The following is a 62,971-nucleotide window of genomic DNA, read 5'->3' as shown; positions in this document are numbered from 1 at the left end:
AACTGGTCCTGGTTTAACTTTGGTATATGGTACTTATCTTAAAAAGTGTCCATTTTGCCGGGCGGTGGTGGCGCACGCCTTTAATCCCAGCACTCGGGAGGAAGAGGCAGGCAGATCTCTGGGAGTTCGAATGCAGCCTGGTCTACAAGAGCTAGTTCCAGGATGGGCACCAAAGCTACAGAGAAACCCTGTCTCGAAAAAAAAATAAAAAAAGTGTCCATTTCTTTTACATTTTCCAATTTTGTGGCATACAGGCTTTTGTAGTAAGATCTAATGATTCTCTGAATTTCCTCTGTGTCTGTGGTTATGTCTCCCTTTTCGTTTCTGATCTTGTTAATTTGCGTATTCTCTCTCCGCCGTTTGATTAGTTTGGATAGGGGTTTATCAAACTTGTTGATTTTCTCCAAGAACCAGCTTTTTGTTTCATTGATTCTTTGGATTGTTTTCTGTGTTTCTATTTTGTTGATTTCAGCCCTCAGTTTGATTATTTCCAGTCTTCTACTCCTCCTAGGTGAGGTCTGCTTCTTTTTTTTTTCTAGAACTTTCAGGTGGGCTGTTAAGTCTCCAATGTGTGCTTTCTCCGTTTTCTTTTAGTGGGCACTTAGTGCTATGGACTTTCCTCTTAGCACTGCTTTCATAGTGTCCCATAGATTTGAGTATGTTGAGTCTTCGTTTTCATTGAATTCAAGAAAGACTTTAATTTCTTTCTTTCTTCCTTGATCCAGGTGTGGTTCAGTAGTTGACTGTCCAGTTTCCATGAGTTCGTAGGCTTTCTGGGGGTAGCATTGTTGTTGAATTCTAACTTTAATCCATGGTGATCTGATAAGACACAGGGGGTTACTAATATTTTTTTGTAACTGTGTAAGTTTGCTTTGTTACCGAGTATGTGGTCAATTTTCGAGAAGGTTCCATGAGCTGCAGAGAAGAAGGTATATTCTTTCCTATTTGGGTGGACTGTTCTATAGATGTCTGTTAAGTCCATTTGATTCATTACCTCCCTTAATCCTCTTATTTCTCTGTTAGGTTTCTGTCTGATTGACCTGTCCATTGGTGAGAGAGGAGTGTTGAAATCTCCTACTATTAGTGTGTGTGGTTTGATGACTGTCTTGAGTTTTAGTAATGTTTCTTTTACATAAGTGGGTGCTTTTATATAAGGGGCATAGATATTCATGATTGGGACTTTATCCTGATGAATTGTTCCTGTTATGAGTAAAAAAGGTCCCTCTCTATCTGTTCTGATTGATTTTAGTTTGAAGTCAACTTTGTTAGAAATTAGTATGGCCATACCTGCTTGTTTCTTAGGTCCGTTTGCTTGGTAAACCTTTTCCCAGCCCTTTACTCTGAGTAGATGTCTGTCTTTGTGGTTGAGATATGTTTCTTGTAAACAGCAGAATGTTGGATCCTGTTTTCGTATCCAATCTCTAAGCCTGTGCCTCTTTATAGGTCAGTTGAGTCCATTGATATTAAGTGATATTAATGACCAGTGGTTGTTAACTCCGGTCATTTTTTCTTTCTTTTCTTCTTCTTTTTTTGGTAGTAGATTTTGTGTGTTTCCATTCTTCAAGTTGTGCTGGTGAAGGGTCATTAGATGTCTGAGTTATTGTGGGCATTGTTGGACTCCTTGGGTTGTGTTTTTCCTTCTATTACTTTCTGTAAGGCTGGATTTGTGGCTACGTATTGTTTAAATTTGTTTTTATCCTGGAAAATTTTGTTTTCTCCATTTATAGTGAACGAAAGCTTGGCTGGGTATAGTAGTCTGGGCTTGCATCCATGGTCTCTTAGTTTCTGCAGTACATATATCCAGGACCTTCTGGCTTACATGGTTTCCATTGAAAAGTCAGGTGTAAGTCTGATAGGTTTACCTTTATAAGTAACTTGACATTTTTCCTTTGCAGCTCTTGAGCTGGGTGGCCTTGGAGCAGTAGGATTCAAAAAACTTCTGGGTTTGGCCTGATTAATGGATTTCAAGACAATGGAAGCATAGTCTTTGGTTAGATATTTTGCACCTGTCTCCTGAGCAGAATAAGCCTCACTGTGTTGCTATGTGGTACTCAATTGCTCTAAACATGAAGCTGCTTTTTCCTGACATGGACTCGGTGAAACAACTCCCAGTGCAGAGCCATGAATCCTGACTTTGTGAGTCCTCCTGAACTAATGCTGCATGTCTCACTGTGGATCATCTAACGAAATCCACTGACATTATTTCTAAAGTTGTTAACATAAACAAATTGATACCGTAGCAATGGGAACAAATTTTCTCAAATTGGCATCTTCCCAGGGACATAATTTCCACAAAATGAGTGAGGTCATGAAACTGCTATAACTGTCCTTGTATCTATTTATAAACCAAATTTCATCACATGCTTTCTGGAAATCAGATACAGAGCCTCAGGGAAGAGAGTGTCAAAGTTTTCTCAATGGATAAGAAAACAACTGCACTCACACAAAAAGAAAGGATTCGTGAATGCATACGTAGCCTCTCATTTGGCCACAGAAATAAAAGCTGGAGCCAGTACCCAGGTGCCGACTGGATTTACAGATCTGCATGGAAGTTCATAATTCAACTGCCCAGGCTTAGAGCAGACAAACATGCTTACATTGGTTTTATTCTTCTTGCTCCAGAACATTTTACCTCAGGAGCCCAGTTTCATTCATCCCAGGTGCTTCTGGAGAATGCAGCAGAATGAAGAGAACGATGGAGACTTATTGACATATTATACCTTCATTATTAACCCAATAAATGGAACGGATGCTGTGGAGTATTTGGAAAGCAGTTTGCATGAAGAGTGAGTGCCTTTGTATTTTCTATGTAAATGGCATCATGAATATTCCATGAGGGGTCAGGAGGATGAACATCTGAACAATGCCTTGAATCTGCTGCTCTTTTCTACCAACCTGCACACAAATAAAAAACACCACATTCTTTTAGAGACCACATGTTATTTTTCTACGTTTAAATTTCCAGAGAATGTTCTATTTTTCTCCAAGTCACCCTCCAAATTACCAGACTGGGTGCTGTGTGAGGAAGGACTCTATACCTTCTCCATCACATAGAGCCTGAGTCCTCACAGTTTCCACAGCACAGCAGCAGGGGATGCCTCATCGAAAGAAAGCCCATTCTGTTTCAATGAATGTCTTCCTAAGTGGGTAGAGGTAATGGCCACATAATCACCTGATGGACATTCCATCAATGTGTGGGTCCTATGTTCAATGCTAGGACAACTAACATTTGTGGTACTTCTAGCTGTGGAGAGCTTTCACATAGATTTTCAGTTACTCTCTCAGATGCTCTGCCTGTGGTCACACTAAAACTTTTAAAATGCATCAAGCCAGGAAGAACCAGTCTACTCTGAACTTCCTATGAGATCCTGTTCCTCCATAGTTCACATATATACCTGCACAACCGCTGGCCTTTAATTTCAAAGTCCATTTCTTAACTCAAACATTAGCATAAAGAAGGAATGGATAGAATGTAAATGATAGGTTTGCATCCTTTGAAAAGTGAAGCTGTCACTAATAGTGGTGACTGCTCACTTCTGCTGTCACTTGCTTTAGTGACAGCTGTGGCATTTGATAGTTGTTACTACCTGATAACAGGGATAGAGGAGGTACCTACCAGGTTCACCTCTGTCCTTATATAAGAGGCATGTGTCCTTTCTTTCCATGTCTATGTTGTTTATTCTCTGACCCTCATATCGCATTGACCTCTCTTGTTTTTCTGAAAGTCACTTTATTATTTCTGCCCATTTTACCAACTTTTCAAATATACATATTTCAATTTTATCAATTGTTCAGACCTGGTTTCAAACACAGAGCTTTAATCTACTAGGTCACTTTATTGTCTCAAATCATAGATGTTTCTTAATACTTAGTTTACAGGACTTAGTGCTTGAGATTCACAAGTTCTAATCTCAGATTCCTGTTGCAAGTTACTGAAATTTTCAATGTTATATTTTCTGTGTGGTAATAAAGAATATTCTAAATTTATTGTTTTATAAAAATATAGATAAATACCCATTTTCATACATACAATCACTACAATGGTACAATTTCTAAGTGGTAACGTGATTGTACTTAACTTGAATGAATTATTCAAAATTATAATGTATGTTTGATATGTAATGGTTAGATTATATGCAATGAGTTAGGAAGAAACAACAACTATTCTTCCCATATACAGAAACACAAATTGGTATCAATCTCTTCCAACTGACTACTTACCCAGTGTTATTACATGAAACTCCATAAATAATTTCCATACACTTTACAACTAAGGTCTTCTATTTTGCAAACATGTAATACTGGCATATACAAATCCCATAGGATGCATTGTTACTGTAATTGGAGGGTGTAGGAGGGTCTTCTGTCTATGTGCTACTTTCACTGGTTAAATAAAACGACTGCCTTGGCCTTTGGATAGGGCAGAAAATTAGGTGGGCAGAGTAGGCAGAACAGAATGTTGGGAAGAAGGCAGTGTGGAAGACGCCATGCCTTTTCTCTCCGAGAAGAACACTGGCTAGACTCATACTGGTAAGCCACAGTCAAGTGGCAATACAGATTATTAGAAATGGGTTGAATCAACATGTAAGAGCTAGCCAATAAGAGGTTAAAACTAATGGACCAGGCAATATTTAAATAAATAAAGTTTCCGTGTAATGATTTCTGGTAAAGCAGCTGGGAGCTGGGTGGTCGGAAGCAGTCTGCCGCACCTTTTACATTTGGAAAGATATCTGAAAAGATATTTTCCAGAAGAAAATATAAGTTGGTCTGATACACCCAGACTGAATATATGGCATAGTGGTGTAAACATAAAATAGGTGAACAATATTGGGGAAGAAGTACATGCCCTTAATTTCTTCACTCATGACCTGGAGCAGGTATAGCCCCATGCCTTTGAGGAGAGTCTAGACTACAACAAAAAATCATTCAAAACCATGAATCCATTCAATATTTATGGCCTATATGTGCATTAATACTGTCCATATACAAGATGCATACAGACATACATCTTTACAAAATACATCTCTGGTGTTTGAATACATTTAAAAATATATCTTAAAAAAGATTTTATCCCTGAAAAAAAATAAACAAGAAAGAAAAAGAAAAAGATAAAGTTGGATAGGATGGGATATGTTAAGTATATCATCCAATGATTATAAATAATTGTAAGCAGAAGAGTCAAATATTGCCCATACTACTTTATACTCATCAGACATTTTGACTGCCTTAGCCAACTCAGTTAATTTCACAGAAAATACAGTAAATTCAATGGTTGACACATCATGTGCATCTTCATTGTTCAATAATTTAAAATAGAAATCATGACCATGTTTACTCTTTGGTCATAGCCTGTGGCCTTATCTTTACCTTTTGAGCAAGGTAAAAAAAAAAAAACAGAGATGGACAAGGTTCTCTGTGAAAGATGACGATAGCGCATCTTCTTTACTGGAGATGCACTCTCATGAAATTTTAAAGTTTTTTCAAGCTTCCAGCTTCCTATGTCAGCTGAACATCACAACACAGAAGATTTATTTCAAACATTGGGGGTGGTTGGGAATATCGTTCAGTAACAGATACTCCTTGTTTTCATTGCACATGATTTTCTGCAGGTCTTTGTCCTAGTAAACACTGTATCGTTTTACAGAACACCAAAGGAAAACTATCAGTTTGTATTGGCCTTCATTTTTTCTGTGGATGAAGTCAACAGGGACCCTGATCTTTTACCAAATATGTCTTTCCATTTTGAAATTTTGTCAGAGTTGTGTAAGACTGTGCCACAATATCGCAGTTGCTTTCAATATTATCATACTGTCTATATTCAAGATACTGATTATATGTATGTTAATTATCACTGTAAGAAATTGAAGACCTGTATAGTTATGATTTCAGGACCAAACTCAGTAGTATCTTCTATGGTTGGGAAAGACGTGGACAGCTTCATTCCTCAGCAGGTAAGCTTTTGTGTGGTGTGAGTTTGCAAGAAATCCTCTCTCCCTTCTTGCCATTCTCAGGTGCAACGAAAATTTGAGAAGGAGACTGGCCTACACTTATTTCAAACTGTTTAGTCCTTGGGTACTATTCAGAGACTTTAGGGGACTTCTGTATTTACATTTTATAATTTAGATGAGAGAAGAAGTAACAAAAAGAGGTTGTTTTAGAACTCTTTGCAGAGAAGTGTGTTGAACAAGTCCTAAAGAGTGCATGCTACCTCATGATGCTCTGTTTCCTAGTTCCTTCAGCTTACCTATGGACCCTTCCATCCTACCCTGAGTGATCATGTACAATTTCCTTTTCTGTATCAAATGGCCCCTGAGGACACATCTCTACCCCTGGCCATGGTCTCCCTCATACTTCACTTCAGCTGGAACTGGGTTGGACTGACCATCTCAGACAATGATCAGGGTATCCAATTTTTCTCATATTTGAGAACAGAGATGGAAAAATATATACTCTGCTTTGCCTTTGTGAACATGATTCCTCTCAACATTTATTTGTACATGTTAAGAGCTGAAGTGTATTATAATCAAATCTTGACGTCATCATCAAGTGTTGTTATCATTTATGGTGAAACAGATAGTACTCTCTCTGTCAGCTTTAGAATGTGGACATCTCGAGGTTTACAGAGAATCTGGGTCACCACCTCACAGTTCGATGTCACTACAAGTAAGAGACACTCCTTGCCTGAACGGTTCCATGGGACTCTGGCATTTGCACACCACCATGCTGAGATTTCTGGTTTTAAAAATTTTATCCAGTCAAAGAACCCTCTCAAATACTCAGATGAATACCTGGCAGGGCTGGAGTGGATGAACTTTAACTGTGGAGACTCGGTTTCTATGCGTAAGACACTGAGGAACTGCTCATCCAACAGCTCATTGGAATGGCTCATTGCACAGACATTCGACATGGCTTTTAGTGATGACCTTTATAACATATACAATGCTGTGTATACTGTGGCCCATGTCTACCATGAGATGCTACTTCAGCCAATAGGCAATCAGGAAGTACACTTGCCTAACTGTTTGAAGGTGATATTTCTATTTGATGATACTCAGTGTTTTCTATATTAGTCTTTATTAGAGTCTCAGCTGTCCCATTCTAGTGGGTTAGGATATATTTCCCCAAATAAAAAGATTTTTGAACATTTTTCCTCTTGAGGAAGTAAATTTAGAGGTTTGGAAAATCTCAAATGCAAACATTGTGGGGTGGGAGACAAAATTTCTCAATGATAATCAGTGATTCTTCTATAGAGCACCTGAATATCATCATCCCTGTTGTAATACTGGAAACATAGGAGTCTTCTTCATTAATCATCTCCATGATAAAATGATGAGATTTTCTTCCTTAATTGTCAGATATGTGGTAATCAAGGTAGGGGATCATTTGCACAGGTGTTCTAAACTGAATCTGCCCCAACTCGGGGCTTGGAAAACTCACGTGTGTGTGAATGGATGGTTCTTATAGTGTATGGGTGGATGATTGTGGGTTTCTCTGTTCTTCTGGTTATGTTGTTTGGATGTTAAATATGTGTTTCTAGCTATCTGCATATCAGCCTGTCTTTATAAGTGAGAATAAATTGTTTTTTTTGGTCAATGTCTTTCTCTATGGGTGTGTTTCTGTGTGTCTCTCCCTATGTGTATTTTTTAGTGCATGTGTCTACAAGTGTCCATGTGTGGGATTTGTCTGTTTTTGTGGTTGTGCTTGTACTTATGCATATTTGTGTTACTGTGTATGGGTGTATTTGGTGAATGTGTTGTACATATGTATATCTGTGTTTCTACTCTTCTGTATGTGTATCTGTCTTTGCATTTGAGGATAAATTTGTCTGTGTCAATGTCTCCCTGCATGGCTGTTTATATCTGTGTATGTCTCCTTGTGCATATTTATCCACAAATTTGTGAGCATGTTTATAGGCTTGTGTATGATTTTGTGGGCTTCTCTTTCTCTGTGTCTGAGTGCATAAGTCTGTCTCTGTATGTCTCTATGTTCATATCCTTTCTTGTGTTCAGGTGTATGTATGTGTAAATAGTATGTGCCTGTATTATGTATGTATCTATGTATGAATATGAGTCTGTGTATGCTTGTGTTTATGAACATTTAATACTTACAATTTATGTCTTCATGTATGACTGTGCTTATGTTTGGTAGTTCCTCTGAAAAATATAAAACTCTAGGACTGTTATTATATTTCTATTTACCTACTTGCTTTCATTGAAGTTTCTCACCTGGGGACATTCAAGAAAGTTGCATTAAAGATGAAATCAGAATGTATTTTCTGACTTCAAGGAAGGGCACACTCACTAAAGACTGCTGCCTGTCTTTCAGATGTACTCCTTACTTAGGAAGACCCACTTCACTAATCCAGTTGGGGACAGAGTGAATATGAACCAGAAAGAAAAACTGCAGCCAGAGTATGACATTTTCCAGATTTGGAATTTCCCAAATGGTCTTGGACTGAAGGTGAAGATAGGAATGTTTAGCCCACATTTTCCACATGGCCAACAGCTCCAAATATCTGAAGACATTCTAGAGTGGGCCACAGGAAGTAGACAGGTAGGTCTGACCTGATGTGCTGATTTACATTACACAGCAGTAACACTGTCACGTGGATCCACTTGTGTTTCCATGTAACTTAGTAAAAGTAGGTTGTCACATTAGGAGCCATTTTTTAGCCTCCTACAAAATGTTTCTTCTTTTTACTTGTTTGATGTGACATCATATGAATTGCTTCAGGATTTCATACATGCATACTGTGATTTTTATCATACCAGAACATGTTTCAAGCTTTTAAAATAAATAGCAAACTGGTGGTTACCACTATTTAATCTTATTTCCTGCGATTGAGAAATACTCTCTTGGTCCCATTCTGATAACTGCAAAGTGGTTTTCCTCTTTTCTGCTGCACCTCTGACACAGATGCTGAAAGACTGAGGCTAATTGTAAGGGATGAGTAAACTAAACATATGCCAATCATTCATTTTTATTATATATTTTTCTTTAAGTATTTTTGCGAACAGGTTCTAAATTGCCAATATCTTTAGGCATGCATTGACATAACATTTTTTGACCCATTTAGAAACCTTGTGAATTGCAATCTTGTTTTATCTTTCTGCCTTTTTGTTTTCTGTTGGTATGAGTGTTTTTCAGCATGTTTCTTTGCAGTACTGGAATGTGTGGTGCATATGCATGTCAGAACAATGATTTTGATTTCCACAAAACCGGAGACAACTTGGTTCTACACAGGGTGAACTACAAATGAATCTGCATCTGCTCATGAAGAGCAATTGTTATTGACAGCTGAGCCATGTCTCTAGCACTGAAGCTTACACTGTAAAAGAAATTTCTCACTAGAGGAACATTGCTTGAGTCCATGAATTCTTTCATAGTTCACCCAAAACAAACAAGCATGTATCTAGTTTCCTTATCTCTTTGTGTGGAGGTATTGATAGTAAAGAAATTTGCTTTTGAAAATTTATAAATGATGTATTCCACTATGGGTTTTATGTATATTATCGATAAGAATTCTCATGAAGGTGATTTTAAGATATCTTATTCAAACTCCCAAACTACAAAGTGGCTAGAATTTTAAAGGAGTTGACTTCAAGAGAGACTTCAAGCTGTATCTGAAGTTATATCTCAGGTTGCCCAGGCAGTATGAGATCTACAGTTACTATCCTTTCTCAGAGTGATGAGGAGTCATTCTCAGGGAAAAGGACATTTGATCTGAAGGTTTAACTACTGAACTACAGGTCCATCCACAGAGCAGTAATGGAATTTCACATGTGTTATAAGCTAGCCTCCCTTGAGCATTATGAAAAGATCCACTGCAGAAATCCAGAGGATTACAAACAATGCAATCTATACTTCTAGATATGCAAATTTCAATACACAAACAAGTGAAGAAACTATGAAGACATCCATGCAACAAATATTAGAGTCAGAAGTTTAAACAAGACTGTGTTCATGATGTACTGAACAAAGAATTCAAAGATGACCTTGAAAGTCAAACAACCTCCAGAAGAAAGCAAGGATTTCACAAAAACTTGCACACAATATGGAACTGTGTGAGCATGTGACAGATACATCCCAAAAGGTACAAAATAATGAAAAAATTCAAATTAAAAGATGGAAAGGAAAGACAAATGAAATCATTTAGAAATATCAGTGAAAAGTCTCACTAACAGAATACTTCAAGATGAAGACAGGGTGGCAAGACTCCAAGACCAGGCTGAAAATAGATCTGAAACGAAGATGAAGATAAAAAGAAGAAAAGATAATAGATGTGTGAGACCAAGAGGATAAAATTCAAGGATCCGATTTTTAACCTATTGCCAGAAGAGAAGAAGGATACACCATAAGCATCCACAGTACATCCAATAGTATGTAACAGTGACTCCCCAGAATACAGTGGGACATGTGGCTATCTAGAAACAGGAGGCATTTAAATACAAAACACATAATATCAGAAGAGAACCTTCCCCTGATATAGTTTACTTTGAATTCAAAATAACAGGACAAAGAGAAGTTGAAGGCTTCAGGAAAGAAGTGCATTTTGTAGAAATTCCCCACCTGGATTCCAGTAGATTCCTTCATGAACTCTCTGAAAACGGGACAGTATCAGTAATAGAATCGAAGCGGTTAGATTCATAACTGCCAAACCCCAAATACTATACCCAACAAAATTATTTTTCATTAATGAAGGAGACTGTGTTGCCTCCTCTTGAGTATCAAGTTGACAATATTTAGAATTCAATGAAACCCAAATATGCAGAGCAAAACTGAAAGGGATTTTTGCTTAATGTGAAGTGGGATGATCCACTTCTTATGCATATCTTATCTTTGAGATAGGAAATAAACACCTTACAAAGAGGAGGGGTGGTGCATGCCTTTAATCACAGAACTCTTGAGGCACAGGCAGGTGGATCTCTGAGTTGGGGGACAACCTGGTCTCCACAGTGAGATCCAGGACAGCCAGGATGAAAGATAAATCTTGTAGTTTAAAAACAAAACAAAAAATAAAGGAAAAGAAGTATGCTATATAGAAAGGAAGGCCAAAGGAGATAGATAGATAGATAGATAGATAGATAGATAGATAGATAGATAGATAGATAGAGAGAGAGAGAACCTGCTATTAATTGAGATCTTTTAAGCGTGGAAAGTAGTTTTTTATCTGGATTTTCAGTTGGGAAGACACAACTTTATCCAGCTTATTTCATTTAGGAAAATCCACCTCTTATCTTGGATACACCCTTTGCTGGAATCACATATAAGGAAATAAAAAAAGAAAACCTTTGCTCTGTGTGTACTTGTTCCCAAGTTCATTGTTTCATTGGCACTAAGGGTATTTTTTGGGATTCCAGTGTATAATGGAGATCAGCTGAGGCATTAAGCCTCATGGACTGAGAAGTTGTTGGATTCTTGAACTTTCTATTCATATCCAACAATTATTGGCTTAGCTAGATCACAACATATTCTAATAAATTGCATATGTGTATATATAGAGGAGAGAGCCAGAGATAGAGACAGAAACAGAGACAGTTTTGTTCTGTAAGTTTGTTACTCCTAAAAACCGTAACTAATACAGAGATAGAGCAAAATTCAATGATGAACATAAATTATTAGAATTCACAATCATTCTAACACTATTATGGACGACGCCTGAAGAACTAATAGAACCTCAAAAATAAGATAAATACAAGTGATCAAAGTATATAAAGACAGCACTAGAACACCACACAGATAAACAACTATTAAAAGTATCAAATATTGCAATAACAACAATGAGCAATAACAATTAGTTAATAATTTTCAATACCAATTTACTGTTAGTCTTCCCATTCTCTAGTCAAAATACATAAAACATCAAGATTGGCAATAACCCTTCCATAACCCACTAAACAAATATCCAACCTCATTCTGAAAAAAGAAAATGAAACAAAAAAAAGCACAAAACTTCAACAAGACAACAGAAATATCTGCTCCTCTGGTAAAGATGACTGCATTTCAGAGACACAAGTTTGGTTCAACATATGAAGATGTAATGTGGCACATATATAGACTCATGGAACAACTAGAGGATCATCCAAATATGTGCAGAAATTGCACATAACAATTTCAGCATTCATTCAGAGTTAAAATAAAAAAACAGACACAAAAGAAAGATCACATCTTGCCTAAATCAGGTTTTCTTTTGATTAATTAATATTTTCCAGCCTGATCACTTTAAAAATGATTTCTGTGGCAAAGCATTTGACAACATTGTCCTACATGAAGAGAAACTCAAGAATTTCCATTAAAATCCTAAGTGAGGTCAGTTGTATGTTGAGGTACATATATTAATCTAAACTTTTGGGAGGCAGAGACAATCAGAGCCCTGTCTTTTTATGGCAAGTCTGGCCTACATAGCAAGTTCAAGCCAGCTAAAGATGCATATAGAGATCACACTTCAAAATACACGGGCAAAAAGTAGAAAAGATTATACATCTTCTCCACTCTCATTAAAAAATAGTCCTTAATATCTTAGTAAGAATAAAAGGAAATTGCAACCATGAAAAACAGAAAAGAAGAGAAGAAATATGTCCACTGGTAGCATACATGTTTAACCCCAGATTCAGGAGCTGAATATGCAGACGAGGCATATCCTTGTGGGATCTAAGTCAGCCTAGTCTATAGAAGGAGTGAGGAAGGTCTACCACCACTATACTGTGAAACCCGCTTTCAAGGAGGCAGAAAACAAAGGAAGATTTGTTCTTAACCAAATTGTGGAGAATATGAAAGAGCCTGTGCTTAGGAGACACTGCAGTTTCAAGACTGAAGTCAGCACTGAACAGAACATGCAATGTGAGGCTGCAGTATTAGCAGCTATCTGAAGCAGCTTAAAGATCCCTATCAAGGTTTTTAATGATATGAAGATATTTTATTTTAAACTTTAAGAAATCATTCAATTAACCTCAAGTTATTTAATTTTTATCTGTGTTCTGCAGTGTCTGCAGCCTGTATCAGGACTTTATTCCCAGGAAACGCCCCCCCTTCCAGCTCAGTGCACATCAGCTCAGCACTTCATCACTAGAAATGCGCCAGGCTCTGCCTATTCATCTATTTTTTTACACTATGTCATGCTTTGCAGGGTGATTTTAGTGGAGTTCATGTGTGCTAACTCAGATTTGATTTCTCCATTCATCCTAGCTTGCTATGCTATTGCTGTGATTAAACAGACCATAAGCAAAGTGAGAAGGGGAGGTTGGTTTGACTCATGGGTTATAGTTGAGGGAAGACAGGGCAGGAATCTGAAGACTGCAACTAAAGTACAGATCCTGAAGGAATACCTCTTACTGGCTTCTTCTGTTTGATTTCTCATACAGCCTGCCTAGGGGACAGCACTGCCCACAGTGGACTGAGCACTCCTACATCAAATACCAATGAGTAAAATGTTTTGCTGTTATGATGACAGGTTAATCCAATGGAATGATTTTTTTCGTTAAGGTTCCCTCTATATTTTAAATGTACTTTGTGTCAAGTTGCAAAAATTAATTAGAAAAAAAACCCTTTGCATGCTCTGTCATGTTTATTTGTCCAGAGTGAACAACTCAATCTTCTTCCTAAATTTCCAGCAATGTAACGCTATCAATTTTATATTAAATTGTTTCTACACCTTACATAAATTGGCATTCTATAATATGCTAAGTGAGATATGGTCACTCTTTGGTGTATATAAAATAAACGTATTGATATTTTATTGAAGATATTTAAAGTAGTTATGGAATGAACAGTCAGGTCTCCTGATATCAGCATGTGTCTAATATTCCTCAGATGCCGCCCTCTGTGTGCAGTGCTGATTGTGGTCCTGGATTCAGAAAGTTCAGGCAGGAGGGAATGGCAGCCTGCTGTTTTGATTGCAGTCCCTGCCCAGAAAATGAAATTTCTAATGAGACAAGTGAGTATTTACTGCCAAGATAAACCCTTCACATTGATCATCCTCTCTAACATAGACACGGATGATCAAAGGGTCTAAAAGCTGCTACACAGATAGAATATACCCCTTTCCTAAGTTAGATTTATTGGAATGTGATCAATACCAATGTTCCTTTTAAGTCACACTGTTTGCTATGACATAGATCTTTGATTCACTGAAAATTCATGGCATATGTCAGTTTCTCAAAGAAACAGTTTTGATATTCAAACTGCAGTGTAAAAGAAATCTGAACAAGGTCTTTCCTAGTGGTTGTATAATCTAATTGCATGTGTGTGTGTGTTCCTACTGACACTTATAAGCACCATGTAGGTTGAAGAATCAATGAGGATCAGAATAGGATATCAGATCCACTAAGCTCTGGTGTGGGAGGTCCTTCTAACAGCCTCTCACTACAGAACTCTGTTATTTGGATGTTAGGAACCAATTTCAAGTTCTCTGTATGGTTAATGAAAACAGGAATAATTACTTGTACAGTTAAATCAGAAACAGTTAAATATGAGACAGAAGACTTTAAATAATATCCAGAGACCCACTTTTCAAAGGATCAATGTGATTTGAACTCTATGGAATATTGATAAGTACCGACTCATGATATAGAACATATGAGTAGTCCTACATTCAATATTTTTATGTATAGCACCCATTTAATAATGTCACAAATATCATATTAAAACAGTTTGGTATGAAAGTACCTTAGTCACAATTATCTGAATGCTGTTGTTATGTACAAGCTCTTATTAGTCAAATGATATTTGTTTAGTGTTGGGTATATACAGATGACAGACATATTGTTTTTCTCTATGGTTCTCACCCCATGTAATACAATAAAAGTCTTTAAAGCATATTAATGGCCAATAATATGGTAAAGTAATTAATTCCCTTGCTACTACATCTAATAATGAGTTCATCCACAGCACCCATGTAATAAATAGAGGTAACGAACTCCTAGAGATTGTCTTCAGACTGTCGGGGGAGGCTGCACGTTCATCCCAACTGCCCAACTCGAAATAATCACACAGAAACTATATTCATTCAATCACTATTTGGCCCATTATGTTTAGCTTCTAATTGAGTGACTCTTACATAATAATTTAACCTATTTCTATTTGTATGTAGAACATAAATACTATTATTATAAATATAAAGCCATATTTATATGACAGTGGCTTACTGGGTAAAGTTTTCAACCATCTGTCCCTAGCAGCAGCTCCATTGCTTCTCTCTCCTTCTACTTCCTTTCTCCCAGCATTCTGCCTAACTTTGCCTGCTTACCTCTATTCTCTGTGCAGGCCCAAAGCAGTCCTTCATCCATTATCCAATAAAAGCAACACACAACAGAAGGACCTCCCAAACCATCTGGCCTCTATGCACTCAGTCATACAAGATACACCAAAGTAATAAACAGCATCTAATGCATTGGCTTTAAATGAAAAAAATTTATAAGACTAAATGGCATTGACTGTGCTATCACCCTTACTTGAGTATTCTCCTGTTATTGTCCTATATGGTGCTATATCTGTATCTATTTTTACCCCTTGAGTAAACTGTGGGTCTGTATCTCACAGAAAAGGAAGAAGGAATGAACTTATCTGTTCACAAATGGATGGCATCAAGATGTAGGGCTTTTTAATGCTAAATATGTAGAGAGGTTTCTACCTTCAGTGATAGACTTACTGCTCCTTTTCTACATTTGTTTTCATTGTTATTTATTTGCTAGCTTGTTTTAAGTAAGCTCATAGGATGGTGGACGTTTTTTCATTTATTTATTTCATACACCAACCATAGTTTCTCCTTCCTCTTCTTTTTTCATACCCGTCTTTCCCCCACATCCACTCCTCTCTCCATTCAGAAAGAATAAGGCCTTCCATGGAAGCCAACAAAGCCTGGCATGCCAAGTTAAGGCAGAAACTAGACCCTTCCTTTTTTATTGGACAATCCATCCCACTACAGGGAATGTGTTCCAAAGGCCAGTTCATGTGCATGAATAGACCCTGGCTCCACTGCTAGGAATCCCGTAAACAGACCAGCCTACACAACTGTTAGACATGCAGAGTGCCAGGAGAGTCCTATGCTAGCTCCCTAGGTGTTGGTACAGATTCCATGAACTCCCTCGAGCTCAGGTCAGCTATTTCTGTGGGTTTCCCTGTCATGATCTTAGATTCATTTGGTTGGAAATTTTTTTTCCTTTTTATTTATTTTTTATTCTTTTTTAATTAAAATTTCCACCTGCTCCCCGTTTCCCATTTCCCTCCCCTCCTCCCAAATATTGCCCCCTCCCCCCACTCCCCTCCCCCTATCCCCACTCCTCTTCTCCTCCCCCCACACCATTCCCCCTCCCTCTCGATACTGAAGAGCAGTCCAAATTCTCTGCCCTGCGGGAAGACGAAGGTCTTCTATCTACGTCCAGGAAGGTGAGCGTCTAAACAGGCTAAGCTCCCACAAAGCCAGTTCATGTATTAGGATCGAAGCCTAGTGCCATTGTCCTTGGCTTCTCATCTGCCTTCATTGTCCGCCATGCTCAGAGAGTCCAGAATCAACCCATGCTTATTCAGTCCCAGACCAGCTGGCCTTGGTGGGCTCCCAATAGATCAGTTCCACTGTCACAGTGGGTGGGTGCATCCCTCGTGGTCCTGATTTCCTTGCTCATCTTCTCCCTCCTTCTGCTCCTCATTTGGACCTTAAGAGCTCAGACCGTTGCTCCAAATTGAGACTCTGTCTCTACCTCGATCCATCGCCAGATGAAGGTTCTAAGGTGATATGCAAGATATTCATCAGTATAGGATAGGGTCATTTCAGGTTCCCTCTCCTTAGTTGCCCAAGGTACCAGCTGGGAACATATTCCTGGACACCTGCGAACCCCTCAAGAGTCAAGTCTCTTGCCAACCCTAAGATGGCTCCCTTAGATAGGATATATACTTCGCTGCTCCCGTATCCTCCCTTCCTATATCCCAACCATCCCAGTCCCCCGAGCTCCTCCCATCCTCCCCTTCTCATGTTTCTCATCCTTGCGGGTGAGATGGCATGGGGCAAAGGGGAAATAGGATGGTTGGAAATTTTGTTCCCAACCTTTTACTCTGAGGTAATGTCTGTCTTTGAGGTTGAGGTGTGTTTCTTGTAACCCACAGAAGGATAGATTCTGGTTTCAAATCCATTCTGTTCGCCTATCTCTTTGTATTGGGAAATTGAATTCATTGATACTATAAAATGTTAATGATCAGAAATTATTAATTCTTGGCGGGTTTTTTGGCCTTGGTGGTGTTAGTGTTTGAGTTTCCCTTCTTTTGAGTGTTGCTGTTGTGAGTTATTTATTACCTGTGTTTTCATGGATTTAGCAAACTTACATGGGTTGGAATTTTTCTTATAGCATTTCTGTGTTGCTTAGTTTATGTATGGGTATTGTTTAAATCTCGTTTTGTCTTGAAATACATTGCTTTTCTTGTCTACAGTGATTGAGTGTTTTTCTGGGCATAATATTCTGCGCTAGCATCTGTGGCCCCTTATTGTCTGTAAAATATCAGTCCAGGACTTTCTAGCTTGTAGGGTCTCCTTTGAGAAGTCAGGTGTTATTCTGATAGATCTGCTTTTATATGTTTATTGGCCTTTTTCATCTGCAGCTCTTAAAATTCTTTCTTCATGGTTGTAGGATAAAGAGGCAGCTTTATCTCCATAACTACATTTTCTTTTTTTAAAAAACTTATTTAAGTCAGAAAAAATTAGTTCCTTATACTGTTTGCTTAGTGTTTGATTATTATGGGGTGAGGGACTGGTTTTGGTCTAGCCTATTTGGTATTATGTAAGCTTCTTGTGCTTTCATACACATGTCCTTCTTTGGGATTTTGTTTTGATTTTGTTAAATATATTTTCTGTGTCTCTGAGCTGAGATTCTTCTCCTTCTACCCTGATTATCCTTAGGATTTGTCTTTTCATTGTGCCACAGATTTCCTGGATATATTATGATTGGAATTGTTTGGATTTAACATTTCCTTTAACTTATGAATCTATTTCCTCCATTGTATCTTTAACATCTGTGATTGTCTCTTCCATCTCTTGTATTCTGTCCATAATGATTGAATCAGTAGTTCCTGTTCACTTAGCCATATTTTTCATTTCCTGAATTCCATCAGTTTATGTTTTATATATAGTTTCTATTTCAATTTTCAAGTCTTTAACTATTTCCTTTACGTATTTGACTGCTTGTTCTTTGCTTTCTTTCTTTCTTTAAGGGATTTATTGATTTCTTCCAATACTTTCTTTGTCCTTTTTTTGATTTCTTAAGGGAATTTTTTATTTCCTCTTTAAGAGCCACTACCATTTTCCTTAAGTTATTATAAAGACTGTTTTCTTGTGTTTCAGCTGTATTGGAATGCTCAGGTCTTACTGTTGTAGGATCACTATCAGCCCCACATTGCTCTTTCACATGTTGAATGTATTCTTGTGCTGGCATTTACTCATCTGTTTTTCTAACAGGTGTGGGTCATGGCAGTGTCTAAGTAGTCTGTGCTTCCATCTAGTACGGCTCATGTCTATGCATGATTTTCAACTGCTGATTTGCACTTGTACCTATGTAGTCTTCTAAGGTTACATGGGATTACTGGCCATGGAGAAAATATTCAGGCACCTGCTTGCTGCCTGTGGCTGGGCCAGGACTGCAGAGGAATGGACTTTTTTCTTCCTAGAATTCTCCTATTCTCATTGATCTTCCTTTACTTCCTGTATGGTTGTCCCACCTATATTTCCTGCCTGGCTACTGGCCAATCAGCATTTATTTAAAATATAATTGACAGAATACAAACCATTGTTTCACACCAGGAGTGGGGATGCAGCCTGGAGGCAGGTCTCTTCAACTGCTTGCCACTCAAGCGAACTGCCATGTTGCTGCTTGTTATGTGCAATACCGAGGAGTACAGCATCCTTACTATCAGATGAGGACACAGCTAAGGGCAAACTTATTTAATTTATTTCATTATGTTTGCATTTTCCAATATCAAAATTATATTTATATAACCTTCCTTTCTCATTTTCCCCTCCTACTTACACCATATAAACCCAACTGACCTCATATTCACCATCTCTTTTGATACTTTACATGTAGTGATTCTGAAAGGACTGTAGCCATCCCAAGCATGGCAGGTATATCTCTAAAAATCCCTGTCCCTCTCTCACATTCCATTTGTCTTACTATAAACCATTAGATTACTATGGTTGCTTGAATAAAATTTGGCCCCATGACATCATGCAGAGTGATCCTATTAGGTTATTTGGTCTTTTTGGAGAAGATATGGTCTTATTAGATGAAGTGTTACACTGTGGAGGCAGAGTATGAGGTTTCATATATGCTTAAGAAACACACAGTGAGTCTGTTTACTTCCTGTTACCAATGGATAAAAACAGAATTCAAAGCCCCTTCTATAATTCCAGGTCCATCTGCATACAACCATATCCCAACATGATGATAATAAACTGAACTTCTGACTATAAGACACTCAATTAAATGTTTTTCTTTAAAAGAGTTGCCATGGTCATCATTTCTCTTCAAAGCAATATAAAACCTAAGACAATATCATTCTCAAAGCTAGCCACCAAGATCTATTGCCTTAATCATCCACTTCCTCCACCTGAGATTGACTATCACTGTCCAGATATCAAAATGTGAGGTCAAGCTAACAAAAATCCTTCATGACTGTCCTAATTAACATGATAATCCAATTTAACACTTTATCCTAAAATGGGGTAACCCTTTTACCATTATAAATTGCCATTCTCCCACAGGTTATAACTGTTTCTACTCTAATCAGAGAAAGATTTTTCTTCTTGGCCCAAATATCCACTCCTTCTCTCCTTTGTTCTGTTCCCTTCTCCCACATTCTCTGTCTCCTGTCTTTCTACTAAAAACATCTTTCCTTATAACATGACAAATGATGACATTAACACACATTTAACAGACAAAGTAGTGATTGTTTGGATTTATTCCGTGAAGAGATAAGGAATGAGTATTGTGAAATGGGAAGCATTGCTATGCAGCATTATCTTTCAATGTCCTCCTCAGCACAAGTGCAGATATTCCAATGCTCATTTCAACATACATAATTAAAATGTCTTGTCAAGAAAAATGCTCAAGATTCACTAATCATATTTTTTTCCTCCATCAGATGTGGATCAGTGTGTAAAGTGTCCAGAGGATCAGTATGCCAATGCAGAACACATCCATTGCATTGACAAAACTGTGAGCTTTCTGACCTATGAAGACCCCTTGGGGATGACTCTGACCTTAATGGCCTTCTGCCTCACTGCCTTCACATCTGTCGTTCTTGGGATCTTCATAAAACACCATGACACTCCACTTGTGAAGGCCAATAACCGGAATCTCAGCTACACCTTGCTTGTCTCACTCATCTTTTGTTTCCTGTGTCCCTTGCTCTTTATTGGTCATCTCAATGCAGCTACGTGCATCCTGCAGCAAATCACATTTGGAGTAGTATTCAGTGTGGCTGTTTCTACTGTGTTAGCAAAAACAGTGACTGTGCTTCTGGCTTTCAAAGTCACAATCCCCGGAAGAAGGATGAGGTACTACCTGATTCCAAGGGCATCCAACTTCATCATTGTCATCTGCACTCTCATCCAAATTATTCTCTGTGCAATTTGGCTTGGAGTTTCTCCTCCATTTATTGAAATTGATGCCAAGAGTGAACAAGGCCACATCATCATTGTATGTAGCAAGGGCTCAATGATTGCATTTCATTGTGTCTTAGGATACCATGGCTCCCTTGCATTAGGGAGCTTCATTGTGGCTTTCTTGGCCAGGAATCTCCCTGACACATTCAATGAAGCCAAGTTGTTGACATTCAGCATGCTGGTGTTCTGCAGTGTCTGGGTCACCTTTCTTCCTGCATACCATAGCACCAAGGGCAAGGTCATGGTTGCTGTGGAGGTCTTCTCCATCTTGGCCTCCAGTGCAGGCTTGCTGGGGTGTATCTTTATCCCCAAGTGCTACATAATTTTGTTAAGACCAGAAAGAAATTCTCTTAAAAAGTTAAAGGAGAAAGCATCTTCTTGAACTACCATTTCCTAAATTGAAAGTGACAGCTATGGTTTTGGTACAAAACCACTTGTTATGATACAATGAAAGATGTATGCATTAGATAGTGACTCTCATTTTTTCTTCTAATGATGATGCCAAGAATTGACACACATACTACTTTTCTGAACATAATCTCTTGAAATCATCCATTCATCCACTTAATTTACAAGACCTGCCTATTGGACATTGTTGCATTGTAGAAGACTTTTTTTTTCTTTAGTATACAATCAGATTTAAAATAAACTAAAAGTCCATCTATTGATGTCTGAGTGAATGTGTGTCGTTAACCGCAGTGAGTGTTGAGACTAAAGACTCTCATGATCCATCCTTATACTTTCTCCCAAATTCATTATATCTCTATTTTCCTTCAAGAAAGTACAGGACTCCAAGAAACAACCACTCTACAGGAAAAAAAATGTACAGTGAGACAAGGAAAAAAGAAAATCTTGTTAAGTGTTTCTGAGCAATTTGAATTTCCCTTTTGAGAATTCTCTGTTTAGTTCAGGACCCATTTAATATTGCAATCTTTGTTTTTGATTTATAGGATCTTGAGTTCTCCATATATTTTTGATATTTGACCTCTGTCAGATGTGGAGATGGTAAAAATATTTTCTCACTGTTGTAGGGAGAGGGCTGCTTGTTTTTTCTGGGTACCCAGCTAGCTTAACTCCAAAATAATCACACAGAAACCATATTCACTAAAACACTGCTTGGCCAATTAGCTCTAGCTTCTTATTAGCTAAGTCTTATATTAATTTAACCCATTTCTTGTATTTTGTGTATTGCTATGTTGCAGTAGCTTATCAAGTAATGTTCTTATTGGCATCTGTCTCATTCGGAGAATCCATGGCATTTCTCTCTTACTCTGCCTTTCTTCCTCCCAGCATTCAGTTCTGTCCTCCCACATCTTACCTAAGTTCTGCCCTATCAACTGATCAGGCAGATTCTTTATTCATTAATGCTAATCACAGCACACAGAGGAGACTCCCACATCTTCTCATTATCTAGGTTGCCTTAGAGGAGCTTTTCAGTTTGATGAGGTCCTATTTATTAATTATTGATCCTATTCAGTACACTACTGGTGTTCTTTCCAGAAATTTTTCTATCAATCCAATGATTTTGAGGCTCTTTCCCAATTCTACCAGGTTCAGTGTGTCTCTTTTTATATTAAAAGCTTTGATGAATTTGGACTTGAGTTTTGTGCAGGATGATCAGTATGGATATATTTATTTTCTACTATATGCAGACATCCGTAGGCAGCACCATTTGTTCAAGATGCCATGTTTTTTCAAGTCTGCTCTTCTGATTAGTCAAAACTAGGTGCCTGTAGCAGTATGGATTTATATCTAGGATTTCAATTCAATCCCATTGATTGACTTGTCTCTGTTTATGCTAATAACATGTTATTAATAGTGTAGGATTTTAGTACAACTTGAAATAGGAATGCTGATACTTCCAAAAATTTCTCTTATTGTTCATGATTATTTCAGCTATTCTGTTATTTGCTGTTTATCAATATGAAGCTGAACATTTTTCTTTGGATACCTGTGAATAATTGAGATGGAAGGATGCATTCTGATGGTAATCTTAGCTCTGTTGTTCCTGTTCAAGTTGCTAAAGTTTTGACTTCCTGATACCTTTCACTTTGGGTTCTTTTCTAATTTTTGGCTTAATTTATATTTGTTGGTCTCAGAAATTAAATCTCTTTAATTTCCTTCCCATTTGTTTGTGTTTTCCTCAATTAGATTTGTAGGCAAATGGGTAGAACTAGAAAAAAACATTCTGAGTGAGACAAACATGGTATTTGCTCACTGATACACTGATAGGTGATTATTAGGAGTAAGGAATAGGATAACCAACCTACAATCGACAGCACCAGAGAGTCTAAATGAAAAGGAAACCCAAAGAGGGTTCCATGAATTTCACTGAGACTAGAAAACCAAAAGATCTCCTGGGTAAACTGGGGGCTGGAAGTTAGGGGATGGAGGGATGGGAAGTGGAGAGAGTTGTTTGATTGGACTGGGTGTGTGAGGTAAGTTAGAGGCAGCCTGGAGGATGGGAGTAAGGAAAGAGATGTCTTGATAGAAGGGACCATTGTGGAGTTGGGGAAAACTCTGGTGCCAGGATAACCTTTAAGAATCCACAAAATGACCCCTAATAAGACTCCTAGAAATACTAGAGACTGTGCATGACCTGGCTATCTACTGTAATTAGAGACTATCCTAACTGCTTTCAGAGACACTATCCAGTAACTGATAGAAGCAGATGCAGAGGTCCACAGACAAGCACTGCATTGATCTTGAGAGTCCTACAGAAGAAAGGGAGAAGGGAATGGATTAGCTGAACCAGGTTAGTCATGATGGAAAAACCCACAGAGATAGCTACCCTGAGTTCAAGGAGGCTGATGGATGCTATACCAATAGTTACAGAGCCTGCATGTGTATGACCTTGGCCCTCTGCATACATGTGTGTGATATCGTCTATCTTGGCCTCTTATTAAAACTTCTAACAGTGAGAAAAGGACCTATTCCTGGTGCTTAGCTGGCTTTTCATAATCTCTTCTACATGCTGGATTACCTTTTCCTGCCTGACACTATGGGGTTAACTTATTGGTTAACTCTCACATCTTGATTAACCCATTTTTAATAATCTGTGTAGCCCCGTGAGGTGTTGGCTTACCAGGAAAGATCTTAACCTGAGTCTGTCTGGAGTGGGAGAATCACGGCGACTGTCTGACTCAGCTTCTTTCTCCCAGCATTTTGTTCTGTCTACTCCGCCTACCTGATTTTCTGTCCTATTAAAGGAACAAGACAGTCTCTTTATTTAGCCAATGAAATTAACACAAAACAGAAGACTCTCCCCCATCATTTCCCCTTTTTCTGTTTAAACAAAAAAGAAGGCTTTAACTTTAACATAGTAAAACTACATATAACAAAACAGTCATCAAGTAAGAATTACAGTTATAATATTTATATCTATTTTATCCTTTATCATAACTAAGGAAAACAATAACTATCTATATATTCTTTAACTCCATCAAAGACTCCAGAAGGATATAATATTACCTAAATAAACAAGAAGCAGCTTCATATTGATAAACAACAAATAACAGAATAGCTGAAATAATCATGAATGATAAAAGAACTTCTAGAAGTATCAGCATTCCTGATTTCAAGTTGTACTAAAATCCTACACTATTAATAACATGTTATTGGCATAAACAGAGACAAGTCAATCAGTGGGATTGAATTGAAATCCTAGATATAAATCCATACTGCTACAGGCAGTATGATACTGGTATAAACAGAGACAAATCAATCAAGTGGAATTCAATTGAAATCCTAGATATAAATTTATACAGCTATGGGCACCTATTTTGACAAGTCAGAAAAGCAGACTTGAAAAAAATATGGAATCTTCAACAAAAAGTGATGTCCCAATTGGATGTCTGCATATAGAAGAAAATAAATATATCCATACTGATCATCCTGTACAAAACTCAAGTCCAAATTTATCAAACTTTTCAATATAAAAAGAGATAGACTGAACATGGTAGGAGAGAAAGTGGGAAAGAGTCTCAAAATCATTGGACTGGTAGAAGAATTTCTAGAAAGAAAACATCAATAGTGTACATAATAGGACCAGCAATTCATAAATAGGGCTTCATCAAACTGAAAAGCTCCTCTAAGGCAACCTAAATAATGGGAAAATATTTTTAGCAAATCAACATCTGACAGAGGACTAATATCCAAAATGTATGGAATACTCAAGAGAATATATATCAAAAATCAAAGATTGTAATTTTAAATGGATCCCGAACTAACTGAATATTCTCAAAAGAAAAACTCAAATTTCTCAGAAACACTTAACAAAATGGCTTTTTTTGCCTTGTCTCACTGTATATTTTATCCCTGTAGAGTGATTGTTTCTTGGAGTCCTATACTTTTTTGAAGGGTAATAGAGATATAGTGAATTTGGGAAAAAGTATAGGGATGGAGGATGTGAGTCTTTAGTCTCAATACTCACTGGCTGTAAAATACACACATTCACTCAGACATCAATAGAAGGACTTGTAGTTTATTTTAAATCTGATTGTATACTAGAGGAAAAAACAGTCTTCCATGACACAGTAATATTCAATAGCTAGGTCTTATTAATTAAGTGGTTTAATGGAAGATTCCAAGAGATTATGTTCAGATAAGTAGTATGTATGTCAATTCTAGGCATCATCATTAGAAGAAACAGTAAAAGTCACTAGCTAATAGACACATCTTCCATTGTATCATAACAGGTTTTTTCCCCCCCAAAACTACAGCTTTCACTTTTAATTTAGGAAATGGTAGTTCAGGAAGATGTTTTCTCCTTTAACTTTTTAAGAGAATTTCTTTCTGGTCTTAACAAAATTATGTAGCACTTGGGGATAAAGATACACACCAGCAAGCCTGCACCAGAGGCCAAGATGGAGAAGACCTCCACAGCCACCATGACCTTGCCCTTGGTGCTATGGTAGGCAGGAAGAAAGGTGACCCAGACACTGCAGAACACCAGCATGCTGAATGTCAACAACTTGGCTTCATTGAATGTGTCAGGGAGATTCCTGGCCAAGAACGCCACAATGAAGCTTCCTAATGCAAGGGAGCCATGGTATCCTAAGACACAATGAAATGCAATCATTGAGCCCTTGCTACATACAATGATGATGTGGCCTTGTTCACTCTTGGCATCAATTTCAATAGATGGAGGAGAAACTCCCAGCCAAATTGCACAAAGAATAATTTGGATGAGGGTACAGATGACAATGATGAAGTTGGGTGCCCTAGAAATCAGGTAACACCTTATCCTTCTTCCAGGGGTTGTGACTTTGAAAGCCAGAAGGACAGTAACTGTTTTGGCCAACACAGTGGAAATAGCTACTGTGAATATCACTCCAAATGTGATTTGCTGCAGCATGCAGGTAGCTGCATTGGGATGGCCAATAAAGAACAGGGGACACAGGAAACAAAAGATGAGTGAGACAAGCAAGGTGTAGCTGAGATTCCGGTTATTGGCCTTCACAAGTGGAGTGTCATGGTGCTTCACGAAGATCCCAAGAACCACAGATGTGAATGCAGAGAAGCACAAGGCCACTAAGGTCAGAGCCATCCCCAAGGGGTCTTCATAGGTCAGAAAGCTCACAGTTTTGTCAATGCAATGGATGTGTTCTGCATTGGCATACTGATCCTCTGGACACTTTACACACTGATCCACATCTGATGGCAAAAACGTATGATTAGTGCAGCTTGAGCATTTCTTGACAGGACTTTTCAATTATGAGTGTTGAAAAGGCACTGCATTCTCTACACTTGTGCTGAGGATATAGTTGAAAGATATTGTTGCATAGCAATGCTTTCATTTCACAATATTCATTTATTATCTTTTAGTGGAATGAAACCAAAAAATCACTACAATGTCTATTAAATGTGTGTTAATGATGCCATTTGTCATGCTATAAAGGAAGCACAGATAGTTTTAGTACAAAGACAGGAGATAGAGGATTAGGGAGAAGGGAAGTAACAAAGGAGACTAGGAGTCAATATTTGGGCCAGGAAGACAAAACTTCTTCTGGATAGAGTAGAAACAGCCATAAGCTGTAGGAAAATGGCAATTTATAAAGATAAAAGGGTTACCCCATTTTAGGATGAAGGGTTAAATTAGATTATGAGGTTAATTAGGACACTCACAAGGGATTTTTGCTAGCTTGACTTTACAATTTTTTTATTATTTATTTATTTATTTTTTATTGAAAAAGAATTTTCCGCCTCCTCCCCGCCTCCCATTTCCCTCCCCCTCCTCCGGCCCCTCTCCCCTCCCCCACTCCTCTTCTCCTCCCTCTCCAGTCCCAGGAGCAGTCAGGGTTCCCTGCCCTGTGGAAAGTCCAAGGTCCTCCCCCCTCCATCCAGATCTAGGAAGGTGAACATCCAAACTGTCTAGGCTCCCACAAAGCCAGAACCTGAATTAGGATCAAAACCCCGTGCCACATACAGGCTTTTGTAGTAAGATCTAATGATTCTCTGAATTTCCTCTGTGTCTGTGGTTATGTCTCCCTTTTCATTTCTGATCTTATTAATTTGCAAATTCTCTCTCTGCCGTTTGATTAGTTTGGATAGGGGTTTATCAATCTTGTTGATTTTCTCCAGGAACCAGCTTTTTGATTTATTGATTCTTTCAATTGTTTTCTGTGTCTCTATTTTGTTGATTTCAACCCTCAGTTTGATTATTTCCAGTCTTCTACCCCTTCTAGGTGAGTCTGCTTCTTTTTTTTCTAGAGCTTTCAGGTGGGCTGTTAAGTCTCCAATGTGTGCTTTCTCTGTTTTCTTTAAGTGGGCAGTTAGTGCTATGAACTTTCCTCTCAGGACTGCTTTCATAGTGTCCCATAGGTTTGAGTATGTTGTTTCTTTATTTTCATTGTCTTCAAGGAAGACTTTAATTTCTTTCTTTATTTCTTCCTTAATCCAGGTATGGTTCAGTAGTTGACTATTCATTTTCCATGAGTTTGTAGGCTTTCTGGGGGTAGCATTGTTGCTGAATTCTAGCTTTAATCCATGGTGATCTGATAAGATACAGGTGGTTATTAATATTTTTTTGTAACTGTGGATGTTTGCTTTGTTACCGAGTATGTGGTCGATTTTTGAGAAGGTTCCATGAGCTGCAAGATTGATGGGCAAAAAATGGGAATCTTGAGGGGTGGGGTGGGATGGGGATGAGGGGAGATGGGGAGAGAAAAGTGTGAAGGAGAGGATGAGGGGAACTGGGGGAATCGGGGTGATTGGGGGTAAAGGAAGGTTGGATGGGGGAGCAGGGAAACTCATACCTTAGTTAAGGGAGCCACCTAAGGGTTGGCAAGAGACTTGAACCTGGAATGGCTACCAGAAGCCCAGGGCAATGTCCCCAGTTAGTTCATTGGGGCACCTGAGGATAGGGAACCTGAAATGAACCTATCCTATAATCATACTGATGAATATCTTGCATATCACCATAGAACCTTCATCTAGCGATGGATGGAGATAGAGACAGAGACCCACACTGGAGCACTGGACTGAGCTCCCAAGGTTATAATGAGGAGCAGAAGGAGAGAGAACATGAACAAGGAAGTCAGGACCATGAGGGGTGCACCCAACCACTGAGACAGGGGGGCCGATCTATTGGGAGCTCACCAAGGCCAGCTGGACTGCTACTGAAAAAAACATGGGATAAAACCGGACCCTTGAATGTGGTGGACAATGAGAGCTGACGAGAGGCCAAGGAGAATGGCACAGGAACTTTCATCTGGCGATGGATCGAGAGAGAGACAGAGACCCAATTTGGATCAACCGTCTGAGCTCTTAAGGTCCAAATGAGGAGCAGAAGGAGGGAGAACATGAGCAAGGAAATCAGGACCATGAGGCGTGCACCCACCCACTGTGACAGTGGAACTGATCTATTGGGAGCTCTCCAAGGCCAGCTGGACTGGGACTGAATAAGCATGGGTTGAAACTGGACTCTCTGAACAAGGCAGACAATGAAGGCTGATGAGAAGCCAAGGACAATGGCACTAGGTTTCGATCCTAATACATGAACTGGCTTTGTGGGAGCGTAGCCTGTTTGGATGCTCACATTCCTGGACCTAGATAGAAGTGGGAGGACCTTGGTCTTCCTGTAGAGCAGGGAATTTGGACTGCTCTTCAGTATCGAGAGGGAGGGGGAGTGGACTAGGGGGAGGAGAAGTGGAGTGGGGATAGGGGGAGGGGAGCGGGGGGAGGGGGCAATATGTGGGAGGAGGGGGAGGGAAATGGGAAACGGGGAGCAGTTGGAAATTTTAAGTAAAAAAGGATAAAAAAAAAAAACCCGTGCCATTGTTCTTGGCCTCTCGTCAGCTCTCATTGTCAGCCATGTTCAGAGAGTCCGGTTTTATCCCATGCTTTTTCAGTCACAGCCCAGCTGGCCTTGGTGAGCTCCCAATAGATCGGCCCCACTGTCTCAGTGGGTGGGTGCACCCCTCGTGGTCCTGACTTCGTTGTACATGTTCTCCTCCTTCTGCTCCTCATTAGGACCTTGGGAGCTCAGTCTGGTGGTCCAGTGTGGGTCTCTGTCTCTATCTCCATCCATCGCTAGATGAAGGTTCTATGGTGATATGCAAGATATTCATCAGTATGGCTATAGGATAGGTTCATTTCAGGTTCCCTATCCTCAGGTGCCCAAGGAACTAACTGGGGACATTGCCCTGGGTATCTGGTAGCCACTCCAAGTTCAAGTCTATTGCCAACCCTTAGGTGGTTCCCTTAACTAAGATATGAGTTTCCCTGCACCCCTATCCAACCTTCCTATATCCCCAATCGTCCCGTTTCCCCAAGTTCCCCCCATTCTCTCCCTCACACTTCTCCCTCTCCATCTTCCCTTACCCCCATCCCACCCCACCCGCAAGATTCCAATTTTTTGCCTGGCAATTTTGTCTATTTCCGATAGCCAGGAGGATAACTATATGTTTTTCCTTGGGTTTGCCCTCTTGTTTAGCTTCTTTAGGATCACAAATTATACACTCATTGGCCCCCTATCCATGGCTAGAAACCAATTATGAGTGAGTACATCCCATGATCTTCTTTTTGGGTCTGGGTTACCTCACTCAGGATAGTATTTTCTATTTCCATCCATTTGCATGCAAAATTCGAGAAGTCATTGTTTTTTACTTCAGAGTAGTACTCTAATGTGTATATATTCTATACTTTCTTCATCCATTCTTCCACTGAAGGACATCTAGGTTGCTTCCAGGTTCTGGCTATTACAAATAATGCTGCTATGAACATAGTTGAACAAATGCTTTTGTCATATGATAGGGCATCTCTTGGGTATATTCCCAAGAGTGGTGTTGCTGGGTCCAGGGGTAGGTTGATCCCAATTTTTCTGAGAAACCGCCACACTGATTTCCAAAGTGGTTGCACAAGTTTGCGGTCCCACCAGCAATGGATGAGGGTACCCCTTTCTCCACAACCTCTTCAGGAAAGGCTATCCTTGGTGTTTTTGATTTTAGCCATTCTGACAGGTGTAAGATGAAATCTCAAAGTTGTTTTGATTTGCATTTCTCTGATCGCTAAGGAGGTTGAGCATGACCTTAAGTATCTTTTGGCCATTTGAAATTCTTCTGTTGAGAATTCTCTGTTCAGTTCAGTGCCCCATTTTTTAATTGGGTTAATTATCATTTTAACGTCTAGTTTCTTGAATTCTTTATATATTTTGGAGATCAGACCTTTGTCAGTTGCGGGATTGGTGAAGATCTTCTCCCAGTCAGTAGGCTGCCTTTTTGTCTTAATGACAGTGTCCTTTGCTTTACAGAAGCTTCTCAGTTTCAGGAGGTCCCACATGAACAAGGAAGTCAGGACCACGAGGGGTGCACCCACCCACTGAGACAGTGCGGCCGACCTATTGGGAGCTCACAAAGGCCAGCGGACTGTGACTGAAAAAGCATGGGATAAAACCGGACTCTCTGAACATGGCGGACAATGAGAGCTTACGAGAGGCCAAGGACATTGGCACGGGGTTTTGATCCTACTTCATGTTCTGGCTTTGTGAGAGCCTAGACAGTTTGGATGTTCACCTTCCTAGACCTGGATGGAGGGGGGAGGACCTTGGACTTTCCACAGGGCAGGGAACCCTGACTGATCTTGTGACTGGAGAGGGAGGAGAAGAGGAGTGGGGGGAGGGGGAGAGGGGCGGGAGGAGGGGGAGAGAAATGGGAGGCGGGGAGGAAGCGGAAAATTTTTTTTTCAATTAAAAAGAAAAAAGAACACATGCAACACCAAAATTAAACCAATATCATAAAGAAATAGAAACAGTCATTAAAAATCTCCCAACAACAACAACGACAACAAAAAACCACAGCACAGCCATATGGCTTCATTGCAGAATTCTATCAGAATTTCACAGAAGAGATAATACCAGTAGCTGCAAATGGACAGAAGGACCTCCCACACCATTAAGAAACTAGAGCTAATGGGCCAGGCAGTGATTTAATTAATACACTTTCTGTATGGTTATTTCAGGTTTAAACTAGCCAGGCTGCAAGATGAACAAGCTTCTCTTTGACTGAAACAACCAATACTCCTCAACTTGTTCTGAACAATTGAAACAGAAGGAATATGTGAATTTTTATTAGGCCACAGTTACCCTGATAGCCAAGCCAGAAAAAGATTCAACAAAGAAATAGAATTAGAGATTGAACACCTTCATGAACATTGCTGCAAAAATTCTCAATAAATTACTGGTGAAATGAATCTAAGAACGCATAAAAGAAATCATCCACTATGACTAAGTAAGTTTCATCCCAGAGATGCGGGGTTGGTTCATAGATTTTCATTTGTTGAAATCTGTCAATGTAATCCACCATAGAAACAGACTTGAAGAAAACACCCACATGATCATCACATTAGATTCCAGAAAAGTTTTTGATGAATTCCAACATCCCTTCATGATAACGGATCTGGAGAGATCAGGTGTAGACAGAAGTTTCTTCCTGCCCAGTCTCACAGCCATTCATTCCAAATATACACAGAGTCTTATATTAATTATAAACTGATGGTGTATTAGCTTATGTTTACTATCAACTAGCTCTTAAAACTTAAATTAACCCATAATACTTATCTATGTTTACCCATGCTTCTGAGTACCTTACTCAGTGGGGGCATTCTCATCTTCCTTCCTCTGTATCTGACTGGTGACTGCAAACTGAGCCTTCCGTATTCCCAGAATTCTCCTAGTCTGGTCACCCTACCTACACTTCCTGCCTGCTTGACTACTGGTCAATTAGTGTTTTAGTACATCAGTACAAGTGACAAATCTTTACAGGGTACAAGAGAATTATTCCAAGCAGTCTGGGATACAAGGAACATACCTAAACATGATAAAGGCAATAAAAGCAAGCTAGAAGTCAACAGTAAATTAAATAAAGAAAAACTCAAAGTAATTTCACTAAAAAAGGAAACAAAACAATTCTGTCCAGTCTTTCTGCATCTCTTCAATATAATACTTGTTCTATCTAGAGCAATAAGACAACAAAAAGAGATCAAAGGGAGCTGGGCAGTGGTGGCACATTCTTTTAATCCAAGGACTCGGGAGGCAGAAGCACACAGATCTCTGTCAGTTCAAGGCCAGCCTGCTCAACAAGAGCTAGTTCCAAGAAAGGCTCCAAAGCCACAAGAAACCGTGTCTCAAAAAATCAACAAAAAAAGAGATCAAAGAGATACAAATTGGAACAGAAGAAGTCAAATTTTTGCAGTTAACATAATAACTATTGTATTATGATACAATAGTATATATAAGTGACCACAAAAATGATATCATGGAACTCCTACATCTGATAAGACCTTAAGTAATGTGGCTGGATAGAAGATTAACTCAAAGAGATTAGTAGTCTTCATTTATACAAATGATAAATGGCAGAGAAATAAACCAGAGAAGCAACACTCTTTACAATAGACACAAATATTGTAAAGTATCTTGGGGTATCTCTAAAAAAATGAATGATTTGTATGATAAGAATTTTAAGTCTTTGAAAGAAGATGTTGGATAAGACATCAGAAAAATAGAAGATCTCCCATGTTCGTGGATTGGTAGGATTAATATAGTAAAAATTGAAGTCTTATCAATAGCCATCTATAGACTCAATTTATCTTCATCAAAATCTCAACAAAATTCTTTACAGATCTTGAAAGAACAATACTCAACTTCATATGGAAAAGCGAAAACCCGGTACAGCTGAAATAATCCTGTAAAGGCATTTCTGGAGGTATTACCATCCCTGATTTAAAGATCTACTATAGACCTATAGTAATAGCAGTTTGGTTTGGCATAAAAACAGAAACAGGGATAAATGGAATTCAATGAAAGACCCTGACATAAATCCATATACCTATAAACACCTGATTTTTGACAAAGAAGCCAAAATCATACAACATCAACAAAAGAGAAAGCATCATCAAAAAGTAATACTGGCAAAACTTGCACCGACAAGTAGAAGAATACATATCTATTGCCCTGAACAAAACTCAAAGTCCAAGTCTATCAAAGACCTCTATATAAATCCAATTGTACTGAAGCTGATAGAAAGGAAAGTGGGAAGTAGCTTTGAACACATGGGCACAGGGGACCACTTCCTGAATATAACACTAGCAGCACAAACATTGAGATCAACAATTAATAAGTGGAACCTCTGAAAACAGAAAAGTTTCTGTAAGTAAAGGACACTGTCAGTAAGAAAGATGGCAGTGTACAGAGACCAGGTGAAGATAGGGAGGAGGGATTATATGAGTAAGGGGAGTGCTGTGGGACAATGATCTGTACCCTGTCAATTATATTTTAAATAAACGCTGATTGGCCAGTAGCCAGGCAGGAAGTATAGGTGGGGTGCAGAAAGTTGAGACATGGCAATGAGAATTCAGGGAAGAAAGAAGTCTCAGTCTGGAATTGTGGCCTAGTTGCAGAGCAAGAAAGATGTGACTGTCTTGCCAAAAAAAGGCACTAAGCCACATGGCTAACATAGACAGAATAATGGGTTAATATAAGTTATAAGAATTAGTTAATAAGAAGAGCCTAAGATACTCTTAGGGCCAATCAGTTTATAAATAATAATGACTTCTGTGATGGGAATTAATGACATAGGGAACTGGGCAAAACAGAAACCCCAGTCAACAGGGGAGAGTGAAGATCATGACAGGGAAACCCACAGAAATAGCTGACCTGAGCTCAAGAGAGCTCATAGAATCTGTACCAACACCTAGGGAACTGATATAAGACTCTTTAGGCCTTCTGCATGTGTCCAACAGTTGTGTAGGATTGTCTGTCTGTTTATGGGATTCCTAGCAGTGGAACCAGGATTTACTCATGGCACATGAACTAGCCTTTTGGAATATATTCCCTGTGGTGGGATGGATTATCCAACATGCATGCAAACGTGGGAGCTTAGTCCTGCCTTAACTTGGCATACCATGCTTTGTTGGCTCCCATGGAAGGCCTTATTCTTTCTGAATGGAGACAGGAGTGGATATGGGGGAAAGAAGGGATTGAAAAGAGAGGAGGAAGGAGAAACTCTTGTTGGTGTATGAAATAAATAAATGCAAAAACACCCACAATCCTATGAGCTTACTTAAAACAAACTAGCAAACAAGTAGCAATGAAAACAAATGTAGAAAAGGAGCAGTAACTCTATCACTGAGGGTAGAATCCTCTCTACATATTTAGCAATGATAAGCCCTACATCTTGATGCCATCAATTTGTGGACAAGCTCTTTCCATCTTTCTTTTCTGTGAGATACATATGCAGAGTGTACTCAAGTGGGAAATAGATACAGATTTAGAACCATGAGGACAATAACAGAAAAACTTTTAAGTAAGAGTGATAGTACAGTCAATGCCTTTTATTCTTATAAATTTTTCCATTTAAAGCCATTTCATTAGATGCTGTTCATTACTTTGGTGTATGTTGTATGTGTGAGTGCATAGAGGTCAGATGGTGTGAGAGGTCCTTCTGTTTATGTGTTGCTTTTATTGGATAATGAATGAAGAACTATTTAGGCCTGCTTAGGGAATAGAGGTAGGCAGGGAAAATGAGGCAGAATGCTGGGAGAAAGGAGGTAGAAGGAGAGAGAAGTGATGGAGCTGCTGCCAGGGACAGATGCTTGAAAACTTTATCCAGTAAGCAACAGCCATGTGACAATATACATATTAATAGAAATGGGTTAAATTAATATATCAGAGACAGCCAACAAGAAACTAAACATAATAGGCCAAGCATTGATTTAATGAATACAGTTTCTGTGTGATTATTTTGAGTCTTGGCAGTTGGGATGAACATGCAGCCTCCCCCAACAGTCAGAAGACAATTTCTAGGAGTTCGTTACCTCTATTTATTACATGGGTGCTGTGGATGAACTCATTATTAGCTGTAGTAGCAAGGGAATTAATTACTTTGCCATACTATTGACCATTAATATGCTTTAAAGACATTTATTTTATTACATGAAGTAAAAACTAATAGAGAAAAACAATATGTCTGGAATCTGTATATAGCCAACCATAAAGAAATAATCATTTTACTAATAAGAATGTGTAGGTGACAACACCATTGTGATAATTGTGACTAAGTCACATTCATAGAAAACTTTTAATATTATATTTGTGACTTTATTAAGTGGATGCTGTACATAAAAATATTGAATGCAAGATTCCTCCTATGTTCTATATAATGTGTCAGTACCTATCAATATTTCCCTAGAGTTCAAATCATATTAATCCTTTGAAAAGAGGGTCTCTGAATATTGTATAAAGTCTTCTGTCTCATATTTAACTGTTTCTGATTTAACTGCACAAGTAATTATTTCTGTTTTCATTAACCATACAGAGAACTTACAATTGGTTCCTAACACCCACATAACAGAGTTCTGTAATGAGAGTCTGTTAGAAGGACCTCCCACATCAGAGTTCAGTGGATCTGATGCCCTATTCTGATCCTCATTTATTCTTATAAGTTCATGGTGAATATAAATGTCTGTAGGGACACATACACACATGCAGTTACATTAAACAATCACTAGAAAAGACCTTATTTAGAATTCTCTCACACTGCAGTTTGATGATCAAAACTGTTCATATGAGAAGCTAACATATACAAAAATTTTCAGTGAGTCAAAGATGTATGTCATAGCAAACAGTGTGACTTAAAGGGACATTGATGTTGATCACATTCCAACAAATCTAACTTAGGAATGTGATATATTCGATCTGTACAGCAGATTTTAGACCCTTTGATCATCCTTGTGTATGTTAGAGAGGATGATCAATGTGAAGGGTTTATCTTGGCAACAAATACTCACTTGTGTCATTAGAAATTTCATTTTCTGGGCAAGGACTGCAATCAAAACAGCAGGCTGCCATTCCCTCCTGCCTGAACTTTCTGAATCCAGGACCACAATCAGCACTGCACACAGAGGGCGGCATCTGAGGAAAATTAGACACATGCTGATATCAGGACTCTTGCCTACTCAGTCCATAACTACTTTAAATTACCTCAATAAAATATCAATAAGTTTATTTTATATACACCAAAGAGTGACCATATTTCACTTAGCATATTATAGAATGCCAATTTATGTAAAGGTGTAGAAACAATTTAATATAATGTAATAGGAGCGGCGGGCTGCGTTCCTGCCACCCCGGCTCCTGGCCGCCTGGCTAGCTTATGCCCTGAAATAATTACACGGAAACTGTATTCTTTTACACACTGCTTGGCCCATTAACTCTAGCCTCTTACTGGCTAATTCTCACATCTTGATTAACCCATTTCTAATAATCTGTGTAGCACCATGATGTGGCTTACCAGGAAGGATCTTAACCTGCGTCCATCCTGGAGAGGAGAGCTATAGCATCTGATTCACTTCCCTTCTTCCCAGCATTCTATTCTGTCTACTCCACCCACATATGTTCTGACCTATCAGGCCAAGCAGTTTCTTTATTCATTAACCAATGAAAAGAACAGATAGATAGAAGACCCACCTCTATCAATATAAAATTGATAGCGTCACATTGCTGGAAATTTAGGAAGAAGAATGAGTTGTTTACTCTGGACAAATAAACATGACAGAGCATGCAAACAGTTTTTTTTTCTACTTAATTTTTGCAAGTTAACACAAAGTACATTAAAAAGTTAGAGGGAACCTTAACCAAAATTTTTTTCCATTGGATTAACCTGTTATCATAACTGCAAAACATTTTATTCATTGGTATTTGGTGTAGGAGTGCCCAGCAACATTTGATGTGGGCAGTGCTGTCCCCTAGGCAGGTTGTATGAGAAATCAAGCAGAAGAAGCCAGTAAGCAATGTTCCTTCAGGATCTGTACTTTAGTTGCAGTCTTCAGATTCCTGCCTTGTCTTCCCTCAACAATAACCCGTGAGTCAAACCAACCTCCCCTTCTCACTTTGCTTATGGTCTGTGTAATCACAGCAATAGCATTGTAAGCTAGGACTAATGGAGAAATCTAAAACAGGGAAATACTCCTCAAATCTGAGATAGCACACATGAACCTCACTAATACAGCCCTGCAAAGCATGACAGAGTGTAAAAAGACAGATAAGTATGCAGATCCTGGTGCATTTCTAGTGATGAAGTGCTGAGCTGATGTGCACTGAGCTGATGTGCACTGAGTGTTTCCTCAGAATAAAGTGCTTGACAAAGGCTGCAGATGCTGAAGAACCTGGATAAAAGTTAAATAACTTAAGGTTAATTGAAAGATTTCTTAACGTTTAAAATAAAATATATTTATATCATCAAAAGTAGTGATAGGGGTATAAATGGCTTTGGAAAACTACTAATATTGCAGGCTCACATTGCATGTTCTGTTCAGTGCTGACTTCAGTCTTGAAACTGCAGTGTCTCCTATGCACAGGCTCTTTCATATTCTCCACAATTTGGTTAGGAACAAATCTTCCTTTGTTTTCTGCCTCCTTGAAAGCGGGTTTCACAGTGTACTGGTGGTAGACCTCCCTCACTCCTTCTATAGACTAGGCTGACTTAGATCCCACAAGGATATGCCTCGTCTGCTTCCTTAATGCTGGGGTTAAACATGTATGCTACCAGTGGACATATTTCTTCCCTTCTTTTCTGATTTTTATGGTTGCAATTTCCTTTTATACTTCTTAAGTTATTAAGGACTATTTTGAATAAGAGTGGAGAGCATGTATATACCTGTCCACTGTCCACTTTTTGCCCATGTATTTTGAGGTGTGGTCACTATATGCAACTCTAGCTGGCTTGGACTTGCTATGTAGGCCAGACTTGCCATAAAATACAGGACTTTGAGTGTCTCTGCCTCCCAAGAGTTTGGATTAAGATATGTACCTCAACATACAACTGGCCTCACTTAGGATTTTAATGGAAATTCTTGAGTGTCTCTTCAGGTAGGACAATGTTGTCGAATGGTTTACCATAGAAAACATTTTAAAAGTGATCAGGCTGGAAAATATTAATTAATTAAAAAAAACTTGATTTAGTCAAGATGTGATCTTTCTTTTGTGTGTTTTTTTAATTTTAACTCCGAATGAATGTTGAAATTGTTATGCATACCTTCTGCACATATTTGGATGATCCTCTAGTTCTATCCATGAGTCTATTTATGTGCCACATTTACTTAACTGATCTCCATATGTTGAACCAAACTTGCTTCTCTGGAATGCAGTCATCTTTACCAGAGGTGCAGATATTTCTCTTGTGCTGTTGATGTTATGTTTTTATGTTTTGTTTGGTTGTTTTTTATGCAGATTGATGTTGAATATTTATTTAGTGGGTTATGGAAGGGAAAAGGAAAAGGGGGGAAAGAGGAGAGAGAGAGGCAGAGAGGGTGGAAGAAGTGGGCAGAAGAGAGACAGAAGCTGCCTCTTTGGGAGAGAGATGGAAAGGCATGTTGCTGAGTTTTCTTACTCAGGTTTAGTTGATAATTTTTACATTCATGTCCATCAAAATGTTTAGTCTCTAATTTTCTTTATTATGTTACATTTCCTCAAAATTCTCCCCCCCCCATTTTTATAGAAGTAGTCTCTTCATGTTTGTAAGTGAAGTTTAATTTTGGAAGCAAAAATGACTACTGGTTTTACAGCCAATCTTGATGTTTGTGTATTTTGACTAGAGAATGCGAAAATTAACATTAAATTGTTATTGAGAATTATTTGCTAATTATTATTGCTCATTGTTGTTTTCCAATATTTGATACTTTTGATAGTTGTTTATCGTCTGGTGTTCTAGCCCTGTCATTATATATTTTGACCACTTGTATTTATCTTATTTTTCCAGTTGTAAGAGTTTGTCAGGTGTCTTCCATAATAGTGTTAGAATGGATTTGAATTCCTATAATTTATTTTCATCATTGAATTTTGTTCTGTCTCTGTATTAGTTAGGATTCTTAGGAGTAAAAATCTTACACAACAAAACTATCTCTGTTTTTCTTTCTTTATCTGGTTCTCTCCTCTATGTATATACATATGTAATTTATTAGAATGTCTTGTGATCTAGCAAAGCCATGATTCCTGAATATGAATGGAAAGTTCAAGAATCCAACAATTCTCTGTCCATGAGGCTGAATTTCTCAGCTGATCTCCATTATACACTGGAATCCCAAAGAAATAGCCTTAATGCCAGTGAAATAATGACCTTAAGAACAAGCACACCAAGAGCAAAGGTTTTCTCTTTCTGTGTCCTTATATGTGTTTCCAGCAAAGGGTGTATCCCAGATAAGAGGTGGATTTTCTAAGATGAAATGATCTGGTTAAAGTTGTGTCTTCCCAACTTAAAATCCAGATAAAAGACATGCCTTTCCACACTTAAAACATCTCAATTAATAGAAAGTCTTCTATTTCTCAATCTCTGTCTCTTTCTCTCTCTCTCTCTTTCTCTGTCTGTGTCTTTTTTAACCTGCTGGCCTTCCTGTCTGTTTCTCTTACTTCTTTTTTTCTTTATTTTTTGTTTTGCTTTTATCAACAAGTTTTATAATTACCCTGGCTGTCCTGGAACTCACTGTGTAGACCAGGTTGTCTTCCAACTCAGCGATTCCCCAGCCTCTGTCTCAAGAGTTCTGTGATTAAAGGCATACACCACCACTGCTCTTTGTAAGGTGTTTTTTCCTATCTCAAACATATGGATGGATAAGAAGTGGATCATCCCACTTCACAATAAGCAAAAATCCCTTTCAGTTTTGCTCTGCATATTTGGGTTTCATTAAATTCTAAATATTGTCAACTCATTACCCAGGAAGAGCCATCACAGTCTCCTTCATTTATAAAAGATAACTTTGTTGAGTATAGTAACTGGGGTTGGCAGTTATGAATCTAACTGCTTCAACTGTATCACTGATACTGTCCTATTTTAAGAGAGATCATGAAGGAATCTACTATAATCCATGTGGGGAAATTCTATGAAATGGACTTCTTTCCTGAAGTCTTCAACTTCTTTTCTTTGTCCTGTATATTTTGAATTAAAAGTAAAACATGTCAGACAAAGGTTCTCTTCTAATATTATGTGTTTGGTATTTAAATGCCTCCTATTTCTAGATAGCCACATGTCCCACTGTATTCTGGAAAATCACTTTAACATTTTATTGGATATACTGTTGATGCTTATGGTGTGTCCTTCTTCTCTTCTGGATAGAGTTTAAAAATTGAAGTCTTGAATTTTATCCTCTTGGTCTCACACATCTTTTACTTTTTCTTCTTTTTATCTTCATCATCGTTTCAGATCTCTATTTTTAGCCTGGTCTTCAAGACTTGCCACCCTGTCTTCATCTTGTACTATTCTGTTAGTGATAGTTTCTCTGATTTTTTAGGGGATTTAATTTGTATTTTCTTTACATATTTTAGTTTGAATTTTTTGACTATTTTATGCCTCTTGGTATGTATCTGTCACACACTTACACAGTTCCGTATTGTGCTCAAGTTTTTGTGAACTCATTGCATTGTTCTGGAGGTGGTTTGGTTTTTAATGTCAGCTTTGAATTCTTTGTTCGGTACATTACTGAACACACTCTTGTTTAAACCTCTGACTCTAATGTTTGGAGTTTTAATGTTTGGATGTCTTCATATTTTTCTTCACTTGTATGTGCATTAAAATTTGCATATCTAGTTGATTTGTTCATAATCTTCTCTATTGCTCCAGTGGATGCTTTCATAATGCTCAACTGAGGGTTGCTTACAGCACATGTGAAATTTCATTGCTGTTCTCTGAATGGACATGTAGTTCAGTAGTTAAACCTTCAGATCAAATGTCCTTTTCCCTGAGAATGACTCCTCATCACTCTGAGAAAGGATATTAACTGTAGATTTCAAACCACCTGGGTTACCTGAGATATAACTTCAGAAGAAGCTTGAAGTCTTTCTTGAAGTCAACTCCTTTAAAATTCCAACCACTTTGTAGTTTGGAAGTTTGAATTAGAGACCTTTAAATAACCTCCATGAGAATTCTTATCGATAACATACATAAAACCCATAGTGTAATATATCATTTATAAATTTTCAAAAGCAAATTTCTTTACTACCAATGCCTTCACCCAAAGATAAAAGGAAACTAGAAACACGCTTGTTTGTTTTAGGTGAACTATGAAAGAATTCATGGAATCAAGAAATGTTCCTCTAGTGAGAAATTTCTTTTACAATATAAGCTTCAGGGTTAGAGAAATGGCTCAGCTGTCAATAATAATTGCTCTTCATGAACAGATGCAAGATTCATTTGTAGTTCACCCTGTGTGGAACCAAGTTGTCTCCAGTTTCCTGGAAATCTGAATCATTGTTCTGACATGCATATGCACCACACATTCCAGTACAGAAACATGCTGAAAAACACTCGTACCAACAGAAAAGAATAAGAAAAAACAAGGTTACAATTCATAAGGTTTCTAAATGGGTCAAAAAATGTTATGTCAATATATTGGCAATTTAAAACCTGTCAGCAAAAATGCTTAAAGCAAATTGTATAATAAAAATGAATGATTTGCATATGTTTATTTTCTCCTCCCTTACAGCAGGCCACAGTCTTTCAGCATCTGTGTCAGAAGTGCAGCAGAAAGGGAAAAATCACTGTGTAGTGTTCAGAATGGGACCAACAGAATATTTCTCAATTGCAGGAAATAAGATTAAATAGTGGTAACCACCAGTTTTCAATTTATAATAAAAGCTAGAAACATGTTCTGGCATGATAAAAATCACAGTATGCATGTATGAATCCTGGAACCATTCATACAATGTCACGTCAAAAAACTGAAAAGAAGAAACATATTACAGAAGGCTCGAAAACGGCTCCTGATGTGACAACCTACTGTTACTAAGTTACATGGAAACACAAGTGGACCGACGTGACAGTGTTACTGCTGTGTAATGTAAATCAGCACATCAGGTCAGACCTACCTGTCTGCTTCCTGTGGCCCACTCTAGAATGTCTTCAGATATTTGGAGCTGTTGACCATGTGGAAAATGTGGGCTAAACATTCCTATCTTCACCTTCAGTCCAAGACCGTTTGGGAAATTCCAAATCTGGAAAATGTCATACTCTGGCTGCAGTTTTTCTTTCTGGTTCATATTCACTGTGTCCCCAACTGGATTAGTGAAGTGCGTCTTCCTAAGTAAGGAGTTCAGCTGAAAGACAGGCAGCATTCTTTAGTGAGTGTGCCCTTCCTTGAAGTCAGAAAATATATTCTTATTTCATCTTAAATGCAACTTCATTGAATGTGCCCATGTGAGAAACCCCCTTGAGAGCAAGTAGATAAATGGAAATATAATAATGGTCCTAGAATTTTATTTTTTTCAGGGGAAATACCAAACATAAGCACAGACAAACATGAAGACACCAATGGTAAGTATTAAATATTCATAAACACATACAAAAAGACTCATATTCATATATAAACACATACATAATACAGGCACATACTGTTTACACATACATACACCTGAACCCAAGAAAGGATATGAATATACAGAAACACAGAGACAGACTTATGCACTCACACACAGAGAAAGAGAAACCAACAAAAACATACACAGGCCCACACACATGTTCACAAACTTATGCATGAATATGCACAAGGAGACATACAGAGATATAAACAGTCATTGAGAGAGACATTGACAGAGACAAATTTATCCTCAAATGCAAAGACAGACAGATACACATACAGAGGAACAGAAACACAGATATACATATGTACAACACATTCACCAAAACACGCCCATACCCAGTAAAACAAAAATGCATAAGTGTAAGCACAACCACAAAAACAGACAAATCACACACATGGACACTTGTAGACACATGCACTAATAAATACACATAGGGAGAGACACACAGAAACACACCCATAGAGAAAGACATTGACACAAGACCAATTTATTCTTACTTATACAGACAGGGAGATGTGCAGATAGCTAGAAACACATATTTAACATCCAAACAACATACCCAGAGGCACACAGAAACCCACAATCATCCACCCATACACTATAAGAACCGTCCATTCACACACACGTGAGTTTTCCAGAACCCAGAGTTGGGGCAGAATCAGTTTAGAACACCTGTGCAAATGATCCCCTACAATGATTACCACATATCTGACAATTAAGGAACAAAAGCTCATCTTTTTATCATGGAGATGATTAATGAAGAAGACTCCTATGTTTCCAGAATTACAACAGGGGTGAAGATAGTCAGGTGCTCTATAACAGAATCACTGATTATCATTGAAAAATTGTGTCTCCCACCCCACAACTTTTGCATCTGAGATTTTCCCAACCTCTAAATTTACTTCTTCAAGAGGAAAAATGTTCAAAAATCTTTCTATTTGGGGAAATATATCCTAACCCACTAGAATGGGACAGCTGAGACTCTAATAAAGACTGATATAGAAAACAAGGAGTATCATCAAATAGAAATATCACCTTCAAACAGTTAGACCGGTGTTCTTCCTGATTGCCCATTGGCTGAAGAAGTGCCTCATGGTAGACATGGGCCATAGTATACACAGCATTGTATATGTCATAGCTGTCATCACTAAAAGCCATGTCGAATTTCTGTGCAATCAGCCATTCCAATGAGCTGTTGGATGAGCAGTTCCTCAGTGTCTTACACATAGAAGCCGAGACTCCACAATTAAAGTTCATCCATTCCAGCCCTGCCAGGTATTCATCTGAGTATTTGAGAGGGTTCTTTGACTGGATAAAATTTTTAAAACCAGAAATCTCAGCATGGTGGTGTGCAAATGCCAGAGTCCCATGGAACCATTCGGGCAAGGAGTCACTCTTACTTGTAGTGACATCGAACTGTGAGGTGGTGACCCAGATTCTCTGTAAACCTCGAGATGTCCACATTCTAAAGCTGACAGATAGAGTACTATCTGTTTCACCATAAATGATAACAACATTTGATGATGACGTCAAGATTTGGTTATAATACACTTCAGCTCTTAACTTGTACAAATGAATGTTGAGAGGAATCATGTTTACAAAGGCAAAGCAGAGTATACATTTTTCCATCTCTGTTCTCAAATATGAGAAAAATTGGATACCCTGATCATTGTCTGAGATGGTCAGCCCAATCCAGTTCCAGCTGAAGTAAAATATGAGGGAGACCATGGCCATGGGTAGAGATGTGTCCTCAGGGGCCATTTGATACAGAAAAGGAAATTGGTCACGATCACTCAGGATAGGATGGAAGGGTCCAAAGGTAAGCTGAAGGATCTAGGAAATGGAGCAGCATGAGGTAGCATGCACTCTTAAGGACTTGTTCAACACACTTTTCTGCCAAGAGTTCTAAAACACCCTCTTTCTGTTACATTTTTCTCTCATCTAAACTTTAAAATGTAAATACAGAAGTCCCCTAAAGTCTCTGAATAGTAACCATGGACTACACACTTTGAAATAAGTGTAGGCTGGTCTCCTCACACTTTTCTTAGTACCTTAGAATGGAACCAATGGAGACAGGGTTTCTTGCAAACCCACAACCACACAAAATCTCACCTGCGGAGGAATGTTGCTGTCCATGACTTTCGCAAATATAGAAGATACTACCCAGTTTGGTCCTGTAACCACAACTATACATGACTTCAATTTTATACAGTTATAATTAGGAGTAATATCATGTAAGTTGGTAGAATGTTCAAGGCACCTGTGTAATTGTGGCACAATCTTACACGAACTTGAAATAATTTCAAAATGGAAAGACATATTTGGTAAAAGATCAGGGTCCCTGTTGACTTCATCCAAGGAAAAAATGAAGGCCAATTCAAACTGATAGTTTTCCTTTGGTGTTCTGTAAAATGATACAGTGTTTACTAGGACAAAGACCTGCAGAAAATCATGCGCAATGAATACAAGGAGTATCTGTTACTGAATGGTATTCCCAACCACCCCCAATGTTTGAAATGAATCTTCTGTGTTGTGATGTTCAGATGACATAAGAAGCTGGAAGCTTGAAAAAACTTTAAAATTTTATGAGAGTGCATCTCCAATAAAGAAGATGCGCCATGGTCATCTTTTACAGAGAACCTGGTCCACCTCTGGTTTTTGAGTAAAGAAAAGGCCACAGGCTTTGACCAAAAAATAAACACGGTCATGATTTCATTCTTAAATTATTGAACAATAAAAACGCATGTGATGTGTGAACCATTGAATTTACTGTATTGACTGTGAAATTAACTGAATTGGCTAAGGCAGTCAAAATGTCTGATGAGTGTAAAATAGTAGGGATAAATTTGACTCTTCTACTTACAATTATTAATAATCAGTGGACAATATACTTAACATATCCCATTCTATTCATCTTCATCTTTTTCTTTTAGTTTCTTGTTTATCTTTTTCAGGGATAAAATCTTTTTAAGATATATTTTTAAATGTATTCAAATGTCAGAGTTGTATTTGTAAAGATGTATGTCTGTATGCATCTGTGTGTATGGACAGTATTAATGCACATTTAGGCCATAAATAAGGAATGGATTCCATGGTTTTGAATGATCCTTTGTTGTAGACTAGACTCGCCTCAAAGGCATGGGGCTATACCTGCTCCAGGTCCTGAGTGATGAAATTAAGGGCATGTACTTCTTCCCCAATATTGTTCACCTATTTTATGTTTACACCACTATGCCATATATTCAGTCTGGGTGTATCAGACCCACATAAATTTTCCTCTGGAAAATATCTTCCCAGATATCTTTCCAGTTACACTAAAATTGGCATCCTACTGGGATTTGTATATGCCAGTATTAATGTTTGCAAAATAGAAGACCTTAGTTGTAAAGTGTATGGAAAATATTCATGGAGTTTCATGTAATAAAAATGGGTAAGTAGTCAGTTGGAAGAGAATGATATCAATTTGTGTTGCTATGTATGAGAAGAATAATTATTTCTCATTTCTCCTAACTCACTGCTTATCATCTGTCCATTAAATATCAAACATGCATTTTCATTTTGAATAATTCATTCTGAGGTAAATACAATCACTTCACCACTTAGAAATTGTACCACCGTGTTGTTTTTATGTATGAAAATAGGTATTTATCTATATATTTTTAAAATGAAAAATTTAGAATATTCTTTATTACCACACAGAAAATATAATATTGAAAATTTCAGTAATTTGCAACAGGAATCTGAGATTAGAACTTGTGAAACTCAAACTAAGTCCTGTAAACTAAGTATTAAGAAACATCTATGATTTGAGTCACTGAAGTGGTCTAGTGGATTGAAGTTCTGTGTTTGAAAACAGCTGTTAACAACTGATAAAATCAAAATATGTATATTTCAAAAGTTGGTAAAATGGACAGAAATAATTAATGAAAGGACTTACAGAAAAACAAGAGAGGTCAGTGTGATATGAGGGTCAGAGAATAAACAACTTAGACATGGAAAGAAAAGACACATGCCTCTTATATAAGGACAGAGGTGAACCTGGTAGGTACCTCCTCTATCCCTGTTATCAGGTAGTAACAACTATCAAATGCCACAGCTGTCACTAAAGCAAGTGACAGCAGAAGTGAGCAGTCACCACTATTAGTGACAGCTTCACTTTTCAAAGAATGCAAACCTATCATTTACATTCTATAATTCCTTCTTTACGCTAATGTTTGAGTGAAGAAATGGACTTTGAAATTGAAGCCCAGTGGTTGTGCATGTATATATGTGAACTATGGAGGAACAGGAACCCATAGGAAGTTCAGAGTGGACAGGTCTCCTACTTCCTCTCTTAATGCACCTTTAAAAGTTTTAGTGTGACCACAGGCAGAGCATCTGAGAGAGTAACTGAAAATCTATGTGCAAACTTTCCACAGCTAGCAAGACCACAAATGTTAGTTGTCCTAGCAATGAACATAGGACCCACACATTGATGGAATGTCCATCAGGAGACTCCATTGCCATTTACTTATATCCAGTTAGAAAGACATTCATTGAAACAGAATGGGCTTTCTTTCGATGAGGCATCCCCTGCTGCTGTGCTGTGGAAACTGTGAAGACTCAGGCTCCATGTGATGGAGAAGGTATAGAGTCCTTCTTCACACAGCACCCAGTCTGGTAATTTGGAGGGTGACTGAGAGAAAAATAGAACATTCTCTGGAAAAATTAAAAGTAGAAAAATAACGTGTAGTCTCTAAAAAAATGTGGTGTTTTTTATTTGTGTGCAGGTTGGGAGAAGAGGGCAGCAGATTCAAGGCATTGTTCAGGTGTTCATCCTCCTGACACCTCATGGAATATTCATGATGCCATTTACATAGAAAATACAAAGGCACTTACTCTTCATGCAAATAGCCTTCCAAATACTCCACAGCATCCGTTCCATTTATTGGGTTAATAATGAAGGTATAATATGTCAATAAGTCTCCATCGTTCTCTTCATTCTGCTTCTTTCTCCAGAAGCACCTGGAATGAATGAAACTGGGCTCCAGAGGTAAAATGTTCTGGAGCAAGAAGAACAAAACAAAAGTAAGCATGTTTGTCTGCTCTAAGCCTGGGCAGTTGAATTATGAACTTCCATGTAGCTCAGCACATCAAATCAGCACCTGGGTACTGGCTTTTGCTTTTATTTCTGTGACCATATGAGAAGCTACTTATGCATTCACAAATCCTTTCTCTTCGTGTGTCTGCTGATGTTTTCTTATTCGTTGAGAAAACTTTGACACTCTCTTCCCTAAGGCTCTGCATCTGATTTCCAAAAAAACATGTGATGAAATTTGATTAATGAATAGATATAAGGACAGTTATGCTGGTTTCATGACATCACTCATTTTGTGGAAATTATGCCCCTGGGAAGATGTCAATTTGAGAAAATTTGATCCCATGACTGCCTTATCAATGTGTTTATGTTATCACCTTTAGAAATGATGTCAGTGTGTTTCGTTAGATGAACCACAGTGATACATGCATCATTGGTTCAGGAGGACTCACAAAGTCAGGATTCATGGCTCCACACTGGGAGTTGTATCACAAAATCCATGTCAGGGAAAAGTAGCTTCATGTTTAGAGCAATTGAGCACCACACAGCACACACAGTGGGGCCTATTCTACACAAGAGACAGGTCCAAAATAGCTAACCAAAGCCTGTGCTTCCATTGTCTTGAAAACCAATAATCAGGCCAAACCCAGAAATTTTCTGAATCCTACTGCTCCAACACCACCCAGCTCATCGTAGAACCACAGTTCATTTCCATGTTGAATGCTGATTTTAAGTATTCAAAAGATTCAGAGAGAAAACCAGACCTCTGTGCCTCATTACTAATACTACACAAGACCTATCACTCCTCCTCCAAGCCAATCATTATTAATGAGAATGTTGTAATATGAGCGGCATGGCTGCGTCCCCCCACCCAGCCGCCCTCATGGCTAGCTTATGCCCCGAAATAATTACACGGAAACTGTATTTTTTTAATCACTGCCTGGCCCATTAGTTTTAGCCTCTTATTGGCTAGCTCTTACATATTGATCTAACCCATTTCTAATATTCTGTGTAGTACCACGAGCTGGCTTACCAGGGAGGATCTTAACCTGCGTCTGCCTGGAGAGGGAGAATCATGGCGACTCCCTGACTCAGCTTCTTTCTCCCAGCATTCTCTTCTGTTTACTCCACCCACCTAAGGGTTGGCCAATCAAATGGGCCAAGGCAGTTTCTTTATTAGTTAACCAATGACCTTCCTCCATCATGAGAAGCTGAGTATTAGATTTCTAAACATGATCTTGCTCTGTGGTCCTCCGTTCAAGCAGATCAATACTGTGTTTTGACCCTTTTCTTCCAGTTTATCACCGATTCCCTACATTATTTTACTCATTTTATAAGCCCGTAGAGCCTATAAAGAAGATTTGTTTATTATCTTTGAAGAAAAGAAAAACTGGGAAGTGATGTTGTGTTTATGGGTAAATTCTTCTTCTTCTTCTTCTTCTTCTTCTTCTTCTTCTTCTTCTTCTTCTTCTTCTTCTTCTTCTTCTTCTTTTTTTTTTTTTTTTTGGATTTTTCGAGACAGGGTTTCTCTGCAGCTTTTGGTTCCTGTCCTGGAACTAGCTCTTGTAGACCAGGCTGGCCTCGAATTCACAGAGATCCGCCTGCCTCTGCCTCCCAAGTGCTGGGATTAAAGGCCTGCGCCACCACCGCCTGGCCCTGGGTAAATTCTTATACCATTTTTCTAGAATTCTACTTAGATTGCATTTTAGAACCTGCACTGTCAGTGTGGGAGTGTTGTGCTGAGAGCATCTTTTAGTGGAAATGGACTACAGAGAAAGTAAGACAAACTTAGGGCAAGTGTTTTGCTGTGGGTGGTGAAATGACTTATTTAGTATTTTAGATGAGGCAAACAGGACTAGTGTTTTAACAAGATTTCATTGTATATTTCAAAATAAACATCGGCCGGGTAGTGGTGGCATAAGCTTTTAATCCCAGTGCTTGGTATGCAGAGGCAGACAAATCTCTGTGAGTTCAGGGCCAGCCTGGTCTACAAGAACTAGTCCCATGACAGGCTCCAAAGTTACAGAGAAACCCTGTCTCAAAAAATCATAAATAAATAAATAAATAAATAAATAAATAAATAAATAAATAAAAGTAAACACGAAAACTTTAAGATCTGGGCTGTCCATCTGGGAGGCTGGTCACTAACCTGTAGAAAAAAACTATGTTTTTCAGATACACTCAGTATGAATAAATTGAATGTTGAACCTTATAGAAGAGAAAGTGGGAAGTATACTTGAATGCACTGGCACAGGGAACCACTTCCTAAATAGAACCCCAGCAGCATAAATACCTAGAGAAACAACAAATGGGACCTCCTGAAACTGAAAGGCTTCTGTAAAGCAAACGACATGATTAAAAAGATAAAATGACTGCCTACGGAATGGGAAAAGATCTTCACTAACCCCACATCAGACAGAGGTCTTATCTCCAAAATATACAAAGAACTCAAGAAATTGAACACCAAAAGATCACATAATACAATAAAAAAATATGGAGTACAACCTAAACAGAGAACTCTCAACAGAGGAATCTAAAATGGCTGAAAGACACTGAAGGTAATGTTCAACATCCTTAGTCATCAGAGAAATGCAAATCAAAACAACTCTGAGATTCCATCTTATACCTGAAAGAATGGCCAAGACCAAAAACACTGATGACAACTTATGCTGGAGAGGTTGTGGGGAAAAGAGAACACTTCTGCATTGCTAATAGGAATGCAAGCTGGTACAACCCCTTTGAATGTCAATGTGGCGATTTCTCAGAAAATTAGGAAACAACCTTTCTCTGTTGTGGGGAGCTGTGGGCTGTGTTCCTGCCGCCCCAGCTCCTGGTCGCCTAGCTAGCTTATGCCCCGAAATAACAACACACAAATTGTATTCATTTAAACACGGCCTGGCCCATTATATCTAGCCTCTTCTTGGCTAATTCTCACGTATTAATTTAGCCCATTTCTAATAATCTGTTAGCACCCCAAGGTGCGCTTACCGGGAAGATTCTAGCCTACTTCCATTTTGGGTTGGAGCTTCATCGCATCTGCCCTGGAGAGCAGTAGCATGGCATCTGGCTCTGAGAAGAGCTGCCCGGCATCTGAGCTCACTTCCTCTTCCTCCCAGCATTCTGTTCTGTTTACTCCACCCACCTATGTTCTAACCTATGAGGGCCAAGCAGTATTTTTATTTTTTAACCAATGACCTTCCTCCATCATTTCTCAAGACCCAATAATACCTCTTTTGGGTATATATCCAAAAAATGCTCAATCGTGCTGCAAGGATATGTGCTCAACTATGTTCATAGCAGCTTTGTGTGTCATAGTCAGAAGCTGGAAACAACCTGAGTGCCCTTCTATCGAAGAATGGATAAGAAAAATGTGGTACATTTACACAATGGAGTACTACACAGCAGAAAAAATAATGACAGCTTGAATTTTGCAGGAAAATGGGTAGGGGTAGAAAACATTATTTTGAGTGAGTCTTTTTTTTTGCTTTTAAATATTTTTTTCTCATTTTTTTATTCTTTTTTAATTAAAATTTCCAACTGCTCCCCGTTTCCCATTTCCCTCCCCCTCCTCCCACATATTGCCCCTCCCCCCGCTCCCCTCCCCCTACCCCCCCTCATCTTCTCCTCCCCCCAGTCCATTCCCCCTCCCTCTCGATACTGAAGAGCAGTCCAAATTCCCTGCCCTACAGGAAGACCAAGGTCCTCCCACTTCTATCTAGGTCCAGGAAGGTGAGCATCCAAACAGGCTAAGCTCCCACAAAGCCAGTTCATGTATTAGGATTGAAACCTAGTGCCATTGTCCTTGGCTTCTCATCAGCCTTCATTGTCCGCCATGTTCAGAGAGTCCAATTTCAACCCATGCTTATTCCGTCCCAGTCCAACTGGTCTTGGAGATCTCCCAATAGATCAGTTCCACTGTCACAGTGGGTGGGTGCACGCCTCGTGGTCCTGATTTCCTTGCTCATGTTCTCCCTCCTTCTGCTCCTCATTTGGACCTTAAGAGCTCAGACCGTTGCTCCAAATTGGGTCTCTGTCTCTCTCTCGATCCATCGCCAGATGAAAGTTCCCGTGCCATTCTCCTTGGCCTCTCGTCAGCTCTCATTGTCCGCCACATTCAGAGAGTCCGGTTTTATCCCATGTTTTTTCAGTAGCAGTCCAGCTGGCCTTGGTGAGCTCCCAATAGATCGGCCCCACTGTCTCAGTGGTTGGGTGCACCCCTCATGGTCCTGACTTCCTTGTTCATGTTCTCTTTCCTTCTGCTCCTCATTATAACCTTGGGAGCTCAGTCCAGTGCTCCAGTGTGGGTCTCTGTCTCTATCTCCATCCATCGCTAGATGAAGGTTCTATGGCGATATGCAAGATATTCATCAGTATGATTATAGGATAGGTTCATTTCAGGTTCCCTATCCTCAGGTGCCCCAATGAACTAACTGGGGACATTGCCCTGGGCATCTGGTAGCCATTCCAAGTTCAAGTCTCTTGCCAACCCTTAGGTGGCTCCCTTAACTAAGGTATGAGTTTCCCTGCTCCCCTATCCAACCTTCCTTTATCCCCAATCACCCCGATTCCCCCAGTTCCCCTCATCCTCTCCTTCACACTTTTCTCTCCCCATCACCCCTCATCCCCATCCCACCCCACCCCCAAGATTCCAATTTTTTGCCCATCAATCTTGTCTATTTCCCATAGCTGGGAGGATATCTATATGTTTTTCCTTGGGTTTACCCTCTTGTTTAGCTTCTTTAGGATCACAAATTATAGACTCAGTGGCCCCTATCTATGGCTAGAAACCAATAATGAGTGAGTACATCCCATGATCTTCTTTTTGGGTCTGGGTTACCTCACACAGGATCGTATTTTCTATTTCCATCCCTTTGAATGCAAAATTCGAGAAGTCATTGTTTTTTACTGCAGAGTAGTACTCTAATGTGTATATATTCCACACTTTCTTCATCCATTCTTCCATTGAAGGGCATCTAGGTTGCTTCCAGGTTCTGGCTATTACAAATAATGCTGCTATGAACATAGTTGGACAAATGCTTTTGTCATATGATAGGGCATCTCTTGGGTATATTCCCAAGAGTGCTATTGCTGGGTCCAGGGGTAGGTTGATCCCAATTTTTCTGAGAAACCGCCACACTGATTTCCAAAGTGGTTGCACAAGTTTGCAGTCCCACCAGCAATGGATGAGGGTACCCCTTTCTCCACAACCTCTCCAGCAAAGGCTATCCTTGGTGTTTTTGATTTTAGCCATTCTGACAGGTGTAAGATGATATCTCAAAGTTGTTTTGATTTGCATTTCTCTGATCGCTAAGGAGGTTGAGCATGACCGTAAGTATCTTTTGGGCATTTTAACTTCTTCTGTTGAGAATTCTCTGTTCAGTTCAGTGCCCCATTTTTTAATTGGGTTAATTATCCTTTTAAAGTCTAGTTTCTTGAGTTCTTTATATATTTTGGAGATCAGACTTTTGTCTGTTGCGGGGTTGGTGAAGATCTTCTCCCAGTCAGTAGGCTGCCTTTTTGTCTTAATGACAGTGTCCTTTGCTTTACAGAAGCTTCTCAGTTTCAGGAGGTCCCATTTATTCAATGTTGCCCTTAATGTCTGTGCTGCTGGGGTTATACATAGGAAGCGATCTCCTGTGCCCATATCTTGTAGGGTACTTCCCATTTTCTCTTCTATCAGGTTCAGTGTGTTCAGACTGATATTGAGGTCTTTGATCCATTTGTACTTGAGTTTTGTGCATGGTGATAGATATGGGTCTATTTTCATTCTTCTACAGGTTGACATCCAATTGTGCCAGCACCATTTGTTGAAGATGCTTTCTTTCTTCCATTGTATACTTTTAGCTCCTTTATCGAAAATCAGTTGTTCATAGGTTTGTGGGTTAAAATCCGGGTCTTCTATACGATTCCATTGGTCGACTTCTCTGTTTTTATGCCAGTACCATGCTGTTTTCATTACTGTAGCTCTGTAATAGAGTTTGAAGTCAGGGATGGTAATGCCTCCAGAAGTTCCTTTATTGTATAAGAATGTTTTGGCTATCCTGGGTTTTTTGTTTCTCCATATAAAGTTGATTGTTGTCCTTTCAAGATCTGTGAAGAATTTTGATGGGATTTTAATGGGGATTGCATTGAATCTATAAATTGCCCTTGGTAGAATTGCCATTTTTACTATGTTGATCCTCCCAATCCAAGAGCAAGGGAGATCCTTCCATTTTCTGGTATCCTCTTCAATTTCTTTCTTCAATGCCTTAAAGTTCTTGTCAAATAGATCTTTCACTTCCTTGGTTAGAGTTACCCCAAGATATTTTATGCTTTTTGTGGCTATCGTGAAAGGTGATGATTCTCTTATTTCCCTCTCTGCTTCCATATCCTTTGTGTATAAGAGGGCGACTGATTTTTTGGAGTTGATCTTGTATCCTGCCACATTACTAAAGGCGTTTATCAGCTGTAGGAGTTCTTTGGTGGAGTTTTTGGGGTCGCTTATGTACACTATCATATCATCTGCAAATAATGCAAGTTTAACTTCTTCCTTTCCAATTTGAATCCCCTTTATCCCCTTATGTTGTCTTATTGCTATTGCTAAAACTTCGAGAACTATATTGAAGAGGTATGGAGAGAGTGGACAGCCTTGGCGTGTTCCTGATTTTAATGGGATGGCTTTAAGTTTCTCTCCATTTAATTTGATATTAGCTGTCGGCTTGCTGTATATAGCTTTAATTAAATTTAGGTATGACCCCTGTATCCCTAATCTCTCCAAGACTTTTATCATAAAGGGATGTTGAATTTTGTCAAATGCTTTTTCAGCATCTAATGAAACGATCATATGGTTTTTTTCTTTCAGTTTATTTATATGATGGATTACATTGATAGATTTGTGTATGTTAAACCAGTCCTGCATCTCTGGTATGAAGCCTACTTGATCATAATGGATAATTTTTCTAATGTGTTCTTGGATTCAGTTTGCCAGAATTTTGTTGAGGATTTTTGCGTCGATGTTCATGAGTGAGATTGGCCTGTAATTTTCTTTCTTGGTTGGGTCTTTGTGTAGTTTTGGTATCGGAGTTACTGTAGCTTCATAAAAGGAATTTGGCAATGACTCTTCTGTTTCTATATTGTGAAATACATTAAGGAGTATAGGTATTAGGTCTTTTTGGAAGTTCTGGTAGAATTCCACATTGAAACCATCCGGTCCTGGACTTTTTTTGGAAGGGAGGTTTTTGATAACAGCTTCTAATTCTTCACGACTAAGAGGTCTATTTAGGTTGTTCACCTGGTCCTGGTTTAACTTTGGTATATGGTATTTATCTAAAAAAGTGTCCATTTCTTTTACATTTTCCAGTTTTGTGGCATACAGGCTTTTGTAGTAAGATCTAATGATTCTCTGAATTTCCTCTGTGTCTGTGGTTATGTCCCCCTTTTCATTTCTGATCTTATTAATTTGCAAATTCTCTCTCTGCTGTTTGATTAGTTTGGATAGGGGTTTATCAATCTTGTTGATTTTCTCCAGGAACCAGCTTTTTGATTCATTGATTCTTTCAATTGTTTTCTGTGTTTCTATTTTGTTGATTTCAGCCCTCAGTTTGATTATTTCCAGTCTTCTACCCCTTCTAGGTGAGTCTGCTTCTTTTTTTCTAGAGCTTTCAGGTGGGCTGTTAAGTCTCCAATGTGTGCTTTCTCTGTTTTCTTTAAGTGGGCAGTTAGTGCTATGAACTTTCCTCTCAGGACTGCTTTCATAGTGTCCCATAGGTTTGAGTATGTTGTTTCTTTATTTTCATTGTCTTCAAGGAAGACTTTAATTTCTTTCTTTATTTCTTCCTTAATCCAGGTATGGTTCAGTAGTTGACTATTCAGTTTCCATGAGTTTGTAGGCTTTCTGGGGGTAGCATTGTTGCTGAATTCTAGGTTTAATCCATGGTGATCTGATAAGATACAGGTGGTTATTAATATTTTTTTGTAACTGTGGATGTTTGCTTTGTTACCGAGTATGTGGTCAATTTTCGAGAAGGTTCCATGAGCTGCAGAGAAGAAGGTATATTCTTTCCTATTTGGGTGGAATATTCTATAGATGTCTGTTAAGTCCATTTGATTCATTACCTCCATTAATTCTCTTATTTCTCTGTTAGGTTTCTGTCTAATTGACCTGTCCATTGGTGAGAGAGGAGTATTAAAGTCTCCTACTATTAATGTGTGCGGTTTGATGGCTGCCTTGAGTTTTAACAATGTTTCTTTTACGTACGTGGGTGCTTTTATATTTGGGGCATAGATGTTCAGGATTGAGACTTCATCCTGATGAATTGTTCCTGTTATGAGTAAAAAATGTCCCTCTCCATCTGTTCTGATTGATTTTAGTTTGAAGTCAACTTTGTTAGAAGTTAGTATGGCCACACCTGCTTGTTTCTTAGGTCCATTTACTTGATAAGCCTTATCCCAACCCTTTACTCTGAGTAGGTGCCTGTCTTTGTGGTTGAGGTATGTTTCTTGTAAACAGCAGAATGTTGGATCCTGTTTTCGTATCCAATCTCTTAGTCTGTGCCTTTTTATAGGTGAGTTGAGTCCATTGACATTAAGTGATATTAATGACCAGTGGTTGTTAACTCCGGTCATTTTTTTAGTAGTAGATTTTGTGTGTTTCCCTTCTTTGAGTTGCGCTGGTAAAGGGTCTCTAGATGTCTGAGTTATTGTGGTCATTGTTGGACTTCTTGATTAGTGATTTTCCTTCTATTACTTTCTGTAAGGCTGGATTTGTGGCTACGTATTGTTTAAATTTGTTTTTATCCTGGGAAATTTTGTTTTCTCCATTTATAGTGAACGAAAGCTTGGCTGGGTATAGTAGTCTGGGCTTGCATCCATGGTCTCTTAGTTTCTGCAGTACATCTATCCAGGACCTTCTGGCTTTCATGGTTTCCATAGAGAAGTCAGGTGTAAGTCTGATAGGTTTACCTTTATAAGTAACTTGGCCTTTTTTCTTTGCTGCTCTTAGTATTCTTTCTTTATTTTGTATGCTTTGTGTTTTGATTATTATATGGCGAGAGGATTTTTTTTTTTTTGATCCAGCCTATTCGGTGTTCTGTATGCTTCTTGAACCTTCATAGGTATATCTTTCTTTAGTTTGGGAAAGTTTTCTTCTATAATTTTATTAAATATATTTTCTGGACCGTTGAGCTGCGCTTCTTCTCCTTCTTCTATTCCTATTATTCTTAGGTTTGGTCTTTTTATTGTGTCCCATATTTCCTGAATGTTTTGTGATGAGAATTTGTTGGCCTTGCTGTTTTCTTTGATCAGCGTGTTTATTTTCTCTATGGTATCTTCAGAGTCTGAGATTCTTTCTTCTATCTCTTGTATTCTGTTGGTTATGCTTGCTTCTGTAGTCTCTATTCGTTTACCTAGATTTTCCCTGTCCAGCTGGCCTTCTGTTTGTGTTTTCTTCTTTGCCTCCATTTCAGTTTTTAAGTCTTGAACTGTTTCCATTATCTGTTTGATTGTTTTTCCTTGGTTTCCTAGGGTATCATTCACTGATTTACTCAATTCTTCAAACTTTCTGTTATACTTCTCATCCATTTCTATAAGGGCATTTTTACATGCTGTTTAAGGGTGTCAATCACTTTCATAAAGTCAATTTTATCTACTTCTTCATGATTAAGGTGTTCATGTCCTCCTGTTGTGAGGTCGCTGGGTTCTGGTGGTTTCATATAGTTTTTCAGATTGTTGGGTGAATTCTTGCATTGGCGCCTGCCCATCTCTTTCTCCAAATGCTCCCCTATGGATCTTCTTTTACCGGATCAGGTCTCCTTGCCTACTGATGTACCTTCCCAGTGATGGCACTCTGCAGTGATAGCTCTCCTGGTGCTCCAGTGATGTCTCTCCTGGTACCAATATCAGATCTCCGTGCCCAAAGACGGCTCTCCTGGTACCCAGATTAGCTCTCCCACTGATGGCTCTCCTGGTGCCAAGATCAAATCTCCCTGCAGGTTGGGTAGTTCGTAAACAGAGCCCCTACCTTGCTTGTTGCAGGCAGGCCAGTGAAACAAAGGAAGTCTCCTCTGCCTACTTGCCCTGAGGATTTGCCCCCAGCGCCAGACAGACTAAGCTGGATGGTGTTATGTGCCCAAAGAGGAAAGGGGGCAGAAGGAAGAAGGGTTCTGGATGCAAGCTGGGTGGGACAAGAAGAGAGAGGCAGTATGTGGGGTGTAGAGCCCCTGCAGGGAGCCCAGGGAGTATAGGGTGGGGGATGAGGAACTTCAGAGTTCCCTGTCCAGGGCTGCTTCCGCCGCCAGTCACAAACTCACCCCACTGCTGTCTCTCCTGGTGCCGAGATCAGATCTCCGTGCAGGTTGGGTAGTTCGTAAGCAAAGCGCCTACCTTGCTTGGTGCAGGCAGGCCAGTGAAACAAAGGAAGTCTCGCCTGCCTACTTGCCCTGAGGATTTGCCCCCAGCGCCAGACAGACTGAGCTGGATGGTGTTATGTGCCCAAAGAGGAAAGGGGGCAGAGGGGAGAAGGGTTCTGGATGCAAGCTGGGTGGGACAAGAAGAGAGAGGCAGTATGCGGGGTATAGAGCCCCTGCAGGGAGCCCAGGGAGTATAGGGTGGGGGATGAGGAACTTCAGAGTTCCCTGTCCAGGGCTGCTTCCGCCGCCAGTCACAAACTCACCCCGCTGCTGTCTCTCCTGGTGCCGAGATCAGATCTCCCTTGAGTGAGTCTTAAAGCCAAGCAGTGGTAACACACCGTTTTAATCTCAGTAGCATCATTAGTTGCCATAGAAACCAGCAGTGCATGACTTTAATCCCAGCCCTAGAGAGGATTATAAAATGGAAGGAGACAGCTCTCACAGTCTCATTCTGAGATTCCTGGAGGCAAGATGACCATTTTCAGATTGAGCTCTAGGTAAGAGCCAGAGACTGGTTGCTTTGCTATTCAGATCTTCAGATCGAACCCCAATTTCTCTGAGTTTTTACTAATCATGCTTCATTTCGCACACAATTGTTTGTACATGAATTTATGAAAAAGTAGTTTGCCTGAGTCTTTTTGGCCGCCATCCCAGGGAGACTTGGGACTGGAATTCTAGCTCCAGGAATTGGAACCCAAACCTACCTACCCGGATTCTGGAGAAGCATTTATGATCCCAGCTCCCATCCTCGCTGGTTTAGCTTCCTCTCCTGCTGTGCCTATCCTTGCTGCAACCCTGACTGGCACCCACACGAGGAAACAATCAATAACAGAAAGCTGGTAAACCAGAAGATGTAATTGAATGAGGGGGCCATCTTCCAGCCCTAGGAAAAGGCAGAACCTAAAGCGCTGGCCACATGGTCAAGTGCAGATTTGTCGTAACCGTCTTTTTTTTTTTTTTTTTGGTAGGCTGGGTTTACTTTTTTTTTTTTTTAAAGGGGGCTTCCTGACTAAGCCATAGTAGCAATAAACTCCCAGCAGTTTTTATTTTAAAGTTTTTTGAAACAGGGTTTCTCTGTATTTTTGGCTGTCCAAAAACTCAATGACACCCTGGCTTCGAACTCACAGAGATCTGCCTGTCTATGCCTCCCTAGTGCTGGGATTTAAGGCTTGTGCCACTATGCCTGGTTTCCTCCCAGCTCTTTTGAGATTCTCTGTCACCTACACTGTAATGGTGCTAATGAGCAGTACACGGGCTTCTTGGTAGTGGCTAGGACCTTAACGCCAGACTTGTAACAAAAACATGGCTACCGCTAGTGCCACCATGAAGCTAGACTATTATTAGGAAGCCAAGGAACGGAGCAGAACCAGCTGCCAAAGCCGCAGCTCTAATCCTAGCCGTGCTCTCTAGCAGATTAGAGACTCTGTGGTCAGAACAAGATAGAGATGCAGGAAAGACAGATTCAGGTGTGGGGGGGAAGGCTATAAATGGTTTACAATGGGTTCAAAAATATATGTAGGCTTGCGAGAGAAAAAGGATGAAGTCCTTAAAATAAAAGAGATGGGTGTGATGGCACATGCATTTAATCCTAGCACTGGAAGCAGGGTAGGAAGAACTGAGTTCAAGACCAGCCTGGTCTAGAGTTAGATCCAGGACAGCCAAAGAAACACAGAAAACCTATCTCAAAAAGCCAAAATCAGTGCTCAAAGACATTTGAGTAGAAGTCTGCTGGATTGGTCCAACCTAGATATTTCAAAAAGGCCGTGAGTTCAAAATTTTTTAATTCAAAGGATATTTTACTTTGGAGAAGTTTTGCTTTTGGTTCCACATGAAGTGAGAGGCTGTGGGTTCATTCAGTGTTAAAAAAAAATAAGGATTGTTCAAGACAGACCCACAGAAATATCTCATAAGGAAGGATGGCCCAGATGATCCAATGTTTTAGAGCACCTCTGTTGCTATTTCCTCTGAGTTCCACCTCCACAGTAGCTTCAAGACTGCTGCTGAGATGATCCAGCCTCACCGAATAATCCAGTCAGGACTTGACCATAATCCTAAATGTTCTTTGTGTCCCCATAAGATTATCAGTTTCTCCAATCAGCAGGAAGCACCCTAGAAAACTATGCCCCCATTTCCAAAATGGATTCTGGATGGTCTGTCTTTGTTTGGTGTGTTGGTTACAAGTTATGGATAACGGCCAGGAAAACACCTAAACAAAGGAGATTAGATTCAATGTTTTTGTGAGACGAGGTTTCCCTACAGAGCTTTGTAGGCTGTCGTGGCAGTAGCTCTGTAGACCAAGCTGGCCCTGATCTGAGAGATCTGCCTGCCTCTGCCTCCTGAAGGTTGGATTAAAGGTGCGTGCCACCCCGCCAACCTCCCATTGACAATGCTGATCCTTTTGTCAAGTTAAGATAGGTATTCTTCTTTGGGTTGGGAGGGGGCTAGAGTTTATTAGTGGGTGATGTAAGGAAAGGGGAAGGGAGAAAGAGGAAAGGAGAGAGAGGCAGCAGCCAATTCTCTGAAGAGAGGCTGGGAGAGAGAGAGCTAAACCATGATTCTTGAGCATGCCTTAAATCCCAGCACTAGGGAAGCAGAGGAAGGCTGATACTTGTGAGTTTGAGATCAGCCTAGGCTACAGAGTGAGTTCCAATCCAGGAGGTGTTGGAATGCTATTTCATCCCAACATGTAGCAGACACAGGGAGGTTGATTTTTGAGTTTTAGGCCACCCTGGTCTACAGAGATTTCCAGGACAGCCAGGGTTCACAGTGAGTTCTAAACAGCCAGGGTATTTGCATCTGTTGATCATGGAACCTATAGTGTCCTCGAATTTGCAGAAAGCAGCCTGCTTCCATTCAGTGTCCAGCTGACATTAGAAACCCTACCCCCTTCGGTCTCACGAGTTTCAGAAGGACTCAGGAAGCCATGTTGGTGCTCTAGAAGTAAACAGCTGTGGCAGTGCTCTAGTGAGTTTCCTTCCTCCAGAATGTGAATAATCGTTTCCATCTCTAGTCCTCTCCTTTTTAGTCTTATTTTTCTTTTTTGCCTGTTGTCCTCCTCTTTCTTTGGGGAGACTGCACACCACAGAGAGGTGAATCATTGCTTTATATCCAGCAGAAGGAGATGAGAATTGGTAAACAGAGATCTCAACAATCCCTCAGCACGGACTGCCCTGACAGCTCCCTGTGTGTGCAGAAGGACTTCCTAAGTTTGCAATCATTGATGGTCTCTTTCTTTGCCTGCTTCCCCAGGATCATTATTCCTGAAACCAGTCACAATGAGAGATCAAGCCCCACCAACACTCCAGCAGGTAGCGTTCGAGAGCCTACTGAAGAAGGAGGCCTTGGCCATTTCTGGTCTGGCAGACTGGCCCTGGTTCCTGTTCCCAGCAACATTTGAGATGGCCTTCAGGAACAATCAGACCAACATCCTGCGGGCCATGGTGCCTGCCTGGCCATTCACATGCCTTCCTGTAGGAGTCCTGATGAAGACCCCACACCTGGAGACTTTGAAAGCTCTGCTTGATGGACTAGATGTGCTGATTACAGAGGAGCCTTGCCCTGGGTAAGCAAGATCCAGCTCGGTTGGAGGAGGCTCTGTGTGTACAGAGCAAGACCATGTGGGGCCAAGGACTATTTGGTCAAAGAGGGTTGAGAATTCTAATAGCATCTGCTTAGAGGATTTTAGAGGCTTTGGCCTGGTCTCAGCCATCTTGGCAATAATGATGTGGAGAACACGAGAACAGCCACTGAGGAATCCCTCATGGGTGTCTGTCACTCAAAGTTCCAGGTGGAATGAGGCTGGGATTAAGGGGAATGGAAGGACGTGGGACAGGGCTGAGGACGCCTCCCTGGTAAAGTTCTCTTTATACTGAGCATGAGGTCCTGGCCTTGATTCTATGCACAGGAAAAAGCAAACTTTTGGAATGGAGAGCTTAAGTGTGATGTGGATAAGAAGACTGTAATATGTGTGTTGTTTGCTGAGATCGCTACCTGGATTTGACAAATATGGACTCTGGTTTCTGGAGCCAAAGGACTGGAACCTATAAGGGAACTGTTCTTGTCAGGTCATGAAACAGAAGAGGCCAGTTGCTATGTGTCTTTACTCGGGAGTAAAGAAATATTTAAACGTGGTAACTGACCCAAAAATAATGAACACTGAGTGCCATGAATGTACCACATACTTGTGGCAATGGGCCCAGCAGAGAAAAGGTTCTGTTCATTTATGCTGTTGAAAGATTGAGATTTTGACATCACAATACTTTCCAGTTGCCATAGACTTCTTAAAGTCTGTAGATCTCCACTGTGTAAGGGAGCTGAACATGAGATATATATGGATAAAAGCCATGGGTCCTTTTGGACCGTACCTGAGACAGATGAGAAACCTTCACACACTCAGTTTGGAGCACATGAAGGGTTCAAGCATCAGTGGATCTGACGAGCTGGAAGAGGAGCGCATGAACAAATTGGTATCACAATTACCCAAATTCCACTGTCTCCAGCATCTCTATATCAACTATTCTCCTGCTCTAGTTGGCAGCCTGGCTGATTGTCTCAGGTAAGGAAGGATAAAGAGAGGTTCTCCAGACAAATAACCCACCTTTTGCTTATAGGTTAGGACGTCCTTAAATGTCAGGCTATGCACTATCAACCTTGTATATCCAAGGAGATGAGCTCTGTGCTAAGATACCTGTGACCAGGCCACCAGGGTGCCGATAATTGCTCATTACAGAAAGATTGTTGGGTGTGTAGTAAGAATTGAGTTAGTGGGAAATGGGTGACACTGGCATTGAAGTTGTGGGACCAGGACTTGGCAGTGTTGAGGAAAGGATGTCAGGGGACCCTACAGGGAAACCGCTATGGTGTCGTTGAAGCTCGGTAGGGTTTTGATCCTACTGCATGCACTGGCTTTGTGGGAGCCTAGCCTGTTTGGATGCCCACCTTCCTAGACCTGGGTGGAGTGGGGAGGACCTTGGACTTCCCACAGGGCAGGGAACCCTGACTGCTCTTGGGACTGGAGAGGGAGG

General features: G+C 39.4%; 2 protein-coding genes across 2 annotated transcripts; one reads left to right on the top strand and one right to left on the bottom strand.

Moving 5' to 3' along the window:
* Positions 1-6,236: 6,236 nt before the first annotated feature.
* Positions 6,237-21,026, top strand: LOC130883335 (vomeronasal type-2 receptor 116-like). Its single transcript, XM_057783545.1, is given in 4 exon segments — positions 6,237-7,004; positions 8,287-8,553; positions 13,810-13,933; positions 20,122-21,026. Coding segments are annotated over 4 exon segments (1,998 nt in total). The 5' UTR covers positions 6,237-6,302.
* Positions 21,027-25,394: 4,368 nt separating this feature from the next.
* LOC130883344 (vomeronasal type-2 receptor 116-like) lies at positions 25,395-44,900 on the bottom strand. The gene is made up of 5 exons (XM_057783574.1): positions 44,598-44,900; positions 43,521-44,318; positions 41,994-42,221; positions 35,927-36,050; positions 25,395-26,299 (listed from the first exon to the last, which is right to left on the bottom strand). Exons 1-5 carry the CDS (start codon positions 44,802-44,804, stop codon positions 25,395-25,397), a joined length of 2,262 nt encoding a protein of 753 aa, XP_057639557.1. The 5' UTR covers positions 44,805-44,900.
* Between the last annotated feature and the right edge of the window lie 18,071 nt (positions 44,901-62,971).

This window comes from Chionomys nivalis, chromosome 11, assembly GCF_950005125.1.
Source record: "Chionomys nivalis chromosome 11, mChiNiv1.1, whole genome shotgun sequence".
In the NCBI taxonomy this organism is placed as follows: Eukaryota; Metazoa; Chordata; class Mammalia; order Rodentia; family Cricetidae; genus Chionomys; species Chionomys nivalis.
This window is presented reverse-complemented; position numbering and strand designations above follow the sequence as displayed.

Bases quoted from the DNA above. Each gene is read 5' to 3' on its own strand.
- LOC130883344 (XM_057783574.1), bottom strand. From the start codon at position 44,804: ATGTCTTTCCATTTTGAAATTATTTCAAGTTCGTGTAAGATTGTGCCA. The intron at 44,319-44,597 runs GTGAGATTTTGT...TCCATTTCCTAG, and splicing joins ACAGCAACATTCCTCCGCAG to ATCCTTCAGCTTACCTTTGG. The intron at 26,300-35,926 runs GTGAGTATTTGT...TTTTGCCATCAG, and splicing joins TGAAATTTCTAATGACACAA to ATGTGGATCAGTGTGTAAAG.